Source organism: Apium graveolens, chromosome 1, assembly GCF_009905375.1.
Source record: "Apium graveolens cultivar Ventura chromosome 1, ASM990537v1, whole genome shotgun sequence".
Classification (NCBI taxonomy): domain Eukaryota; kingdom Viridiplantae; phylum Streptophyta; class Magnoliopsida; order Apiales; family Apiaceae; genus Apium; species Apium graveolens.
In genome coordinates, this window is record NC_133647.1 from 189,580,219 (window position 1) to 189,652,307 (window position 72,089).

Consider the following 72,089-nt stretch of genomic DNA (forward strand, 5'->3'; position numbering starts at 1 on the left):
AGGAATGAAAGAAATAGGCTACATCAATATACAAGGCTAATCAAAGGGTGACAATAGGTATTCAATCATAATATTGAATCACAACATAGGAGGTAAGGGTTGAAATGTTACTTGCCTTATTCGTTTCCTTTCTTGTTCACGGAACCTACTTTGTTGTCACCTAATGGGGCATTTCCTTTCCTAAACTGAGTGTTCTCACTTTCCGAATCTACACGCATAAAGACACTATTTTAGTATCTTTATAGTCAATCGTCGTTCATCTTGAACGACTAAAACTATTCTACCCATACGATATCAAATTCTGACTCGTATTTATACATACTATCTCAACATACAAAATAGATAGGGCTCACGTACTTTAAAATTTGGTTCGATAATTACCTTCAAAATACATATAACTGTCGTTACAGAAAATAGGGTTATCGGACTCTCTTTGCAAAATATTTCACCACGATACGAAAGTAGTTTTCCTAAAATATTTATAAATATATAATGATATTTTTGATTGGTATTCCCGATAATTACAGGATACGTTCCCGTATTCCCGAAATTAATTTCTCGGAAATCGGACAGTGTCTCCTCTATTTGTTGGACTACCCGTCGAAACATAATCGATGCAACAATCACAATCAACACAATCAACAATCCAATCAATCAACCATTCTACCGACAATGATTTATTATTCAATGAAATGAATAACTCGGATTTAAAAATAATTTACAAGATAATATTTTATAATTTGTAGGACTCGGTTAATACATCACGGTCCATCGTCGGCTCGCCGAAACTCATCGTCGATGGCGGCAAAATTCGGTGGTGCCCGATTAATTCGGGTTTCCAACACGAACACTATAATAAATAATAATTTCCTACATGAAATGAATTTATTTCATTAAAATAATCAATTAATTTTTCCCGCGGAATCCAAAAATCCCAAAATCAGTATAACACAAACAGCCGGAAAGTAACGCGGCACACAGGCGGCCGGAAAATGACCAACATCACAGAACTACCACCACTGCTCACACAAACATACACATAACATACCCACACACGCAAAGATACAACACACACGCAAATACATACAACCCAATCATAATTTCGCCGAAAAAGAAAAGAAAAAGGCGGCGGCAGTTACCCGAAATAGAAACAGGCCGGCAGAAGTAAATTCCGGCGAACAGGGAGTAACAGGGGGGAAACCGGAGAAACAGAGGGGGGAAAGAGAGATAAGGAGGGGGGAGAGAGAGAGAGAGAGAGAGAGAGAGCTGATGCTTCTGTTTGTTTTGTTTTTTTTAATAATTATCAAATGTTGCCTGCCACGTGTCTGATGTTTTTGTAGAAAGTTTACACGTATCAGTACAATTTCTGAGAAGCAGACACGTAAGAATAAGGATTAGCACGAACTTCCTGCGGCCCGGTTTTGTCCCGCGATTTACATTTTAACGAACAAGCATGTGGGTGAATAAAACTCGAAAAATTACCAGAATAATTTTAAAATTCTCAAAATATTTAAAAACTAGTAAAATAAAATTTTCATAATTATTGAATCATTTTTGGATCGCGCATCATATCCGCATTTTACGATTTAACGTACAAACGTGCAGATGAATATAACCCGAAAAATTTCCGAAATAATTTTAAAATTCTCGAAGTATTCAAAAATTAAGAAAATATAAATTTCATGATTTTTGAAATATTCTTGAATTTAATACTGAATTTACACTTAAATACAATCTTAAAATCATTTCAGGATAAATAATTGACGAAATACTACTTTCTAAATTTTATAAATTCCCATAAATATTTATGGAAATTATAAAGCCATTAAAATAATTTTAGGGATAACTCCAATATTTATAAAAAATTAATCTTCCATAAAATTATTTATTACAATCAAAAATAAAATAATACGACTCAGCAATAATTGTACAAATAATTCTCAAACACAACTGAGTCAAACTTCACATAATCACACCTTCCTCAATAGAAGCTTCATGCTTCCATTTAATTTCCATATTAAATCATAAATATTCTCACTTTTTCATTTTCATTATATACACGAAAATCCGATATCTTTATCAGTCACATTTTTACTTAATTCATTTAATCATATCAACACATACGGGTCACTTAATCATGTATATATATAGGAATTGCTGGCCCTGAGGATGATCTCAGGAGATATGTTTGAGGTTAAAAGAAAATAAGTGTAGCATAGGGGTATTTTGTAAATACAGGGGGGTCGTGTTTATATTTACAGATTTGTCCTTAAAATATTACACTATAAAATGTCATAACCATAGGTAATTTATCTAAAGACAACCTTAGGCCCAGTTTTCTCATATATATAAATATAAATATAAATATATATATAAATATATATATAAATATATATATATAAATATATATATATATAAATATATATATATATATATAAATATATATATTCTAATACACATTCATATATATAACATTCATAAATACAAGTCGCAAAATTCCCGGATATTACACTAAAACCCTTGAAGACGGTCAAGATTCTCAGCGTCCTTTCTAATAACATCAAGGACGGAGTCAATCAACTCAGTGCCTTCAGTACAGTTACCTCTAGCCCAATTCTTACTAACATCAGATTACCAAAAACAAAGTTGTAGAGGCCCGAAGATCTGACTATAGTGTCCTGATTCGGAGAATAGCGATAGTACCAGACTCCAGATCCATAAGCACCGCCCTGGGAACATATATCTGAGAATTAGCTTCCGTATAATACACATTGATTCGCTCCGGCTGAATATCGATTTATCCTTGCTAACACCCCGTTGAATCGATGCATTTTCGGCACATATCGATTTCGTGTTCCTCGTGTCCTCTTGTCAGATTCTCGTGCTGATTCACAAGCAACTCCTTCTCAAACCTACATTCTAAATCTCTTGTTTCAGTTCCCACCGTAAATAAAAATTATGCCGTTTCTTCTTTATTTTCTACTTCTCTTTCAAACTTCTCAAGTTTGCTTCCAGGCCTTTCTCTGAAGATCTGGCTGAAGATCCGTAGAGACCTGAAGATCTGACTATAGGGTTCAGATTGGAGACTATCTATGATACCAGACTCCAAATCCATTAGCGGCCCTGAGAACTGTAGTATCAATACTGATGTTTTTAAGAAGTGTTATAGACAGTGTTAAAAATATAAAAACTGGGAAAGAAGGAAACTAGCAGTTCATTTTCCTTAAACATAAAACTAAATACAAAGTATATATAAAGAACAATTGGAACAAAGTAGTAGCTAAAAACGAGCAACTATACTCCTAATAAAACTCCACTACTCTATCAACTACTTTATACAGCTCCTAAAAATTCTCCATATGCACGACCTGGTCACCCATGTAAACAGCTACAGATTTATTTAAAATACATAAAAAATACTTAAATAATAAGTTTAAGATTAATTCCAACAATTAGCCCCTTAATCTTAAACTTGTTATCAACCCGTTTGGCTTAGCCCGTCTGGCTTTCAATATCTTAGCCCATTTGGCTTTCATCTTCGCTACCCATTTGGCACTTAAACTTAGCCTGTTTGGTTTTAAAGAATCATGCCCTTCTGGAACTTTTGTATGCCCGTCTGGCACCATACTTCTTTCTATAACAACGTTGGCTCATCATCCTCGTTCTGTGCGAGATTCGCTTCTTATCTCTTCTCTCGTTCCCGTCGCTGTTTACTACATTCTGCAGCATAGTGTCCCATAGTGTTACAATTGTAACACCTTATCCTACTCTTGTCAAGGAAGGAACCACCTCTAACTCTTTAATTCTGAGATGTCAGGAGGAGTTGTCCACCTGGGCTCTCGAACCTGCCTTTCATCCTTTCCTCGTGAGCTTTAAGGCGACCTATTAATTCTTCAACCGTCATTGCTTTAACATCTCCAAATTGCTCTATATTTGAGGCTATTTGAAGGAACTTATCCGGAACTGCACATAGAATTTTCCTCACCACACTTGGCTCTTCCATCGTTTCCCCAGGAACACGAATGTTAGTCGCAATCCCACTCAACTTCATGTAGAAATCGTCAATTTTATCTGTTTCCTTCATCATCAGGGACTCAAACTCTCCCTTCAGCGTTTGCACTTTTGCTTCTTTCACCCGTTTAGCTCCCATACACGTCGTTTTGATCGCCTACCATGCCTTATTGGCGGTCTCTTTCTCGGCAATAGTCAGTAGTACGTCTTCGGACACTCCTTGGTAAATCGCTGCAAGGGCTACCTGAACCATTTTGTCGTCTACGGTTGTCTTGGAATCCGTTTGTTCTATCGCACCCCACACTCCTTGAGCCTTCATGAATACCTTCATTTTTAAAGACCATGCTGTGTAATTGCTTCTTGTAAGCATCGGATAACTTAATCTCACATAGCTTCCTTCTTTCTCCTTAGACATCTCCATAGTTCATGTGTTTAGGTTGGTATTTAGGCATGCACTAGCCAAGAACCCAGAGCTCTGATACCAAGTGTAGTATCAATACTGATATTTTTAAGAAGTGTTATAGACAATGTTAAAAACATATAAACTGGGAAAGAAGGAAACTAGCGGTTCATTTTCCTTAAACATAAAACTAAATACAAAACATATATAAAGAACAACGGGAACAAAGTAGTAGCTAAAAACGAGCAATTATACTCCTAATAAAACTCCACTACTCTACCAACTACTCTATATAGCTCGTAAAAATTCTCCATATGCACGACTAGGTCACCATATAAACAGCTACACATTTATTTAAAACAAATACATAAATAATAAGTTTAAGATTAATTCCAACAAGAACATATCTCTGAGAACTAGGTTCATTGTAATACACAATTGATTCACTCTACTTGAATGTCATTGTCTCCCTGGTCGCCCTGTTGAATCGATGCGTGCTTGGCGCATATCGCTGTCCTCTGTCAGATTCTCGTACTCCTTCAAGAAACTCATTCTCAAACCTACACTTCTAAATCTCTTGTTTCAGTTCTGATTGTAAATGAAAAATTATGCCCATTTTTCTTTGTTTTCTACTTCTCTTTCGGACTTCGCTTCCAGGCCTTTCTCTTTCGGACTTGTATTCCAATGATAGCTCTTGACGGAAAAATCACATTCTCATGCGTTGTTAAATTTTCTATTCTTCCATTTATAACATCATCTTTTTTCTTCAAACCTGTAACACCCCCTTCTTAAAATAGAAGGGAGATATTACTTAAAATCCAAAACCTGCAAACAGAGCACTAATATATTTCTAACAATAATTAAACAGTCTAAAATCTTCTAAATAATATTAAATCTCCAAAATGTCTAAACCAAAAATATAAATGCTGAAATCTCTAATAAGTAATTATGTCTCAATAATGATGGAAGTCTGAAATCCTAAGAACGAAATAAGGGGAGCTCTCCATCACACAATCCCAGATTCCCCTAAGCACCTGCCAGAAAAAGAATACGGCGTGAGCCAAACGCCCAGTACGGATTTGGAATACAATTATAAAATAAAGAGATCAGAAATAAACAATCTGCAAAATTATAATAACACAACAATTTTAAAAATAAGTAAGGCTGAAGCAACGAGGGGTTAGGATATTTCATACCGAGATCAGAACAGATACAAATACACACATCATAGGGTACCTAATGCGTGCAACAAAATGGATAACGTGTACGGCATATACAACGTCACCATAAATCAAATCACAAATCAAACTCTGGGTGCACCCACGTATCCTGAACAAATATCAAATGCGCAAAAGCTCCTCCCAAGAGCTAACAGAAGGATACGCCGTGACCAATCACACTGTCACGGAAGTGTCATGTCACTGGTGCCGCAATGACATGGCTGTAGTACCCCTACAGCTGGTTAACTCGGTATACCCTAAATCACTAAGGGTTCAAAATAAAATATTCTCGCAAATTTAAAATCACCTGATACAAGTAATTCAGATTTCCAAAATAAAGGGTGTCATAAATAATTTTTGAAAATCGCATAAACAGATATCTAAAATTTTCCAAATCAAATTTTAAAATAATTTTCGGAAGTCAAAATGATCAGATAATATTAACGGAGCAAATAAAATATGGAATTGAGTGAATTAGAGACATTCAATTTTAAGATGAGTAGCGCTGAATAAAAAGGGGATAGAATCCGTACCTTGAACTCGCAGTCTCAAACACTAACAAAACTCATAAATAACCCGTTAAAATTTCCCGGCTCGTGATCTAATAACAAGATTATAATATTAAATAAATATAATTACCAACATCATTATTATCATTAACCGCAATCATCATTAACGTTAGTATTTAAATAATATTAAAATCAACAAAAGTGACCTTGACAACATCCCGCATATTTACAAACACGACATTCTTTCTTTAAATCATTTAATTAACTAAACTCATCCATGAACTAGATTAGTTGTATGTACAGTAGTCCTGGTCTAAACTTGCATTAGCAAAACTAACAACATAATACCTCCAACAATAACAATAATATATTAATTAATAATTAACATAATCTATACATTATGGTATCAAAGTTCGAGTATGTGCTATATTGTGTGGCATGTGAACATGACAATGCAAATTTATTAGAAGAGAGATAACTTCATATTTAATCATTAAATTAGTATGATAAGCAATAAGTAAAAGAAACCTTCTTACTTGTCTCTATAGGCTAGGCTGCCTAACTTCCGGCGACTAAATACACACGGCTCTGTTTATCGATTCTATGTCTCTGCCCGATTAGGGTTTATTTTTATGATTATGTTTGTAATGCGTAGCTGGATTATATATAACGTGCTAACTCACCTATTCCTATTAGAATTCTAAGAATTTTAATAAATTAAACCTTAACCACAAAATACACGTTTGTTTTCAACTCTTCTTTTTATAAAAAAAAAAAAAAATCTCTCTTTTTGTATTATTATTATTATTATTATTTAAATAAATAAAATTCACGAATATTACAAAACCTGAGGTGCTCAAATCAATTTCCTTTTGTGTTTTCCTAAGTTGCTAGTCTTTAACCTTTAAATCCATCTCAAGCTTGGTTATATTGCCTTAAACCTTAAAGACGACCCCGCGAGGGAGGTTTCTAAGTTCACTCAAATAATTATCATGAACCACCCTGGATAGATCGGAAATGGATATGCACATGTGCTTGACTGTCACACTTCGCACATTGCTATAAATTTTCCTGAGCTTTTGACAGTTAGTTGTTTTTGTTTGTTTACTAGTTTCAGTTTGTAGGCTTAAATTAATATTGCTTTAATTTTCATGTTAAGCCATTTGCGTGTTCTTTTTCATTTAGCAAAAACAAACTTGAGAACATATCAATTAGAAAAAGTAGCATCAGATAGAAAATATTCGTATCATGCATAACATACATTTTTTTCATTAATTAATTTGTATTTAATATTTGTAGCCGTGGCGGATTGTTGGTAGATTGGCTGTGACGACTTTCATCGGGATAGGAGGAGGTCTGAGTACTTGCGACAAACTGGCACAGTTTTGGCATGACTACCTACGTACTGATGTCATGCTCGGGAATGTGTGGTTTAACACATATTTCACATATGTTGAGATGGATGCTCTCCACGAGCAGATCTGTGCATATCATGCCGCAGCAGAGGCTGCAGCGGCTGCGGGGCATCAGTAGTCATGTGATTTTTTTACATTGATTGTTATTTTTAATTTAGAGATGAAAACTGAGAAGCAAAACAATTTTTGTCTGCTTGGGTGGAATTCACTGGAATTCACAACTGGTGTATAAAATCCAGTTTAAATTTGATGCAATAAAATTTCTTAAATAATGCTTGTATTGGATTATATTTGATCTAGTAAGTAACGAATTACACATTCATTCGGTTTCGAACTTATACGTACTCATACCAGTTCATATACAAAATTTCTTAAATAATATCAAAGCAGTTTTGGGGAAAATAGGTCTGAGAAGATGGTGTATTATTTTGTACACTTGACAACTTCAAGTAGAACGTGTACAATCAACTACAAATTCGAAAAAAGTTATATTATTTCAGTTATCCTGAACTTTACAGTGATCATACCTACTTGTTTTATTTCAGAGTAGAAAATAAGCGCTCTGAATTGTTCGTTTATATTAAGTAATCGAGTATCTTTAGATTTTGAAAGCAAATTTAAAATTTGACTTGGTCCATTTCTTAACTCTGTCTGGAAGGTCTGGTTTGGCTTATCAGGATGCATCGTACACAACAATCAACATATAAAGAATTAAATATGCCTGCTAAATTTTACTGATTAGCAATGAATCAATATTTCTTCAGGATTCCAGTATAAAGGCCAAAGAAATATTAAGATATCTGGTGATGATAGGCATAGGTAGCCAAACTCAGAAGAACCTCAATCACAAAAAAAAAAAAAAAATAGTTGTACTTTAGCCGCAAGTTATAGTTCAAAAAAACGCAATGCTGATTACCCTGTGTTCCTCATTCCAGCAGCAATCCCATTTATGGTTATAAGCAATGCATCTCTAAGTTTAGAGTTTTCATTGTCATTTCTCAGTCTCTTCAGTATCTCCACCTGTAACATGTTCAATGGGTTAAGAAACGGAAGCCTGCTTTCAATCAGCTTTCGTAAGCTCTTGTTATTCTCTGAAAGCTTTTCATGCCCAGTAACCTGCAATACATAGTTCTCGGTGGTTGAGAGTTCCTTCCTTAGTTCAACACCAAGTGCTCGCCTGCTCTCCGACACAAGGACTTCATCATAATGTTTAGCTATAGGAATGTCCGCTTTCCCCAATACCATTTCTATAAGATCTATCGTAGATTGAAAGAATGGCCATTCTTTGTAAATGGCTCGTAATTCCTCGGTATGTCCCGCCTCACAAACACCCTTAAGACCTGATCCAACTCCAAGCCAAGCTGGAAGTACAAATCTAGTCTGTGTCCATGCAAATATCCATGGAATTGCACGTAAATGTCCAATTCCTCCCGCACTTTTTCTTCTTGTGGGTCGGCTTCCTATATTAAGGTTACCAAGCTCAGCTTGTGGAGTAGCCTCCTGGAAGTAAGTAATGAATTCAGGGTTCTCGTAGACTGTGTTCCGGTAAGTACTGCAGCTGATTTGTGATATTTCATCCATCAGGGTACGCCATTTTTCTTCTCTAGGTGGTTGTGGAGGACTTAGTGTGGCAAGCAACACTGCTGTGGTATATATTTCTAGTTGTCGAATAGCTGTTTCTGGTAAACCAAATTTCGCCTGCACCATTTCTCCCTGTTCGGTTGTCCTCAGTGTACCCTTATGTTCAAAAGAAATCAACGTGATTAAAAATGATATTCAGCATAATGCAGTTACACAATATAAGTTATTATGCTTTCAGAAGTGCTGAGTCTTTCCTCAAATACCATATTAGAGTTCTGTTGACAAAGCTATATACTTTTTTGGCATTATACCGGAGCAATTAACATACATGGGACATATGTGGCAGTGATAATAGTATGGTAACTGGTAAGTGAAAACATGTGGGATACTATTTTCACATGGAGATCGTTAATAAACTTTTAAGATCATCAAAACCAGGTACAAATGGAAGGATATTATACTTTGTGAGCACAACAAATCATGATATGCACCTATTCCATGCACAGAAATAAAGAATTTGTCTTATTAGAATACATAATAAACTACAACTAACCATCACAGAACCAGGCGGCTGGGATTGTATCGCGACATGAGTTGGACCTCCACCACGCCCAATGCTCCCACCACGCCCATGGAAGAGAGTGACTTTTATACCATATTCTTTGCATGCAGCAACAACATTCTCTTGAGCTTTGTAGAGCTCCCATGCAGCAGTAAACCGGCCAGCATCTTTACCAGAATCAGAATAACCAACCATCACCTGCACAAAACTACTGCGTAAGCTCAAATTTTCTGGAGACATCAGCATACAAGAGATTGATAGGTAAGCAAGGACCTCCTGGTGCCCATTATGGTTCTTTATTATGTGCTCCCGATACCAATCAATTAATAACAATTTCCTGATCACAGAGCCGGCTCCTCTCAAGTCCGTCACAGTTTCAAAAAGAGGTACCACTCGTAGTCTATAACAAAATGCAGAAATTTGGTGAGACATTGTCTTACTAATGTAATGGAACTACTGAATGGTATGCGAGGAACTTATTATTTCCAATACAATAACCTTATTAACCATGTCGGACAACAAAATGTCTTCCTTTATATCCTCATCCTTCATAGTGTATGATCTATTGAGTGCCTCCTATTATCACCTTAAGGCTTCAGAAGAGTTGGTTATTAACATTTTATTGAGGAAGGGTCAGGTGTACTTATAATCTTTTAAATATTAAATTAAAAATAAACGATGCAAACATCATAAAGATAACTTCTAATATTTTTCAAGCTAGGTATTATACATTTTATCATTTAACAGGTATGGAGGTATTAATTCCAAAACTAACAATCCTACACTAATTTTCAAATTTTAATATGACATTGAGTTTTTGAAACAGACTTAAGATTAGACTGCTTAAATAGGATCACATGATTTATCCCTCTGGACAGACATGACCTTAAAAGACTTACTAAGTTATTTACTCGTAAAAGAGTGCTGATATATCAAATATACTCATATATGTATTTCACTATTTTAGAACAAATGATCAGACTAAAACACTTGATGTACTTGATTTTTTATATGCAAACAGGGTATTTAAGTCTGATTGTTCTTACGTCCCACTCGGGCATGGTCGGCCTAGCTCTCCTGCCACAGCAAGACGGGTATCTTTCTGCAAAAGCTCCACAGCAAGTACATCGCTTGCCTGGAAGAACAAAAATAAAGTTGAGAATGATGGACACAGAATACAGGAAGGATTGAGGAGGCAAAGAAGGAAAATTAGCTGCCGAAAAGTAAAGCCAAATAAAATAAGGGTAATGTCGTTAAGCATTCATACATTCGAGGCCATTGAAATAACATATGCACCAAGAGAATCCTGCCCCAGAATTGCAGCAATTCGAAATGTATCCAGTACTTCTTTAACATCAGGAGGAACCTAAGAGGTACACTTTCAGAGATTAAACTAGACTGCCAAAATGGTTTTAATAGACAATTTGTAAAATAAACATCAAAGTCAAATCTGATGCACAATTCTAAATATATAAACATATCCTCAGAAATATATGCCAACGAACTAATAACATCATAAACCCCTTCCTCATAGATTCAGGAGTCCTCTGTTAACCATTTCTTTAATGACTAGTTTATTTAATGACTGATTGTATGCCCAGGCTCAATTATAGATATACACGTGATATCTTGTGTGGCCACTTGACAAAGAATCAAGAAAGAAGACTACCAATAGGTCATAACTTGTTCACATGTTTGGATAGCAGTGGACTTGAGTTCTGATCAGATGGACCATGGAGGACAGGCAGCTAGTAACCTTATTCATCCTTCACTGTTAGAAAATTAGGATTTTAGAGCTTAATTTAATTATGTTCTTGATGTTAATCCTAAAATCTAATGATTGGAAATTGTTCAATGATATTTGAACTTAAATTTTCATGTATGGTTTTAAGAATTTTCTTAATGAAATCCATATGAAATGAGAGTTGTAAGTAGCTTGGAAAATCTTGGAAAATTTGAGAATGTTTGTCCCACATTGAAATAAATAAAGGGGGTTGTGTGCTTTATATGGTATTACCCACATGAGTAGTATACAACTACTAAGGTGTGTGATGGTCCATTGTGTTGTTGTATGCTTCACGCGCGCCCCGCCCCGCACCGGACCGGACCGGACCGGGTCGAAGGGCGAATGTCTCGGCGTCTCGCGTACGCGAGGCGACCTGGGCGAGGATTTTATTTATTTGAGAATTATTTTAATTCGAATTTATTTATCGGTGACTGGATTATTAGGCTGGGTACTGAAATAGGGCTAAGTCACTTTGTTAGTGGGCTTAGTCTAAAATTGAACCTGCAAATAATCTGATCTGTAACAAGTTCTGATATTAGAATCAGAACTTAAGAACTGATGAATAAAATCAGAACTTAACAAGTTCTGATATCAGAATCAGAACTTAAGTACTGATGAATCAAATCAGAACTTAACTTAAGTTCTGATAATAATGTGGGTGTTAATGTGAAAAGCTGTTACAAATAATTTAAATTCAAAAGCTGTTCAGTTTTGATTTTTTCATTAATGAATTCAAAATCTGATCAGTTTTGATTTTTTCATTAATGTAGCAGTTTAATTCAGACATTAAGTGTGTTGACAGTTTCATTTTTCCTCTCCTATAAATAGAGGCTAAACTGAATGAATAATAAAAAAACATACTACATTTTCTTCTCTTCTCTTCAACCTCTCTGCATTTCTCTCCCACAAGTCCTGAAGTGCTGATATTTTCCGGCGACTGAGGTGCTGGTCGAAGTGGAGCTTTTGTTGCTGCTGTTGACATAAACTCCGAGCTGTTTTATCCTGGTGGAGATATTGTGCGCATCCCAAACGCAGCAGGTAGGGGCAATATTCTCTTCAAGAACAGCCAGGACTTCGAGCAAGGCCTGGTGACTCAGCTGTGATCATTTTCTTGGTATTTTGTATCTGTGAACCTTTATCTCAGTCACTGTTAAAAAGCTATGGTTTCGGGTACATCTTTCTTTCTCTCTACGTTATTTCAGTTACTGATTTTGTTTACCTGCATGTTTTGTTTTGTTAACTGTGGTCTTGGCCTAAACTTGTTAAATTCTTTATACACTTGCTTCTATGTTGCTATATTTGTTAGTAAGATTTCCAACATTCTTGAAGAGAATATTAGTTATATAGAATTTAGCAAAATGGTTAACGAAAGTGAGGTTATCGTTGGTGGTGGTAGCAGTTCGGGTGCAACTGCTGGGGCCATTGATTGGACCACCTATAGTTTCCCAAAGGCTGTTGAACTAACCGGTTTACCGGAGAAATTCAACGGTGGCATTGGCTTTTCTCGCTGGCAGAAAAGGATGAAGTTGTGGCTGACTATAAAGGGTCTGTGGCCGGTTGTGGAATATGAGAAACCGGTAGTGGATCAAGAGAAGGCTGACACAGTTAAGGCTTTTGCGAAGTGGGCTGAGAAGGATGGAGTGGCTAGGGCGGCCATTCTGGCGGCACTAACAAACACTTTGTTTGATGTCTATTCTTCTGATGCCTACTCTGCAAAACTCTTAAGGGAGAAGCTGGACCAGACACATAATACTGACTCACAAGGTCTAGAAAAGTATTCTGTGGCAAGGTTCCTCGAGTTCAAGCTGGTGGACAATAAGTCCATGACTGAGCAGGTGCATGAGTTCGAGATGATAGTGCATGCTTTGAAGGAGTCTGGAATGAATCTCCCGGAGAAGTTTAAGGTGATGAGTGTGATTGAAAAACTCCCGAAGTCTTGGGAAGAGTTCTCTCTCTCCCTGAAAAGACAGAAAGGAGAGATCACCTGGACCAACCTTATGTTGGACATCTCGGTGCAAGAACAACACAAGTCCAAACAGGGACATGTGATGCCAACTGAACACGTTACCTCAAAGGTAAACATAGCAACTGTAGGACAAAAGAGGAAGGCTTTTGCTAAGAAAGCTAATAGTAATAAACCTAAGAGTGACAAGGACAAGGCCAAGAAACCCAAGGCAAACAAACCATGCTGGTCTTGTGGGCAGGTTGGGCACTGGAGTAAGGACTGCCCTACGAAGAAAGCGAAGAAAACCGAGGTAGCGCAATCAAATGTTGTGCTTGGAACCGCAAGTGGGCCTGTAGTGAACATGGTTGTTGGTGAGGCTACGGCTTCTGAAACCGACGTTGACCGGTATGTATCCTACAACCCTGTAATATTTTCTACCTATCTGTCAAATGAATGGTTGATAGATACTGGAGCTAATGTACATATTTGTGTTGATATTAGTTTATTTGTATCTTATCAACAGAGTCATAGCCTGAATGTGAAGATGGGGAATGCTAGTGCTGCTCAAGTACATGGAGTTGGAAACGTGGATCTGAAGTTCCCTTCAGGACGTATTCTATCTCTGACGAGAGTGCATCATGTTCCCAACATGCGTAGAAATATAATAAGTGGAAGCTGTTTAGTTTCTAGTGGTTTTGAAATTTCGTTCAAGTGTAATAAAGTAGTTCTTATTCACACTGGTACATTCTTTGGCAAGGGTTACTTGTCAAATGGTTTATTTGTTATTAATGCGGATCCCGTTTTGGGAAATTTGAATAATAATGTTATTCCTACTGTTAACTGTATTGAATCCTCAAATATATGGCATGCTAGACTAGGTCATTTAAACTTTGGTGCTCTTAAGAACATGATGAACTTAGAGTTGATTCCAAAATATACCATAGAAAAGAATTCTAAATGTCAAGTATGTGTGTCTGCTAAACAGATAAGGAAACCTTTTCATAACGTTGTTAGGGATTCAGACTTGTCAGATTTAGTACACACTGATATTTGTGAATTTGGTGGTGTGTTGACCAAGGACCAGTTTAGATACTTCATTACTTTTATAGATGATAGTAGTAGATATTGTTATGTTTATTTACTTAGACATAAGGATGAAGCACTTAGTAAATTCATTATATATAAAACTGAAGTAGAAAAACAAACTAGTAAGTTACTTAAAAGATTGAGATCTGATAGAGGTGGTGAGTATACGAGTAATGCTTTTAATGAATTTTGTGCAAACAATGGTATAGTTCATGAAGTTACTCCACCATACACACCTGAGTCTAATGGGGTTGCTGAGCGAAAGAACAGAACATTTAAAGATATGATTAATAGTATGCTTATTAACTCTGGGTTGCCTAAATACATGTGGGGAGAGGCTCTAAATACGGCTTGCCATATTTTGAATAGAGTCCCTCTGAAACACATGGATAAAACACCCTTGGAGTTATGGAAAGGCAGGATGACTAGTCTTAAGTATCTTCGTGTGTGGGGGTGCCTTGCTAAGGTGCTTGTTCCTGAACACAAGAGAAAGAAACTAGGTCCAAAGACTGTTGACTGTATCTTTCTGGGCTATCTTGAGACCACTACAGCTATGAGATTTTTAGTGTTAAAATCTGACATAGATGGTATAGTGGCAAACACGATAGTTGAATTTCGAGATGCGACATTCTTTGAGGATGTCTACCCTATGAAGACTGGAATACCTGAAACGACTTCTGAGGAAGATCCTACTCACACATCAAGTTCTATTCCTGATCATGTGGAAAAGATGACAAATGTGGGGGCGGAACCTAGTAGTAGCTCTAGTCCTAAGGAACTAGAGGAACCAAGGAGAAGTAAGCGTGCAAAGGTAGTCAAGGATTTTGGAAGTGATTTCATCACTTACAATATCGAGGACGAACCTTTAACTTTCCGGCAAGCTATGGATTCTTCTGAGTCAAGGCACTGGAAGAGCGCTGTCAAGAGTGAAATTGACTCTATTGTTTCTAATGGAACATGGGAGTTGGTTGATCTCCCTCCTGGGTGTTCTACTATTGGGTGCAAATGGGTCTTTAAAAGGAAGTTGAACACTGACGGCTCAATAGATAAGTACAAAGCTAGACTGGTAGCTAAGGGTTTTAAGCAAAAGGAAGGAATTGATTATTTTGATACATACTCTCCGGTTGCAAGAATGGTAACAATCTGAATGCTTATAGCATTGGCTTCAGTCCATGGTCTTATCATCCATCAAATGGATGTAAAGACGGCTTTTCTTCATGGTGAACTTGAGGAAGAGATTTATATGGATCAGCCTGATGGATTTGTTGCATCAGGCAATGAAAGGAAAGTATGTAAGTTGATCAAGTCCATCTATGGCTTGAAACAAGTTCCCAGAGATTGGCATAAAAAGTTTGATGAAACTATATTGCCTTTCAGTTATAAGATTAATGAAAGTGATAAGTGTGTCTACACTAAAGTTAAAGGTAATGAGTGTGTTATTTTGTGCCTATATGTGGATGACATTTTACTGTTTGGAACCAATATTGAGATTATTAACGAGACTAAAGAATTCTTGAAAAGGCATTTTGAAATGAAGGATATGGGTGAGGCAAGTGTGATTCTTGGAATCAAACTGATTCAGTCCACTGAAGGAATAACCTTGACTCAATATCATTATATAGAGAAATCTATACTTGAGAAATATGATTATTCACAGTGTAGAATCGCTAGTACACCTTATGATTCGAAAGTTTCCCTTGTCAAGAATACTTCAGGAGTGCATGTGTCTCAGTTAAGGTATTCTCAGATTATTGGGAGCTTGCAGTATCTTGCTAACTGTACTAGACCAGATATTTCATATTCTGTGTCTAAATTGGCTAGATATACAAGCTGTCCAAACAGAACTCATTGGGATGCTCTTGATAGAGTACTTAGATATCTAAAAGGCACAATGTACCTTAGTTTACACTACAGGAGATTTCCTGGTGTGCTTGAAGGGTACAGTGATGCAAGTTGGATAGCCAAGAAGTCTGGTTCCAATGGAGTGACTGGATACGTGTTCACCTTGGCTGGTGGAGCAATATCCTGGAAGTCAAGCAGACAGACTATAGTTACTCGGTCTACTTTTGAGGCTGAGTTGTGAGCACTTGATGCCACAGGGACGGAGGCTGAATGGTTACACGGACTTATGTCTGCAATACCTGTAGTAAGCAGACCGCTTCCTGCTATTGCTATTCACTGTGATAGTCAAACAACTATCGACAAGATTAGCAGTAAAAAGCATAATGCTAAAACTAAGAGACACATCCAAGTTAGACTCAAGTCTATAAGGGGTTTAGTGACTGATAGGATCATAGCTATAGAGTTCATAGGAACTCAGAATAATATAGCTGATCCTCTTACTAAAGGACTGGAACCTGCAGTGGTCCTTAAGTCAAGGTTGGGGATGGGATTGTCAACCCATCATAATTCATCAACAGTGGGAACCCAATACACATGAGAGGAGATCCCTCGAAGTGTATTCAATGGGTAATAACAAGCTGTAAGGATGAGTTGGTAGTACCTTTGCTACATAGATGATACTATAGTATCTGAGTCTATCCCCTGTAAACCTAGAAGGTATTGACACTGCCAGAAAAGCAAGAGTGTTAAAACTCTGAATGGGATCAAGTCATTTGACGAGATAGAGGCAGTATATCTCTGGAGATGCCCAGCTAAGCGAATGTAATTGTGTGGTCGCAATTAGAGGATAGGGTTAATCCTTGAAGCATTCGACGAACAGGATCGAGACATGACCATTAATGTCTCAAAGCCGTAGATTGGCACCATAACCTTTGACTTGTCGTCGTCTATGGAATATGGTTATACTAAACGGATTAAGATTCAAGGTGAAACATTCCATCTGAGTCCGATAGTCATTGAAGTAGAGGAATTAGGAGGGTTCAAACCCGGAAGGGTACCGACTCTGAAAAAACAAGTCATGATGGGAAATTGATCACATTTCTGTATGGATTTGTGGGGGATTGTTAGAAAATTAGGATTTTAGAGCTTAATTTAATTATGTTCTTGATGTTAATCCTAAAATCTAATGATTGGAAATTGTTCAATGATATTTGAACTTAAATTTTCATGTATGGTTTTAAGAATTTTCTTAATGAAATCCATATGAAATGAGAGTTGTAAGTAGCTTGGAAAATTTGAGAATGTTTGTCCCACATTGAAATAAATAAAGGGGGTTGTGTGCTTTATATGGTATTACCCACATGAGTAGTATACAACTACTAAGGTGTGTGATGGTCCATTGTGTTGTTGTATGCTTCACGCGCGCGCCCCGCCCCGCCCCGCACCGGACCGGACCGGACCGGGTCGAAGGGCGAATGTCTCGGCGTCTCGCGTACGCGAGGCGACCTGGGCGAGGATTTTATTTATTTGAGAATTATTTTAATTCGAATTTATTTATCGGTGACTGGATTATTAGGCTGGGTACTGAAATAGGGCTAAGTCACTTTGTTAGTGGGCTTAGTCTAAAATTGAACCTGCAAATAATCTGATCTGTAACAAGTTCTGATATTAGAATCAGAACTTAAGAACTGATGAATAAAATCAGAACTTAACAAGTTCTGATATCAGAATCAGAACTTAAGTACTGATGAATCAAATCAGAACTTAACTTAAGTTCTGATAATAATGTGGGTGTTAATGTGAAAAGCTGTTACAAATAATTTAAATTCAAAAGCTGTTCAGTTTTGATTTTTTCATTAATGAATTCAAAATCTGATCAGTTTTGATTTTTTCATTAATGTAGCAGTTTAATTCAGACATTAAGTGTGTTGACAGTTTCATTTTTCCTCTCCTATAAATAGAGGCTAAACTGAATGAATAATAAAAAAACACACTACATTTTCTTCTCTTCTCTTCAACCTCTCTGCATTTCTCTCCCACAAGTCCTGAAGTGCTGATATTTTCCGGCGACTGAGGTGCTGGTCGAAGTGGAGCTTTTGTTGCTGTTGTTGACATAAACTCCGAGCTGTTTTATCCTGGTGGAGATATTGTGCGCATCCCAAACGCAGCAGGTAGGGGCAATATTCTCTTCAAGAATAGCCAGGACTTCGAGCAAGGCCTGGTGACTCAGTTGTGATCATTTTCTTGGTATTTTGTATCTGTGAACCTTTATCTCAGTCACTGTTAAAAGCTATGGTTTCGGGTACATCTTTCTTTCTCTCTACGTTATTTCAGTTACTGATTTTGTTTACCTGCATGTTTTGTTTTGTTAAATGTGGTCTTGGCCTAAACTTGTTAAATTCTTTATACACTTGCTTCTATGTTGCTATATTTGTTAGTGAGATTTCCAACATTCACTACATACAGGAAACTAGTAACTCATTCTCCACTACATACTATCTAAACCAAAAGAGTCATGTGACCCTTCTAAATGACAGTTTAAAAAGAAATAGTTTTGAGAGCCAAATTCAACTGACATTCTATATGAATCATTTAACAGTACCTCGATACTTGGAGGAATTAGAGGTCTCTTCCCTTTCAATTCCTTTGTAAGGAATTCAAGTCTTTTATCTTCATCCCACTCGCTATATTTACCCATATCTAGATACTTGGTAATTGCATCAAGTGTCTCGGCATGTCTACCTGATTCCTGTTTTAGTACCAGGAGTTTCAAAATAATGAACCACATAATGTTACAACCACCAATCTAACAAAACAAACCTGGCGTAAGTCGAGTTTCATTAGACCCATCCCGAAAGTAGCAACTCTTCTGATGAGGTCAGAAAGTCGACCATCGGCTATAACCCCTGATCCACATGATTGCTGCAGAATTTTTAGTTACTCGTTAAAAAATGTTACAGGTCACAATGAAGTGACGAAGGTCATAATAATTTAAAAAGTGTTTGCATACCAGAGAATCATAACATAGAAGGAGGGGTTCCAAAAGCTGAGATGAAGTCTCATAAAAATCACAAGAATCCTGTTCGCAGGGATAATTATCGAGTTGAAGCTCCAGTCTTGTCCGTGTCCTCACAAGCTGAGATCAAATAAGCAACAGATAAGCTTCAGCCATTTCATACGGAAACATAAAAGCAAGAGTGCAGTAATTCAACCACTGGACTTCAGAGAGGAGCGACAGGACCATATCTTGGGTAAAAAAATGTGCAAAAATATATGCATGTGTACATATGTGCAGAAAGGATTAAAACTCTCTTCCGTTCCTATTATATAATGCTTCATTAAGAAGTCGGTTATGAACAACTTAAAAATCTAAAGGACCAAGAAATAATTTCATATTTTAGAGCGAATCATTTCTTTTATTAAAATACACGATAACTGGCCCGTGTTACTTGGAAGTGCAGAGACCTAAAATTTGTTTTTTTGTCAAATATTGGTACTTGATAAATAACATTAAATTTAAATATCATGTGAAGGATATTTGGGTCATGTTAGGGTTGGAGAAATACAACCTGTACATAAAACAATAAAAGTTTACATGACAACATTGGCAGGTTAGACCAGGTCTACGATGTACATTTCATTTTGGCAGATGGTTTCGATGATGAAGCTGCAAGATGTGTTTCACTACCCAAACCAGCGGCATGTGGGTTAACAGAAAATTTTCACCATGCAATTCGCAGAAGTACTAATAAATCATCAGTTCTACACTTAACCCACAAAGTACCTTTTCCTTTACATCCCCGAGAATGATTCTATAAGGTGCAATTCCAGGACGTTGAGATAGGCTTGGTTCCAGAAGCTTGTGAAAACTAGTCCTTCCTATCTGAGATTCAGCAAAAAGTTTCCTCTGAGCAAGTAGTGCACCAGAAGCAGCACGGGGTGTGGTCTGGGGACTTCCTGAACTAGTTGTATTTAAATTTTCGGTTGTTACTTCAAGTACTTTTTTTGATTCCTGGCTTGGAGAAGCCTTTCCATCCTGGGAATTTAAAAATTAAATATGATACAAAGTAGACAGTAAAGAATTTGGTGTGAAGATTACAATGAAGGACTAAATGAAAGTTGCAATATTTATTTTCAATGTACTACATTTCACCTCACGATTCAAAGGCTTGTATTCAGTACCAGGAAAATCCAGACGAGGATACTGAGTTACGTCCTTGCATTCTACAAAAACATTAATTCAAGATATTTCAAGCATTACCCCTCTGTTGGCATATGCCAAAGTATGTGAAAGTCAAACAAAATATCAAGTTACTGAACAGGACCCTCAATGCATGGTTTATCCAAAAGATACACTGTGATAGCCATAATATTTACGTATATAGCATATAGCCAGGTCAGTATGACATTAATTTGAGATTATAAACATATTCTGTAACATGCTGCAGATTAATAAATCACATGATGTGGTAAAAAAACTACAGCTATACCAGTAATGAACAGTGATCCTGCTATTCATGCAATATAAACTTTGCCTTCCCCAATTATCATGGCAGAGAATAACTATATAGGTTGAGGTATAAAAATAGTGATATAATATTTTTACAACAGAATCTGGATCTACATCACTTACTAGGATGTTCCAGAGGAATGAGAAAGTAAACAAGCAATTTTTAAAGCAACATCAACAGCTAGTGTAACAACAATAATTTGATGAACAGGAGTTAACCTGTACAAGGTGGTATATGTGCTCCAGCTGGAAGTTGTATAGGAAGAGATGAATTGTATTGGTTTTGATGTTTTGGGTGACTCCAATTCGCTTGTTGATTCCAGCTTCCATTTCCATTCTCCGATGAAGTTTCTGAAATATTGAGACAATGTCAAAGCATGAAGTACTTTATATACATTCAGGAACTTCACTGTATTTAAAAGAGATTAAAGAAATATATGGAGTCATTTTATTGGTATATCCACTTGACAAATTGTGTAGCTACATTCGATTCTCTTGAAAGTATATATACAAAAATTATGTTGCATTTAATTTTGAGATAATTTTCATTGAAAGAGTCACACTATCTTAATGAAGACAGCACATCTGAAGATCATTCGAATGTTGATCGACTACTTGACAACAAATATATGTTCAATGAATAGGGTCCATAACTCCAATAGATAAAATCATAGAGCTTGACCCCATTTGTACTTCTAACTCATCACTGTAAGATCACGAGTACATCAGAAAAATGTAAAACAAAGAGAAGTCCTGAATTTATTAAAAAAGAAAAAAATAATTTATTCAATTAATGCTAATTAAAAGTAAGAAATAAACGAATACTATACCTTTTTCTAAAATTTCATGTGCCATATTTGACAGCCTATCACTGCACTTGTTCACTGAAAGTTCAAATCTGAGATGATCAACTTCGCGAATGTAGAGATCAATAGCCATCCACCTGGATAAGAGGCACACATCTTTTGTTACCTGCAATATTGAGATTTATTTACAATAAGATGGCCTATATTAAATTCATTAATTGAAGTCAGATGCTAGTTAAAAGGTTATTCACACAGTTTAATGACTAGGAAGCAAATTCTGTTACTAGCTGCCAAGTAGAAGTAGCTTCTAAATCCCTCACCCTTGATGTCACATTCGGATTTCCATCTCTATCACCACCCATCCATGATCCAAATGTTATTGGTGTGCATGTCAGTGGAAGTGGCTTTCCGGTGTGCTGGAGAAAAATAAATTAATTGACATTGAGTTCATCCTGCTACAGACTGATGTATAAGCCTCTACGGATTCTAAAGGATCTGTATATCCAAGGGTCACAAACCTTTTTAAGAGCATTGCTGACACGTCGTAAATACTGAGGCACAGCTTTCCAGAGAGACTGCTCGACGATGTTTAGGCCTAAAATTGAGTTATAAGGTCACTGTACAGAAAGTTACCGTTTGTAAAGTTTTTGGGATGTTGAAAATATACCAGCTCTTGCTTCATCTACAGGTGTAGGTTTGTGGCGCCTGAGCTCATCGGTCTGCCATATTGAGGTTATCTCTCTTACCTACAAATTTAAAGATTTAAAATAATTCATAAATTACAGTAGACATCTTTGTCCATACACAAACATGGTATTACTGATAAGCGGAAAGCACCAGATCTTCAATCAACATCTCTCGATCTTCACGCCCAAGATTCGGCCGGTTGTTATACTCTAATAGATGCTGTGGAAATGGCAGATTACAAATGTTTGCGAGTAATTTGCATATTAAACAATAAAAATGATTATTATAATGTTTAGAGTAATATGTATCAGCATAGCATACCGCAAGTCTAATGTGTTTGTACTGTAAAGTCCGTCTGTTTATTTGAGTGGGATGTGCAGTGAGAACAATTTCAACCTCCTACAATCATATATAGCCAGTGTCACAGAAACAATATGAAAAACTTAATTTTTCATTACCTTTTTATTTGACAGACATACCTGCTGGCAAACAGCATCATAAAGCTCATCAGGGGAAACTCCACTTTGAAGCAGCTGATTAAAAGTGTTATCACAAGACTTTGATACTTTCTCTGCATCTTGAGCATTCCTCAACCTGCAAAACCGTTATATTAGAGCGAAATGATTTCTGAACATATTCTAGCAAATCTTTGTATCACTTTAAATTGTCACGTGTTAATGAACAAGTGTTCAATTAAGAGACCAAGACAAAATTTCAAATTTGAAAAAAAAAATCGTAACACATAAAATGTGCAACCAAATATCAAGCTCGTCAATCCAGTATCAAAATATGTCTTTGCATAAAAAATATTCAGTCTCAAGACTAGTATCAAAAGTGTAGTTCATTTAGTCTAAACAACCAAGAGATAAATTGAAAGACAAGAAGAGTACAGTGATCGAAAAAGCACCTGTGATGAGTTTCAGCTATGCCCATAAATGCAAGAAACTGACTGAAAGCTCTTGCAATAATGGATGCTTCCTCTAAAGTCATATTAGATAAATTGGACGCTATTTCCTTCTCCAGGTGATCTGCCATGTCTTCAATCCCCGATGCCCTCATCACACATGCACTCTAAACACACAATTTCCATCATACAATACTAATGAATATGTGAATATAACAATTAACACCACTAAAAGGCACAATTTCCTGAAAATAAATTTCTGTACATCTACGTTAACAAACTTTATACTAGACTACTAGTTTGCCCTCAAAATCTAATATAACGAAATCAGACTAACATAAAACAATACACACAACAATGCACAGTAAAAGATCATACATCCACATACACCACACACACACAATAGTAAATAAAAAGAATCGTGTCACCTGAAGTCTCTGGACTCTGTAAATCTAGCTTGGTGTCTGCTTATGATTAGATGAAAATTACTAGCAACACAAACAGTGCTATTGCTAGATAGATATTTCTTTGGTGGTATTGAATGTAACTAAAATGGATTTGAGTGACAGATAGAATTTATATCTTTTAAGACCAATTTTTACTAGCAAACATCTTAAACTACAAATAAAGCCTCTCATGAAATCGAAACATTAAGTAGTTCATTAATATATAAGGTCAATTAGAATATGAATCCTACAAACTCAACAAACATGACATATTATTCATTCTCTGCATTCATCATAAGATTCAAGGCCAATGTATACAAACTACCGTAAAAGGCAAATTCTACATAATCTACACCTACAAAAACCACATTTTACCATAAACACTCATATTCAATCACTATACACATCGTAAAACCAGAGCAATAAATTTAATTTTAATATACTAGATAAGGTCCTATAAATTTTACAAACACTAATAACCTAATATTCACTATTTACCCACACATACACGAGATTTGTCATATTTATCGTAAAGTCCAAACACAATACATTTTTTTTATTTAATAAATTTAAGTACATGTAGTTTCGCTTTCAAATCACAATAATATTCACGCGTGAGACGTACTTATGGTTTCGTTTTCATAATATTCACATGTTCTCACGTAAAAATTATTAGTAATATTCAATGTTTGTATATTGTTGTGCAAATAATATTAAGATTACAGAACAATTATTCTAACGTATTCTCGTAAAAGAGGTATTATCACCTGAGCGAGGATGCGAATGCGTTCGAGTTTGTCGCGAATATCGTTACCAACACCATGCTGAAGCACATCGTGGAGAAGACTGCCTAACAATTTACAATCATCATCAAAGCTCTGGAACGATATTTCCTCCGCTATATCGTCTGTTATGTCCGTCATCTCTTTCAAATAGAGACTAGTAATGTGAAATCAATATTAGTATCACTAGTTACGAGAGAGCGAGAAAGAGGGAGAGAGAGAGAGAGAGAGAGAGAGAGAGAGAGAGTGGGGTGAAGTATGGTGGTGGAGGGAGATTAGAAAACTTGTTAAATGAGGCTCACATTTACTGCGGAGATGCGACGAAATATATTGTGACACGTGGCTTTTATACCGGGTTTATAGGAAGCTTTGATTTGGTTTTTACTTTTTAGTGAGAAGAGGACTGGTCTACTCTTGCGCATCTTCCAAGGTTATTATGGAAGGCCAATTTTACTCGATTATATTGTTGAAATTTTATTATTTGCTTGATTTATTTTGTGTTGATCTCTTTTTGCCTGATTTTTATTTTTGAATAATATATTGTGAGCATCAATTTTTTAAAAATGTGCGCATCAAAGGCGAACATATACGTCATATCCCCCGAATTTATATTGTTTCAAACATTTACAAAAAAAAAAAGAGAATTATCAAAATGGACCAAAATCAGAAAGGAAGGCCCACTATTATTCTTGCCAAAGGGTCATTTGGCAAATGTCACTCATTTATATTTGAGTATTAATATTTCTGAATGATTTGAATTAATCAAAAATCTGAATAGAATTTTTTATATGATTTCTGAATGATTTAATTTTGTGATTAATTATTAAGTCTAAAAATTACAAGATTTTAAAATCGATATATTATTAAATGTTAGAAGTACTAAACATTTAAATGTTAGGTGTACTAAATTTTTTAAAAAAGTTAATGTGTTTTAATTAAATAGGTAATTTAGATGAGACATGTATAAATTAAAAAATATCATAAAATAAATTTCAGTGAAATAAGCGCATGCTTATTTTTTGTATATCAATCAGGTCATAAAATAAATTTCACTGAAATAAGTGCATGCTTGTAAAATAAATTTCACTGAAATAAGTGCATGCTTGTATATCATCGAAATAAATATTTAAATTTTTTGAAATATATTAAAAATAATAATAATAACCTTTAAAACAAATCTATATGATAATCTATTAAAATATAAAGTTATTACTAATTAATAAATAATAACAACTCTTATTTATTATCTTATCTACAAATTATGAAGGATAGTATATTGATATAATCCTTATCATCTGAAGTGGTAACCTAAAATTTGTAATGTAAAGTATAAAGTATGCCATGAGCTTAGAGATGCACAAAATCTGGCCCGGCCCGGCCCGATTCGGTCAAAGCCCGGTCAAGCCCGGCCCGGTCAAAGCCCGGCCCGGTCCCGATCTGGGCTTCGGGCCTCGACGGGCCCTATATTTTTAGGCAAAGCCCGGCCCGGCCCGGCCCGGTTAAAAGCCCGGGCTTCGGCCCGGCCCGATTAAAAGCCCGAAAAAACCCGGTTATAATCTGATTATTCTAATATATTTTCTTATATATTTATAAATTCACATTTACTATACATATAAATAATACTTTAAACACATATATATTTACATATTTGTGATTAATAATATTATTTATATACTTCGTTGCATAAATAATGAAAGAAGATATAATAAGTACACTATATATATTTGGATATCATTGTCATGAATATTTGGATATCATTGTTATGATAACAATGATATCATTGTTCTCATTGTTATCATAACAATGATAAAATATATCATATAAACATGTTTATTTTTTGCCGAACTTAAATGTTTTCAACGAAGTAATGATCTAGTTGCTACCACATGTATTCTTCGGAATCTCTAATAATACTAGATCCGATTTAAATTAGAAAAAAGCCCAGCCCGATTCGATCCGGCCCGAAAAAAAGCCCGGTTAGGCCCGCCTCGAGGGCCCAAACGGGCTTTGAAATTTCCGGAAAGTCCGGCCCGGCGCGGCCCGGTCAAAGTCAAAGCCCGAAAAGTCCGGCCCGGTCAAAGCCCGGGCTTTTTAAGGCCCGGTCAAGGTCCGACTCGGTGGGCCTTTTGTGCATCTCTACCTGAGCTACACTCCTGAATGAGTTCGGGTACCATTTCGAAATGAACCATTCACGGTGTTATATTATTGGCTCAGCTAGAGATGAATAATTATCCAAACAAGCTGAATAATAAAAATCGCTCAAATAATTCTTGTTCAGATAGATTCAGGGGTAAACAAATGCGAAACCCTAAATAACATTTTATGCAGTATTTTGGGGTAAATTTCTAAAATAAAGTAGGGAAGACCATGAAAATTGGAGATGGAGGGTTTTGGGCCATTATCTTTCGTAAAACTAGGAATTTGGTGAAATTTTATATATACATAATTTATCGATCTTCATTATATTAAAATAAAATACAGCTGAACGCAATGAGATAGCTCGACTGATTAAGGGCTTTTATCTCGCCGTACCAAGTTTTGGATTCAATTCTCGCTCACTCATGAAATTTGTTAGAATAGATACTCAATTGTAAGACATATAAGCCTATTTTGTCAAAAAAATAAAAAATAAAATAAAGTTGACATTATCTCAGATGATGTGTCAAACTCTTCTTTAACAATTGCATCAAATTATAGATATCATGCTCTCATCAATTTGATGTCATCTTCCACTAATAATTCTTAACTCATTTAGTTTAATTTCAAAATATTTCTCTCATTTATTAACTCCTCTAATTTTCTCTCTTATTCGTTTATACAATTTTCTTTCCTCCTCATTTTTATATTCTTAAATTTATAATTTATAATATTTCTTTTTAATCCACTAATTTTATCTTTATCAAAATTTATTTTATTTATATAAATATTCATCGATTCATTTTTATATTTTAAATTTAATAAAAAATTGATAATCAATATTTGTATTTTGTGTGTTACTATTTTAAAATTTTATTCTATTAATCATTATTATATATATTATAAATTTAGAATTAATATATATTTAAATTAAACTATTTATAAAATATCCTTTTTAAAAACTAACTACGAGGTAATCGGGCATTTGCGCGAGAACTACTCCAGTTTAGGTTATATAATACACATAGTAAGTCAATAAGAAACATTTTCATCCAACCGTGTTAACACTCAATTGGTTGAAAGATTATCCCTAAGGCAATATTTCTTTAGGAGATTACCGCCACGACACTAGGTTTGATTTTAAATGAACGCTCAAATTTAGGGAGGGGTCGTGAAGGTGATAAAATGTACTATATATTTTCAGGATTAGTCCAGTTACGGGTAAACTGACTTCAATATCTGGTCATGGAAAAAGAAATAAAATTACTTCCATTAAGTTGAGGAAAAAAGACCATTTCATCTTACATTTTTTTTTACATTATATATTCGAATTGTACTAATTAGGCCTGTCAATATAGCGAAAATCCGAACCGATCCGAGACCATTTTAACATATATGGATCGACCTATTAAAAATCCGATATGAGATCCAGTCTGATAAGAAATATCCAATTATAAATGGAGCGGATATTGATTTAGGCCGATCCGATCCGGTTATATATATATATATATATATTATAAAAATATTTTTTTATAATTTTAATTTTAAACGTATTATCCCCGAGTCAAGTTCCATTACCTATATTTCGTTCGGTTCGGTCTCAAGTGTACAGTCCATTTCTATAACCTCATTTCTATAACTCTAGTTCTTTTACCTTTTAGAGCCGCATAACCCAAACTGTCAATTCATATAACACTTCCATTTCGCAACATCAATTTTTTCATAGTGAGCATTAAAATATCGTACAACTCTGTATGTTTATTTCAAAAAGCGAATTTTAGTTTGCAATTTATTTTTGAATTTCGTTGTATTTTAATAATTTTCGGAATTGTAAATTTTAAATAAATTTTGTAATAAGTTAAGTTAAAAAAATAAATATACATAAATGGAGTGGATATCCGATCCGAAATTCGTGATCTGAACGGATCCGTATATGATTTGACCTATAAAAATTCCGGAGCCGATCCGATCCGATACAAATCCAAATCTGAAAAAAAAATGGATATGAATATGGACATGAATTTAGGCCGATCTGATCCAAACTCGATCCATTGATAGGCCTAAACAACATAGGGAAAACCGAGAAAGTGCCGAAGCTTGGAAGGAAATGGCAAAATTGTCCAGGAGCCCGATACATTTTGAGCTAAGCCCAGTAACATCAAGGCCCGCCACTATTTTAGACTAGTAAACTTTTACCAGCATATTGGTGTCCAGTACGGCAGTACAAAGCCCAATAATGTGAATAGTTTAAAATGCAACTTAGGTTTAGCAAACAAAAAAACTTACAGTAAAAACCTCTGCAAATTGACATCATTGGAATGCAAATTTTATTAACTTATCGATATTATTAATTGATCAAGCCGAAACATAAATTGCCACACTATGTTGGGATCAAAACTTTTGTATTCAAAATATTAGATAATCGTGGTTATTAATTTATCGAGATTTGACATTTTATTATTAAAATTTGGGACTAAGAAAACATAGTCCGCTAGAAAATGTGCAACATTAATAATTTAATTAAATTAGAAATTGTCATGTCATCATTTTCTTTTCCGCAAATTATCAAAATTATTTTTTTCTCAAATCAGCTATAGTTTTGACTATATATATTCTTGTCTGATTATTATCAGTTTTTTTGTCGGAATCCGTTTACTTTCAGCTTTATTAACCGATATATCGACAAAGCGGGGGGAATTCCGGAGAGTGATGATGACACGGTGTCATTTGAAGTGTTTTATTATTGCTCCGGTCCATTACTTTCTGCGATCAAAATCAGAAAAACAAGCATGAAACATCACCTTCTCTGCTGTCTTTCAGATAAGATAGCGGGCCAATTTGGTTGTTTCAGGTTTTTTAGTCTAGACAAACACTCGTTTTCGTCTCTCTTCAAGGCCCATAATCTTAAATGCTTGACACTGTAGTTGTAGCAAGTAGCAACTGAGATACACTACAGTACTTAAGTTGCCAATTTTGTACGCAAAAAACATCCGACTTATTTTACATATTTTTTTCGCAATTAAAAATTTAATTCTTATGAACCCATACTTTCATCAAATTCGAACTATCGATTTTGTAGTAACAATATTTCTGTTAAGATAAGAATGCTTTTAATTTTCGATAGTGTTTTACTACTTTATACGAAGAAAAAAATGGAAAATCAGATAGTGGGTAGTTAAAAACGTGGGGGCTTTTTAAGGTTACACCAATCCATCGATAATTAGCCTTTAAGTTGATTTGTGTTTGTTCATTAGGTTGCCTACATAATCTATCATACAGATTTGACGGTATATTTTCGGACCTCCAGCCCCTACGGCCTTTATTCTCTGCAGGCTACAATCTCTAGTTTCGATGGTCTTCTTTTCCTACGGTCTGTGAAGGTCACGAATATTGTCACCTGCTCTCTCCTGATCACTTCAGATTTTTTTAAAATTAATACATCTGTCACGCTACCATATTCTTGTCACATATTTAAATTTTATCATAGACACTTATCCTTTTTTTCCGAAAATCCTGAAAAATGACTCAACTTTGGTAAAGAATAAAAGACAACAAGAAGAGAAAGGGAGCATTCAGACACACGGATAGGAAAAACACAAAAACAAACATAACAAAATCTTTTCATAATAACTAGAACCGTTACGATTTTATAAGCCGGATACAAGAATGCAATTTTTAAATTGTTCGCATATAAAAACTGAAAATTGGTTTAAATGAGTTATCTAGAGCAGGAAATAACTTAACAAAGTTAGATGCGATCCGGCGGAAGCATAGCGGTTGATCTGTGATTTCGATAGGTCCGTCCGTGAATTATGAGTACGTATTTATAGTACTCCAAGTAGGAGTATTATTATTTTTTTCTGTTTGGTACGTAGATTCTTAGTGCTTGCTCCCGAGTTTTTTAATGGGAAAGAAGGAAGTATTTAGGAGATAAAATACTTTCATCTCATTTTTGGAGTGAAAGTTTTGGAGCGAAAATTGTTAAATTTACATTCATAAACACTTGTTTCCGCTCATTTTAAAAACTCGGGAGCATGATTATGAAGTGAAGTGAAACTAATTTACTTACCTTTCACTTGTTTTCGTTCCCTTTTAAAACTCGGGAGTAAGGGATTAATGTTCAACTGCGATTTCATTTAAAAAAGCACGTGATCGACGTTCTTAATAAAATGAGTGTATATTTGACGAAACGTAACATAAATCTTATTTTTTTTATATATGAAAAGTTGACTAGCCTCGTGTTCCAATTTGTGGGCTGCGATGCCTTTGCTGCATTTACACTTATTAAATCCCCAGCTGCATAACATGAAACAACGCATTTAAAGTATGTCCATCCATTACAAAACTAATTTTATGATTAATCTAACAGCTCCCAGTTCCCGAATAAAAGTGTTACTGCTGTTATGAAGCTACAGCCGCATACGAGATATAGCATAGAATCTAAAACCCAGAACATTTCATAGTATGAATGTATCTAAGAGTAAATAGCAGTAGTAATCGACCATGGCTAGTGGAATGTAGGTAGCTCTGATAGAACCGTCACTACTAAAGATGTTGGTTTTATCTTAATACACTGTAGACAAATGATAAAAGAAGCCCCCCTCCGAATGATGCCAAGCACAAAGGTGGCTAATGGAAGGCTTTATTCATCATTGAGACTTGTGCATCAATTGTTTGCTCCAGTTTATCACTATACTCACTGTTGCCTATGTTACACCATTTTTTGCTCCAAATTAATGTGGTGCTGCTGCCCAAACATCATTTAATCTAAATATCAAATGTCCAAAACGGTTCATAATACACCTTGAAACTCAATCAATTCTACGGGAAAATTTAAAGAAATGTCTAGTGCGGGATACAAAATTATTATTAGTATCGAATGGTAATGTGACATTTTCGTAAAATAGTCCACCTCCACACCTATTAAGCTATTATTACTCATTCATACCCTAATGAACTTTGAGTAAAAATTGTAAAAGCTTCTGGTTTTACTCGGGGGCGAACGTCTCGGCTGAGAAAAACTTTTAGTAGATAACTGTGTTTTCAAATCTAGATTTTTAATTCAAAATATCATTAATAAAAACTTAATAATCACGATTTGCATTATAACGATATTTCATTTTAACCTCGACTATTTTTAAAATCTTGGTTCCGTCATCTGTTTTACCAGGGACAAGAGAGTCGCATATGTGGGGATGAAGTGGTCGTTTATGGTGGGTAAGTCTTGGTGTGCCTTTACCTGCCCCATAACTGTTTCCAATGCAATGTAGAGTTTACATACTGTCAATTACTACAATTTTCACACTCATAAACACACACACACTCTCTCTCTCCCTTGTCCTTGATTATGAGCTCAAGCCCCCACCAGAAAAGATATCTCAAACAGAGCTTTGTCTCTCCAGATTCCACTATTCTTTTTATCCTCATTTTCAAAAACAAACTTCAATTGTTTTTGTTTCTCTGTTGTCTCCATCCTTTCTTTACTCTTCTTGTCCCTTGTAAATCCATCTCTATTTCACAGTTTGGTGGGGCTGCTCACCTTCCTATTCTGTCAGCCTTCTCACCTCCCTTCACTAAAGTCCACTACCATAGAATTTTTAAGCCTAAGCCCTCTACCACAAACTTCTTAAATATTAGTACAACTGATGAAAGAATAGAATCCATAACTTTTTATATATCTCTTTCTTTTACTTTCAAAACCCTGCTACATCATTCTTGATCTTGCTTCCCAAGATGAGGACAATCATGGCTAAGACCCCTCATGACTCATCTTTCTCGTTCTCTCGTAGATATTTTCACTGGAAAAAGAAGATTGAAGACGATGATGATATGGAATTGGAAGATATATTATCTTATCACTCCTCCTCGAAGTCTAACGAGGAGGAATTGAAAGATAAGGAGCTTGATTCTTCGGTGCAATCAGTGAACCCTCCGGTAAAAGCACCGAAGAAGAAATTGTCGGTTGTGACAATTTCCAAGCTCAGATCAGCTTTTACCTTCGGAGGGAAAAGTAAAAGCCGATCACATACAGGCTCAGGCCTCGGTTCAAAAGTCATATGCACACTCTTCGGGTACCGGAGAGGCCATGTCCATGTTGCATTTCAAGAAGATTCTAAACTGGCACCAGCATTTCTGGTTGAACTTGCAACTCCTACTAGCATTCTTGTGCGAGAAATGGCATCAGGGCTGGTTCGAATAGCGTTGGAATGCGATAAGAAGACGGTAAAGAAAGGCATGAAGTTGCTTGATGAGCCACTTTGGAGAACATACTGTAATGGAAAGAAGTGTGGATATGCAATGAAGAGACAATGTGGGCCTGATGAATGGAAGGTGCTGAATGCAGTTGGCCCAATTACAATGGGAGCTGGTGTGCTACCTGGGAGTGAAAATGGATCCGGGTCAGAAGGTGAGCTAATGTACATGAGAGCCAAGTTCGAGAGAGTGGTGGGGTCTAGAGACTCTGAAGCTTTTTATATGATGAATCCTGATAGCAATGGAGGTCCTGAACTCAGCATTTATCTGCTCAGAGTTTGAGCTTTGTAATGGCTATATCATGATCATGTCATTAGTTTGAAATTAACTACTGTTTAGTGAACTTGTTAGTCTTTATTGAAGCTATTTGTATAATTGTCAATTCAAGCTTAAGAAACGAAGAGCTATTGAATGTATAACTTCTTATGTTCAAGTACATGTATGTAATTTGATTTTAAGTTGCATGGTGTTGGTTAACAAACTTTCCGACTGCGAGTGATTTTTTATGCTGTGATAATATTTGACATGATCAAATTTTCGACTGCAAGTGATTTTCACGTTTTGATAATATTTGACACGACTGGAATTCAATTCGAACGCATGTGAAACTCGAAAAGGAAACGGATACGACACCGTTAGATCAAATGTAATCCGAATGTCATGTTTGATAAAAACAATTTTCTGTCAAATGTTAAGAAAATTTGAGAAGATGGTGATTTGACACAACTCAAATCTTGCCACCCCTATTTCGGGGCGAACAGTAAAGGACTAAACGAAGCAAAATGAAAAAAAACCAAATAAAATTATTGCTGTTGCTGTCAATTTAAGGTCCCAGATTAGTTGTTGAAAGCTCAGGCAAGAGTTAAAATGTTTGTAAAACTATATACTAGTCATGGACATAGTCCATCAATTTACAGTAGTGTTTAAAACACTACATATAATGTACAAACACTAATGACAGTCATAACCTGTCTTTTCTGCATTGAATTGGTTGTCCATTTTTGGTTTGTTAGCCAGTACCCTACTAGAAGAAAACTTATCATTGGTGTTTATTTGTCATAGGTACATAAAGATGTGCTACATTACCAGTTACTCGTATGTTTAGCCGTATAAGTGTTGTTTTATTATTTTTATTATTAATTAATTATAAACGCACTTACCAGAAATCAAAATTTTCAACTCAATCATCACACCAACTCTTTATTGACATAAGTGTTTTATTATATATAAAAAGATAAAATTCTTATATTTTGTCCTCGTATAAGTATGTAAAAAATAAATATTATTTACTTATCGCATAAATAGTATGAACAAATATATGTTACAGCAAACGCCGATGATTAACATATTTTGCTACGGATCTGAAATAAGAAACGAATCCTTGATAAGTATGTAGTTATCGATGGATAGTACTCCGTAATTGGAATTTGTTGTGGTGGTGGATTTGGTGAGCTTTAATGATGAATGTCGATTAATATATAAACACCACACAAATGTTAATCCAAAATCCATTATTAGACTTGGATATGCAATTGACACATAACCTAACAAGTGTTTGATACGTACGGGAGTGACAAGACACACTGTCCCTCCATGTTTTTTGCTATCCAGTTTCTTCTTCGTTTCCTCTTTCTTGTTTATTCATGTACAATGTACAATCTTAAAGAAACATTTTATATATAATGGCAGAAAAAAAAAATTATTCTTAACCTCTCCTGCCAGTTGTATACTTGTATGGAATTATAAATAGCAGGTGAGATACTATTCGATCTTTAAATCTAAACGGTGGTTTTAAAGACGGATATCAGCATGAGTCGATAGAATATCTTGTAGTGAATGATGATTAATTAAATAATGGGTAATTAATCTGATATAGTTCATTCGTAGTTAGTAAATTCATAGTTAGTCCATATAAATAATTTGTATATTCATAATTAGTACACTGCAATATTATTCAAGACTTATCGGCTGCCAAATTGGTCGATTTAGGTACAAAATCGGTTGGTATTATACCAGAAAAATCATGTTTCTGGTAGTGGAAACATTGAAACTTGATCGAATATTAGCTCACTTGTGTCATTCCATTTGAAAATTATAAAATAAATAAGTTTTGTGAAATAGCATCATTAATTCAAAAACTGAGGTGGTGCATAATAATGACAGAAAATGTAAAATGGGTTTGTGAATTCATCCCTTTGATGATTTGAAAAGGATAGTGATAGTGGGTTGTGTGCATGCTCACTTGAAATGGAGTAGAACATTTGGTTCACTTATACAGACTACAGAATCACCACATATATTTTGTACGTTGATTATACTTGCAAAATAATACTCCTCCATGTTTAAAGAATAATAGTGTATAGGTTCATTTTGCAACCAAGATGACCAAACAGATCATTTGCGAGTACACAGGTGTTACTCAGGTAAATGGAAATTGTGTACCCACCAGGCCACTAATTATATAGTCACTTTCGCCTATTGCCCATTTATATCCGGACGAAATTTACCCTTTTCGTATTGCTTCTCTGCTGCAACAATATAGGGTTAACTTGATGCACATACGATGAAAAAACACTAACGTCGTTTTGCAAAGGTATCGCAAGAAATAAAATAAAGAGGTTTTGGTCATTAACAAACTGAATAACATGAATATTCAGATTCAGCAAATATACGTTTGACCGGTCTAAGTGCTTCTAGACTTGTAGTACCAAATTAAATTAGCAGTGTTAAAAAGAAGCAAAGTACGTACAAATAAAAATGGATTAGTGGTCAGCTATGTTTGCGCTTGAAAACAATATAAGCAAACTGTAGAGATTGTTTTCTCTCTCACTGTCTCTCGGCGAGAAGGAGATTGTAAGCATGCAGAGAATATAATAGAGAAATGCACAGAGCTTGCCGGTGACAGCTTGGGCAACAGCAGTACCCGACGTCCGGACAACATACGATAAACATGCAGCATTTACACATTTTTGTGTATTATTTATTTGTGTCTCTATACATATATTCACTTTTTCTCTGCGTATGATTATTTATACATGTACCCTTTTTTGTAAATCACTGATCAAAGTCAAGGTTAGACCTGCAATGACGCAGCTGCTTCTGATCAATACTGAATTTTTACCACTACAATTTTCAAAATATTCTAGTGTTACATCCTTTCTTACATGGCTTCTTCTCCCAACACTTTCTCTACCTATTTACTCTACCACTATATTTGTGCAATTTTATCTCCTTTCAGGATTTATTACTTTTCTGCTTTATATTTTCAGTTTTTAGTTGTCAATTATATACTACATTGATGGAACATGCTTAGTGCATGCTACTTTAATATTTCTTTCCTTCCAATTTAATCAACTTAATAGCATTTTACACGAGTGCTTAAAAAAATTGAAGTACGGATAAAATTCCATAAATGAATACCTATGATATATACAGGAAAATTTTAGGTTAATTTTTTTTACTAATTTGTTAAAATCAGAAAAAGAAAACAGTTGATTTGATTGGATTATCTATCATATATTTACCGGCAAGACTGTACTGTTTTAGAATATTTTGACAGTGGTGGAGCGTATATTTACAGCTCACCTCACCGCAAGCAATCTATCATTTGAAAAGGGCATCAAATGAATTAGGAATCTAGGCCATGATGATCAGCACAACAAGTCCACCAAAGTGGAACAAATATAGCATGCCTGTGTGCTGATTATTGCAATGAGTGATTCACTATTTTCTCTATTATTATTATGTCACCATGTCAAGTTGTAAACCTGTAACAATTTTAAAAAATATTGCAAAGATGGCTCCGAAAAAAAAAGATGAGTATTTTATGATTTATAACTACAGTCTACAGTAAAAGTATAATTAAGCGGCCTACTTGTGTTTTTTGGGCCTGGCTCCGTTGTGTGATTGGGGTAGATTAACTATAACGTCTGGACCACAACCCAACCCAGCTGAATGAAGCATGTGGGATGAGCCTGGAACTTCTGCTACTGGGTCCATTCCATATTTGGGCTCCAACATATTTAGCGCCGCTATAGGTTCGTTCGGATTTAGGAAAAAACAAAATATTCGTTTGGGTAAATTCTGCTTTTTAAAAAAAAAAAAAAATAGATCTTGTTTTTTGAAAGGAGAAGTTGGAATTTTAAATCTGAGTTTTTCTGAAATAAAGGTACAACTTATGAGTTTTGAAATATTAATTTATATTTAAAAAAAATTGAAAATTTACGTAAAAACAAAATAATAATTTTGTTCAGAAAATTTATAATAATAAAATTAAGTTTTTAAAAACACCTTTCAAAATTTTTTAATTACTTTTAAAATTTATTACACGGGCATATTTTTTAGCTTAAAGCCGATATATGGACTTATTTTAAGCCTGTCCAAGCATGCAAACATGTCCATTACATTACTCTAAGCCTGTTATTTAATAGCCCAGCCCGATCTAGTGGTATCTCCCACCTGATTTTAGATACTAAAAATCATACTGATGACACACCTAGCCCAACTACTCATTTTTTATCTCTCTAGTGTACTTTTTAATCTTTATTTTTTTTGGACCAAAGGAGAACTGAGAATACGGGTAATAACTCTGATCCACGGTCTGATCCTTCCGACGCCGCTCCAAAATCTTTTTTGTGGTGTAATTGTGATTGGGTATTCGCAAAACAACAACGGAATGTGGTTTGAATTATGTGACGAGCAGTGTGAGAATAAAAACTCGCTTAAATAAAAAGTGAGGAATGAAATATGGATGTGGTGTGTGTCTATAACATTACGGTGTTTGAATGAGAATATAAACCCCAAATATTCCTTGTTTGGACTATTTATGCCCAAAAATAGGGTTTAGTGGTTGGTATCTTTCAATCACAGCCGTCCGTTCTGGTAGCAGATGGGCACCTGGGACTCATGGATGTGCTGTATGTGTCTAGGATATGATAGTACATGACCGTGTTATTTCTTATCCAATAACACATGTTGTTTGTCACGCGAGCTCTCTGATTGTAACTTGCACATCATGTATTGTGCTCGTTTTGGGCTATCCACGAAGATGGCCGTGAAACTCCTTTAATTATGGGCGAAGCTGAACCTGGACTAGTCCAGACGTCCAGGTTCAAGTGGGGATTCATATCTTGGAAGCTTGGTCCCGGGTCGAGCTCGACCCAGAGAAGTTCAGCCCTGTACCGCGGGATACCTTACCGGGTTACCGGTGAGGATTTGTATCCAATCAACGGGCCCCTGTTTCTATTCAAAAGAAGCACTACTCTAAATGAGGTATAATATCAAGAATATAAATTTTCTTCCAAGAGAAAACTTATATTCTGGGAATTACACGGCATTAAAGGAATAATCTTTATAAAAGCACTATAAGTGAAGTACAACGAAATATCGGAAAAATTTATAAAGAATTTAAATAGGCCGATTGTCTTGTTTTAAGCCATTGGGAGGAATCACGCCGGTGAATTACTTCAATTTGAATATATTTATTAGAAAATCAAAGATTTGAGAAACACTAGTGTCAAAACTACATAAATAAATTAGTTAAATCATATTTGACATACAAGAACTAATTACAAACAACCAGCATTTCCGGATTCGAGTAATAAATCCCTGTAGCAGAGATCATCTCCTTAAGATTCGCTCTCGCGTCACAAAATTATCAGGCATCCATGTCCAGCAAAGTAACAACTAAAAAGCCGAAATTGTGAAGTCAAAAAATACGAATTCAAAAATCGGATAAAATTACAAATTCATGAATACATTTATATATAATAGTAAATTGAAAGAACCTCCGACCAACGAAGATGCCACCGTCGAATGATGATAAAAAATGAAAACTGTCAAGAAAGTAAAGGTTTTTTTTTAATTTAGCGGGGGATAGAGTTGAGCCATAAAATTATCTTTTAAAACCAAATTTTTTTATGGAAGGTAAAAATCGAAACTTGATTTTTAATTAAATGTTGTATATAAATAAGTATTAGTTTCATTTTGACAAGTAGCGACCATAATCCAATGTTCTTATTTTCTCCGTTTATAGTGAAAATTTAGATAAAAGTGCATTTTCCGTATCTCAAGTTTGGGCGATCTACTTCTTTAATGATAACATTTTAGAAGATATCATTTACAATAATATTGTTCACATTTCATTAAAATTTGTATATATTGGCATCAAACATCAGCTAACGGCTTTAAAAAATAATACAATATTAATAAAAAAAAATTACGGGCTAATTATTATAATTAGGTGATAATCAGTTGTTAGGGTTTGTATGTTTGAAAATCAAAGGCAATTTGAGTGTGTCGTTGAATTCCAAATCGCGCGTATGAGTAGTTAAATCGAATCTTGAAACACTAGCTATCCATTTATATCGTCAATTTATATAGGTTTGGTAACGAATCCGACTTTACACAAATTTTAATCGATTTGGGTTCTTTCGTTTTGATGATTTTTCATTATTTTTGCGTCTAAGAATTGGTTGTTTGTTTGATTGTGAGTCGATACATGTATATTTCGGTATTGTTCGGTTGAGTGCTTGTACTTGTTGGGTTTTGTATTTTTTACGGTGTTCTCAAAATTCCGGCTTGAATTTTTGTCAATGGACTGTATTAGCTTCATTAATGGTTATTAGATGATATAAGCCGAGTTCTGTTGAATTATTGTTCAACTTTGATGTTGTCGAAAATTTTTTGTTGGGCTTTTGTTCGGTCATCATCAGAGATAACGAATTGATGATCGTTTATTGTTGTTGATGGAAGCATCAAACTACTAGAGTCTTATTGAGCTAAAAATCATTAAAAATAGATTAATTTTGATTCAAAATCGTGATTGGCTAGATTTTTGTTCCAATGGCTGGATTACCCGGATCCCGGTGAAATATTCTTTAACATTCTGATTACCTTATTCAACATCCACCCTTTACTCCATTTAAACCCAAACTCATTTTTAAAACTTGTTTTTGGATCGTTTTATTCTCACATTGTTAGCTGGACTTGAAGTTAACACACAAATTTTAATTAAATTTAAACTGTAGTATTGCAAGTGATACTTTTTAAAATGTTATCATTAAAATGGTAAATTGCCCATATCTCAGGTATACAAAATGTATTTCTGTCCAAATACTAATATTTAGCTTATTGCCCCTTGTTCGCACGGAATCCATGCATCACAAGAACTTATAATTTCTAATTAAAAAAAATTGAGGTATGTTATTTCAATCATCTTACTCTGTATTAAAATTTTTGGAATCCCGAAATAATTAATAAATAACAGTTTTAAAAAAAATTATTATGAACAATATTAAATTGAGATTATAAGATGGCGTATAAGACGACGTTGTAGCCATTAATTAATCAAAATATTTAATTGGTGTATTGGTTTAATATATTAAAAATAAGGGAGTTGCTCAAATTAGAACCCCAATTATAATGAGATATGAGATCTAATCTCAGCCCTCCATTTTATAACAATATATATTTTTCTTTTAATTCCTACCACACATTTCTTTCTCTCACACAATTCTTTCTTTAATCCTTTAATTTCTTCAGCTCATTAACCCACGTCTCTCATCACCCTCCTCCTGCCACCTCCGCTCGACCACCGCCCACCTGGTAACCACCGTGACCCGTTCTCTCTCTCTCCCCCCCTCTCTCTCCACCATCAAATCTGAATTCGAATCTTCCCTATCATCACTAATGGGCACTTCATCAATTTTTCATCACTACTTCATTTCAGATCGTCGACTCTTAGGAGTTTTAATTAGAGTTTTAAATCGACCGCTGGTTGAGAAATTGGTGACGTGGAGTCTCCGGAAAATACGAGAGTTCTATTCCGGTGTAGATTGATAGTGACGCGAGAGATGAAGAGAGTGTTCGAGAAGGAGTGGGAGCTTTAAGCAGTTGTGATTAGTGTTGGTTGGGGTGGTTATTAGTGGTGGTTGTGTGTTGGTAAAATTTGGTGGTATTGATCGGAGGTTGTGGTAGTCTGTGGTGACGATGATATTGGGGTGATTATGTTGTGCAGTGGTCTGATTTGGTGACCATGGTCGGATCTGGTGAGCATCAATGGTGGTTGGATGTGGTGATTTTCAGTTGCTGGAGGTGATGTGGGGGTTGTGAATAGTAATTATTGTTATGATTTAGATTTAAATTTGGTGATTTTTATTTTGATTTTGGTGGACGCTGTTAGTAAAGGAAGTTGTGAGCAATTGTTGTGGCCAGAAACAAAAGTTGAATGTGGTGATTTTCATTTTCCGTTGGTGATTTTTTGTTTTGATGATGTTCTTCGGAGTTGATAAATAGAGCAAGTGGTCGGATCCGGTGGACAAAAATCTTGGCCGTATGTGGTGATTTTCCTTTTCCGTCGGTGATTTTTTAATTTTTGGTGGTGATTTTTGGTATTCCGGTGGTGATCTTTGATTTGACGGTGGTGATTTTATGTTTGCCGATGGTGATTTTCTGGTGATCGACGGAGGTAGTGGTGGTCACTGGTGGTGGTGGCCGGAAATGGTAGTTGCCGGTGGTTGAAGGTAATGGTGGGTGGTAAGTATAAAGAAGAATATGGAAGAGATGATGGTTGGAGAAGATGATGAAATATAAAATGAATGGTCTAGATTAAAAATATATTTAAATTTTTATGGTTGAGATTATATCTCATATCTAAAAAAAAGGTTTTAAATGAAGTAAAACCCTTAAAAATAATGATATGTTAAACTTGATGTATTAGTTCCCGAAACTTTGTAAAAAAAATGAATTTTAAAAATCAGATATTTTGAAACATCTTATAAGATTTATCGATCAAATTAAATCGGAAATTTTTAGAACGGGTAGAAAACCAGCGATGATTTTTGGTTTACACTCCGTACTCAAAAGAGGCTGATATACAAAGATCATTGATTAGCTTACCAATGCATGCACCGCCATGGCAGAAATGCAGAGCAATTACTAACTAGGACTAGGAATGGACTAGCTGGCTTGTCATGGGTGTTCTTTTTAGACTACTCAAAATCTCTTTTTATTTATTCACTTTTTTCATTTACTTCTGATCCTCCTCCCCTTCTGAACATTAAAAAAGTTATGACAATGTCATTGCCTTGATCCAAGCTATATATACATTGTTTATATAAACCCACATTTCCTTATCCAGTTCATTCTCTCTTTTCACTTTCAAACCTTTTAACATCAGTTCAGTTCCTTTCTTTTTGTTTCTTCATCTTCCTTTAACTTCATCTTTAAAGCCTTTGACTTTTATCTTACTTATATTTTGCCAGGTAGTTCTGGTTACTACACATCCAATTAATATTCTGGTATCCATACATGTCAATACCTTCAATGTACCCTATCTGTATCTTCTATTTACTATGTTCTTTTCTTCTATTCATTGAACAAAATTAGCGATTTTCTTTTATCTACTTATTATTTGTTTTTTCCAATTTGAATACATTCTCGTGCGGGGATTTTGTGCACTCGACACATCGTTTTATTCTCGTTATGCCGCCCTTTAAGATACTGCCTTTTTTACTGTACTCATTAGAAAAACTTGGAATCACATTTCAATTATGTGATCATTGTTCACTGTCCATTGATAACCTAATGACTCTTGTTTATTGAACAACATTATGGTCTTGAATCTATTGTGTTAAATTGAACATTCAAATTCTTGTACTGGTTATTGGTTCCTTTTTTAGATATGACTGTTGTCTAATGGAATGGATCATGATCTTCATATCGATAACAACGAGAACCAGATTTTAGTTGTGAGTTGTGAGTGACTGGGAGAAGCAAAAAAAGGCTTTAAATGTTTTGAAGTTGATTGAAATGCTAGTAGAACTTTAAGCTTTCATATTGACAACATAAACACATACAAACTCAAAATTACTTTACATAAAAAGGTTTAATCTACCATCATAATATCCTGCCTTACATAGAAATGATAAAGACCACAACAGTCATCACCATCTTAGCCAAATAAACACACAAAAACCCATTCATTCCATTTCTTGAGTATCCCAAAGAAGCCACCATTTGGGAATCTTGATTGCTCCCTAACTTGGAATCTGCATCTATATTTTTCCCATAAAGATTGACCTGTTGTTGACATGCCTTTACTCCATAAGGCACTTTGCTATTTGATAATACACCAGTTCGGTAACAAAGATTTGGATTATCCCAAGCCCCAAAACGCCTACCCATTTTCCCATAAAATGTTTCTGAGAACTTGAGCTCTCCTGTCAAATTATTGCCATGAATGTAGATTGCACTAATATTGCTTAAAGTTGCTACTTTTGATGGGAGTTCACCTGTTAGCTTGTTGTCATTAAGACCCAAAAATCTCAGGTTCTTAAGCTCTGAAATAGACTCTGGAACTTCTCCTGTTAACCCAATGTTAGACAAATCTAAGATAATTAGGCTTTCAAGATTAGGCCAACTAAGTCTCGTTATGTCTCCGCCGATAAGGTTTCCTGATAAGACTAACTCCTGCAAGGACACCAGTGATTCAAATGATTGGGGTAGCCCACCTGAAAATTTGTTGTTGCTAAGATCCAACAACGTTAGATTCTTCAGGTTTCCAATTTGGTTTGGAATATTTCCCACAAATCGGTTCCTGCTTAAGTCAAGCTTTAGTAGTGATCTCAAGCTACCAAGTGTAAATGGTAGTGTCCCTGAGAGTGAATTTCTACTTAGGTCCAAGATTAAGAGCTCGCTTAGAGCACCAAAATTAACCGGGACTTGACCTGTCAACCGATTTCCTGATAATACTAGCCGCTTCAAGTTCGGTAGGTTACCCACATTTGTTGGTACATTGCCACTTAATCCATTTTCCAGCAGCACCAAGGATTGAAGTCTCATAAGGCCACCAAAAGTGGCCGGGATTTGTCCGATAAGGCCCGGGTTTGATCTGAACTCGAGGGACTCTAAACTGCCAGAAAGTGCACTCCAGTTTTGTGCAGGGATTGTAACCGGATGGCTTCGGTGTGACATGCAATTGAAAAACGAGAGAGATTTGAGACGCCCAAGTTGAAAGAGTTGAGGACTGAATTGCACATTTGGGGCACAGCCAAGAGAATTCTCATGAATTAGACCAATGCTTAAGGTTGTCACATACCAATAGCCATCATATATGTCACAAGCAACACCCTGAAGTATATTAACAACATAATTAAACATGTAAAATCAAGACATAAAGACAATTTTATATCCATCAATCCACAAGTATAAAAAGAAGTAGAATTCTCAACAGTCAAACAAAATGAATATAAGTTTTTCATGTTCCATACCAAGAACAAGAATACAGTCAGCATTCAGCAGCATATCCACTAAAACATGCAACTATGCAACAACAACTCTTGTCTACTTGTTTTTGTTTCTCCTGTTTTAACTTATCATTGGTTTAATAGCTAAGTTTTGTTTTCTACTAAAAATGGAACTAGTTTAAAGTTCAAACAAATATGAACTTAGTGTAGTATTGGTCTCTCTCATGTCACTACTAAAATTGACATTCAAGTTCAACTTCTGCTTTTACAAAAAAAAAACCCAACTTTTACCCTGAAACAAAGACTGAGTACAAACTGGAAAGAAATGTACTAAAAGAGAATTTCTGTAAAATAAATAAATAAATAAAAAGAGGAAAAAAATCATAAAGATTGAAAGAAAATGAAATACAAGGTAATGGTGAAAATAATAACCTGGATGGGTGTCCAACCACAAGGATCAGGGTAGAGATCAGAGCCATTCCATCCCTTGCCCACAAAGCCTTGAATAGCAGAGTAAAGAGCCTCTTTTTCTCTTTTCTCCATAGGACCTCCTTCTGTTTCAGTTTCTTGTCCAGTGCACCAGGAGATACCACTCACATGCAGCACAAATATTGCAATAAAAAGTGCACAACTTGTTTTCTTGATGTTCTTCATTTGCCTAAGCAAGTATGACAGACTCTAGATAATTCAATATGGCAGAGCAGAGCAATGTTGAAATTTAGGAAAAGTAGTTAAAACAACAAGAGTTTTCCTCAAAATCACTCTTCTTCTCAAGAATCAAGATGTTATGAAGCAGAGAAATGGAGAGGCAAAGTTCTTAACTTTGATGGTTTTTTAATATGTTTATAGCAAAGCCAAGGAGAAGAAGAGTAGCAGATTACTCAGAGGCACTTGAATGTCTTCTAGATAAAAAAGTAAGCCCAAAGTAAAGCTCAGTTATCCATGCACAAATAAGTTATTATGGAAATGTCAATAATAAAATCAGAACAGTACCAACTGAGAAAAGGCAATGACAAACTGAAAGAGAAAGGGAAACTGAACTCTCCAAATGTGTTCATAGCTTTATGCTATTTAAAACACTTTGTAATTCTCTTTACCATAGATTGGCTGTCAAACAAATAATACATATAATAATATGGATACAGTAAATGAATCAGTAGCTAGCTAGGGGTGGATCATTGGTTTGGCAGTTGAGAGATTAATGGTCAGGACCAAAGTTGTGCTTTGTGTGTGTTTTAAGGGGGTGGGCTTAGGGGACCAAATTGCATGCAAAATGGAAGAGGAGAAGTGCATGTAAATGCATGCAAGACAAAGGTAGTCTCTGAATGACTTTCTTTAATCTTTTTAAGCTGTTGGATTTTTACCAGCTTTCTGTAACAGATGAGAAAAGACAAGGGACTGCACTAAGACACTTTGGAAAATGGAGTTTTCAGTTTCCATTTTTTTATTTCTAAAACATCTTTTTTATTAATACTAAATTACTTGGCATAAATTATAAATGCATGACATGTTTGTCAACTATGCTAAAGATATTGTACCTTTATATATTGCTAAATGCTATAGTGGGCCTGTTTAACTACTACAATATTAAATTAAAGTCATGAGGCTTCTTAAAAGAAATACCTAGTATTACAGTTTAATTCCCATCAGATCTTATCTGTAACCCCATCTCTCATTTATAACAAGACCATGTTGTTGCCTTGTGGAATTGTGCTCGGAACTTCTTTTTATAAATTTTCATTGCAGGGTGCAGAGAAGTGAAAATTGTAGTAATATATTATGAACAATATCACTATCAAAATGAAACAGGTGAAAGATGAAGTGAATTATACATATCCAGGCCTTTCTTCATTTAACTAAATATATAATAAACTGAAATAATTGGGCTTTGCAACTAAAATTCAACAAGTATATATTTAACTCATTTTACTTTTTACCACAAAGTTACTTGTCTCGGTTTATGGAATGTGGAATGAGCTATTTTTTTTTTTTTGACAAAAGGATGGTATATTGACACGAAGTTGGAGGTGGTGTTGGACTATGATTGTTACAACATATTTCTTGCTGGATTAATAAGGTGAAAATTCTTAAATTTTGTTTAAAACACGTTAAAGATAAATCGACCAGGCTCCATGTGCAAACAAGAAATTAGCATTCTTATGTATTATCGTTAATAAGCGCGATGAAATATGCTAGAACAAGGTGTAATTTACTCCCATATACAGAGCACATACACTGAGGGACACAAATTGTTATTTTTTTCTTATGCAATACAGCAAGTGAGCAAGATATCAGAGAAAGAGAGGGGAAAAGGTTGAAGAGACTAAATAACACTATAAGTTATAACAGAGCATAAAGTAATTGAAATTAATGAAAACTTAGCCTTTAGCTAATTGGACCAGCTTTCACAAGAGCAGAAGATGAAGCTATGGATAGAGAGATTTCACAGCCACACTAATTAATTTTATAGTAGCCAAACAGGCCTAATAGAATGAGTGGTCCTTTTCTATCTTTATTTTCTTTTATTACTCTTTCATTCACACTCACTTTACATATCCATAGATTGTTCAGTTCACCGGATTGGACTTTTAACATAACATCTACTACTCATCTAGGTTTCATTTTAGTGTACTCATTAGTTTTACATAGGATTGACACTAGTAACTAAAGTAAAAATCTATGGTGATGGATGAAACATCTACAAGTATAAAGATAGACAAGTCCTGTCCATTCTATCCATCGCTCTCTAATTAAATACCAAATCAACTGATATACAAGTCCTTGTTCATATTAGTATCTTGTATAGGAACAGGATAATGATGTTTCATTTACTGGTATTTAAGTTTGTCAGCCTACATATACTCTGGTATAGGATAATGACATTGCATTTTATGCACCTAATTACTTGATACTTGATGCAATTAGTAGATCCTTTTAGCAGGCTAATGACTAGCTTAATGCCATCGATTAGTTCAATATAAGCTAGTTTTTCTAGAAATAGTGCCAATCCTATCTAGTCTTTGAATGAAGGATAATATGTGTTCGTAAACCCTTTTTCTTCTGTTTCGCATTGACCCGGGAATTTTGAGTATATTAACAAATGTATTTATATATATATATATATACATATACATATATATCAGATGTTCACTATTACCCGTCCGAAACGGTCCCATATATTTCATTTCTCATGAAGTCAGTAGTACAATAATAAAAATTCTCTGCATTAAATTGGTATAAATAAGGAATCCTGCAAGGTGAAAGATGAGATAGTAAGTGAACATGTTAGAACCAGTTAAGGCTGGTGAATTTATGTATAACACAAGTGGACACGCATTACCTAAACAAGAAAAGTACATGCAAGCTCCACAGAAGAATTCATGTGAACCCTTTAGCTTCCATTAAAATGCCAAAGAGCAGCTTCTGACTGTGTTCTTGCTGGTCCCAACCCTGAGTGTACAAAACTACAAAATTGGACAAACAAATAAATCTTTCTCATCAACAATCCTACTGATTTCCATTTCACTATAGAATGGGAATCTTTTTAGGCAATACTTAAACACGTAAAGAAAAAAAGAGAGAGGTTATTTAAACTCTAAAGTCTTAACCCTCCTGTAAAATCATACAGAAATTGTTCATAACTTCAAAAATCGTCAAAATAGATAAACAACAGCGGCAACATCAAAGATTTAACTTCAACCTACTTTCCAAAAGTATAAAAATAAGGTTTAACTTTGGTAAGAGAGTGTAGAAGATGAATGAGTGCTACACGCAAAGAACAGCTGCACTCATTGCACATTCATGTTTGGATTACGAGATCCTGTTATAACATCATGGCAGAGAAGAGAAACTGTTCCCAAAATAAAACAGAATGTAAAGAGTTCAACAACTTTTGCTTATCCCGAACTGATACTACTACGACTATCAAAAGAGAAAAAAGTTATACACAAATTTAACAGAATCAAATACCAACCTTGGTCAATATATTGAGAGGAATCTGATTATTCTATAACCTAAACTTTAATACTAGGAGCAATCACGAAATTTATGATAATTATATGACTGGTAACTCTTTAATTGGATGATACCGCGAGGAAGAGACCCCAAAGAACAACTTCAAAACATCTGCAATCACGTGGTTAAGAAAGTCCAGAGCTTCTTTTTTATCGACACTTCACCCTCTGATTCATCATCCAGCTCCACGTCCTCATTGAGTACTTTAAATTCACCGTCTCCGCTAGATATATTATCTACATCTTCATGCAAAGTGCTTCCATTTCCATTTTCATTACTGCATTCAGGTATCGTACTATTTACCTCCTCAGTGAACTCTATATTTACTGTTATCGCTGGGTCAATGCTCTTATCACCAGTTCTGGATGTTTTGAGCTGTGCATCAAAATAAAAGATTCATAAAACATACACAAACAAGGATGAGACACAAGCACACACAAACATTCCACAAGAAGGCTATATTGTAGAGTCGATGACAACAGATTGATAAAGTCCACAATTTCAAACCGAAGTGACAAACTTAAAAGGCAGTACCTTAACATCCCCTTCTGTTGAGAGATCTTGAATTTCAGGACTTCTACATGCCGTAACCTCTGCTGGTCGTGTTGAATTGTCTTTCTCAGAAGCTAAAACCTGTGATGAAACAAGACAATGATTTTGCACTGTTTCCGCCTTGTCAACATCGATTTTGCTTTTCATCTTCTCAATATTAATTGAACCTTTTGCTGACCCAGATGTCTCCTCACTGATCAATCAAAAGAAAAATCTATTAGATGACAGTACCATAACCGAATTTTGCTACAAACCAATCTTAAACACACGAGGAAGTATAAACAACCTCTCTTTATGGTTATTACAAGATTAATTTTAGATCTAGCATCGTATTTCCATGATTCTTATCTTATTATCTCACAGGGTTTGATATACTATTCTTCCTCCTTACAAGGTAAACAGAAATTCCTTATTGCTTATATGCAATACATATACAAGAAAAATACAATGTCCCAGTTCAAACTAATGATCGAAATTCCTTTTTAAACCATGTCATTTACTGGCAACAATGATGTTCAATGAAATTAAGAGACTGCATTACCCTTACCCAAAACCCACACACAATCCAACATAGTGCAACTTCCAAGTGAAAATTGTCTATCATCAAAAGGAATAAAAAAAGACAAATAAAGGATGACTCTATAAGCTTCTACAAGTTCACACTAAGAAGAGATAAGAGAAGCTCGTGCTGTTTCCAATTGCACATCCATTACAGCATTATTCTAAATAGAAATTTATTTCAGATTTGTTATCTCGATTGAGAAAAGGTTTAACAATGTAATTATATGTCACCATATCTTTTCACTACTGCATTTTACTTTTTCAAATCAAATTACATTTACAACTTCCAATCGTATCAATGTGTTTGCCTGATATTCAATGACATAGAGATCACTTGACAGTCGCTACAAATGATACAATTTAAGTTTTAATTAAATTAATTAAATGCGTCTAAAAGTATAGAAATTGATGATGAAAGAGAACAGATTTCAGTAACCTCATTTAAATTTGAAAAGACAAAACCAGGATTCAGAAACAGTTAAAAACCACTTAAAACCTTCCAAGGATATCAATTTACATACTACTTTCAAGTCATATAATCTTCATAATTTTCATGCAATAGCTAAAAATACCAAGAGCAATGACATCTCCTATATCATCAATCACACAGATAAGCTAAGAACTTACATCTTGTTTCGCCTGAGATTATATCGCTTTTCACCTGGAGTTTGAACAGATGAAGTTACACTTTGTTGCCTTTTTCTTCGTCCAACTTCTGAGACACTTTCTGAATGTCCTTCACTGTAATCAGCAGCCACTGCACTCTCCGTCACTCTTGAGGTCTGTGCTGGTTGTCGCTTCCTTTTAGAGGTACCAACTGCAATAATTCCACCTCTGGACTTTCTTCCAGGTCGGCGACGACCACTACTGAGCTCTGATGGCTGAGAATCATCTGGAGCTTCTGGTGCCCTGCTGTCTACGTTGCTAAACTCATCAGTGTAGAGCTCATGTTTCTGATCCAGCTCCCTATCATCATTTGAAGCGAGTAACCGAACATCACAAGACTCATTTGCAATACCAAATGATGGTTCTGGACCATCTTCAGCAATATTTTGCCCCCTCTCCTCCAAGTAACCAGCAATTGGTCTTTCATCCTCCTCTATTACATGCGCCAGCATATCAGATTGAGATTCTGAATACCGAGCAGCCTTACCAGGAGAGAGCTTGAAGATCTTCGAGGTGCATTTTTGTAGCCAAGATATTTGACCTCCAGAATTTGATGATCTTGGATTAGTTCTATCCTGGGACTTGTTAGAGACACCATGTCCCAGCTCCGATATAGGAGAGATATCGCTCTCTTTTTCAAGCAGCTGGAGATCAGAGAGCTCAAATTCCCTGGTACATTCTCCACACTGGTTGCAACTCTTTAGCCTGTCAACAAATAGGAGAAATCGGTCTCTTTCCTTGATAAATTGTTCTCGCTGAACCTTAACCTTCTTGCTAAGAACTTCAAGCTCATTGATGTCCTTATGCATTTCAAGTTGGTGCTCTTCCAGCCGCTTCTTGTTCGAGGCAATTTCTTCTCTGTCCTTCTCAATTCTAAGCTTTTCGGACTTCAATTCTTCCATATCCTTTCGAGAAACTTCCTTCAAGTAATTGATATTATTATTTTCTTTCTCCCTCTCCTCTTCAAATGCCCTCTCCCTTTCACTCATATGTGCCTCCAATTCCTCTCGTTTCTTCTGTACATCGAGCTCAAGATCCTTTCTGCGTAGCTCAAACTCATAGAGCATGAGACTACGTTCATGTTGAAATTTTTCTGATACAAGGCACTGCTCTTGCCGCACTAAAGTGGCAAAGGTTTTTTTTTCTGTTTCAAGAGTTTTCAACTCCCTTTTAATATAATCTTCTGTTGCAAGCCCATCCTTCTTTAAACGATCCTCCACAGACAGTCGGAATTTTTCAAACTTTTCTTTTTCTTCACAGATTAACTTTATCTCACTACTTATAGCAGTACTTCTTTCATCAAGCGCTTCCCATTTCTCTTCAAAGTTCTTCTTGTCGTCCTTTAGATTCTCGTGCTCCTTCAAAAGCAACTCTTTCTCAAACCTACACTTCTCAGCCTCTTCTTTCAATTGCAACTGTAAACGATAATATTCTGCCCTTTCTTCTTCAGAAATCTTGAGTTTCTTGATTTCTTCTTGAATCTTACTCTCCTGCTGACTAATGTCAGCCCTCGTCTTCTCAATCTCGTCTTTAAGGGTTTGAAGAGAATCCTTGACGACAAGCATTTGACTCTTTTCTAAATCCATCCTTTTCTCATCTGAGTTGAGTAGGTTCTCTTTCTCTGTCAAAGTTCTCAACTTTGCTTCCAGGTCTTTCTCTTTCTCTTTAATTCTTTCAGACTTATTTTCCAATAATAGCTCAAGCCTACCCATTTTTTCCTCTCTATGGATGATCTCATCTTCTTTGTATTGCAAGGCATCTAGCCTGCTTTTAATCTCCTCATTAAGAGACTTCCTTTTCCCATCCATTTCCACTTCAAACTCCTGCATTTTTGCATCAAGGATGGCACGTTGTTCATCAAGAAGCCTTTGAATCTCATCCTGCAAGTACAGCAAGATTGATCAACGAAGTTGTACCATGAGATACAAGACGTATATTGGAAAGAAGAAAAAAGAGACACATCAACAAAGCTACTAAGATCAACGTAAATTGAGTCAATAACCATTCACAAGAGCTTAAGTGTAGATACTCACTCTTTCTCTAGCAACCAGCTTTTCTTCCAAAGCCAGTAACTCCTTATCCCTCATCTCCAGGTCACTCCTAAGAGTCTCGGCTTTCTGAAATCATATATAAAAACTGTATAACAAAAAAAAACATATTTGACAAACAACAATTGCTGCAAAATTAAGAAGAATAAAACTCACATGATCTTGCTCTGTTAAATTTGCTAGTCTTTGATTAATATCACCCTCTTTCTTCTTCAAAACTGAGGTGCTCAAATCAATTTCCTTTTGTGCTTTCTCAAGTTCCTGCTCTTTCTGCTTTAAATCCCTCTCAGTTTCATTTACCTTCACCTCCCTCTCACTAGTGATTCTTCTGCCCTCACATAATCTTTCTTCTGCTTCTTGCAATTTTCTCTCCCACTCTTGCAGATCTTTTTTCTGTTTAGAAAAAGTGGTTTCATGTGCTTCACGCCTGTGGAATAGAGAGCTATTAATATAAACCCAGTTTGTAAATAAACAGTTATAGAAATGTCGTTTCACATTTCATACTCTGCAACAAAGAAAATATGCTCCTTTCGATGCAAACTGTCACGGGTCTCAACGTCTTGCAGTTTCCTCTCCAACTCCAAGCTCTTTCTATTTACCTCTTGAAGCTTCGCATCAGCAACATGCAACTTATTGTCCACATCCATAGACTTCTCCTTAAATCCAGATAATAAAGCATTTGCTTTGACCATTTTGGCCTCAGATGATTGCTTCACTTGCGCATGTTCTGCACAAGAATCGCGCAAAGCCTTCTCAAGCTGCAAAAAGGAAATTTGGACAGTCATACAACCATATAAAAATGGATAGGCTGCAGAGTGCAAACTTAAAATACAACTAACAAGTGCTCCAAAAACAGATACTTACTTGCAACAACTAAAACAGACGAAATCCATATAAGATTTATACATTTTAATGTGCAGGAAGAATATATAATTAAAGTATATAGATCACTAAATTGATTTTTTAAAAGAGCCCAAGCTATCACTTTTGAATATCTATGTAAAAAAATTCTAAGGATTCAAGATTTGGCAAAAAGCAAACTAAGTTCTTCTTAAACATAGATACACATATTACAACATCTAATCATGTGAATCAAGAAAAGGATATGTACTTTTATAACAAAAAGCCAAATAAATGATAATTGAGCCTTAACACATTAATGAGGTAAATGTCGAAACAATGTGGAAGCCAACATAATTCATTGACATTCTTACTACATAGAAGCATAACCTAGACTGTCAAATTATTTCTTTAATAATGAAAAAAAATAGTTAATAGCCAAAAGTATATAACCTCAGTAACACATTTCTTTTCCATGTCCAAAGCTTTCCTCAAATTTTCCTCTCGCTTCTCAAATTCGGATACTGAATTAAGATGTGTCATTTGCTCTTGTTTAAGCACCTCCTTCAATTCTGCTAGTGCTTCTCTCATTTCTTCATATTTCAAAGTCCACTCTTTCTTTTCCATCAGTAGAAGACCCATATTATACTGATAGTCAAAAAGCTGCAAAACAAACATGTTAACTAAATATTATAAACACTAAATTAAAAAAAAACATGGAAGCATACCAAAACCTGTTGAAGATTGAATAATCACCTAAAAAATGCAGCTAAAATGTTAATATTATACCTTCACTTATTCTCATGAGAAACAAGCACACATATTTCCTGACATGCAGCACAAAACAATACACAGTAGCAGTACATATACATACACAGTAGAAGCTCTCTACATTAATACTTTCGGCACATTAAAATTTAAAAATTAAAAAAAATCATTAATTATTCGAGGCGGATCTCATATTTATTTTGTTTTAAGAAAATATATACATATATACATCTACACATATAATTATATAAACATATAGCCTCTCTTTTGAGTTTCACAACTTTCTCAAGCAATGCACCCTGATTCTTCCTTTTCACAGCACAATGGACTATACATAACTAAACAGATAGCATACAAATACATATTGGTAAACTGAATGCACATACAGACAGTGAGACGGTAGCAATGCACATACATATGCGAATAGAAGGAAACACAATCTTCCCATAATAAACACACAGTAGCATCAGATATACACATAAGAATACAACCGAAAGTTCACATCATTAATCAATTCACTTCATAGTTCATACACACAGCCTCTCTTTCTATTTCCCAATCTTATCAAGCACTACTTCCTAATCCTTCCCTTAACCATTCATATACACATTAAATAAGCAACTATATCATCCAACCACATCAATAACTGAATTCAATTAATATGCAATATTTACAAGCACTACATCCTCATCCTTCCTCCTCATACCACAATGCACACATTCACATACACATTACACATACATACAACAAAAGTAAGCAAGTGCATCATCCAATTACATCAAACAATTAAAATCAATCACTGAATTCAATACATAACACTCGACCTCTCTTTCGAGTTCCAAAATCTTCCACACCACTACTTCCTAATCCTTCATTTACATAACACAATTCACACACAATTCATCCAATTACATCAAACAATTAAAATCAACTACTAAACACATTTCAAACACATATACCTCTTTTTCGAGTTTCGCAACCTTTTCAACAACAACTTCGCGATCTCTCCGTTCCATAGCAGCTTCATCCAACAATCCAGCCTCACTAAACCTTCTCCAATCCTCCAAATCACCAGTATCCACAATTTCCACATAATCTCCGGCCAAAAGTGACCGTGGCGGCGCCGGATCATCACCGGACCTGGCTTTACTCGACCTAGGGTTTGTGTGCGACATTGTACGTGGCGTAGTGGTGGTGAGATTGGACCAATTGGTCTTGTGTGGAGTGAACATCGCTAAACCCTAGAAAAATTATGTATAATTGGAGTTTGTAGTCGACAATGAGATGGAAATGAGAGTTGTTAGCTAATTGAAGTTTTGAAACTCACGCTGATTTCGTGAAATAACGCACTGAAGTGTGTGTTCTACTACGGAGTTAAAAAATCTGTTAAAATGAAATCAAGGCGCTTAAAGTACCGTAAAATATACGCGGTTATCTGTGGTTTAAAATTAAATTTTACTCTCCTCTATTTTTTACCGATTATAATTTTGTGTTGATGAATACGGGTGTAAAATGATCCGGCTGATATCGGGTACCCTCTACTCGAGTCTCGAATTATTTTATTTTTGTAGTGTTCAGATTTGAGTCTGATATTATTTTATTCAGATACAAATTGATTCCGGGTATTATAAGTCCATATTCAAATTAGATATGAGCATACGTCGTATTTTTCTTTTTCTAATCGGATAGTTTGTTATGTATCGGATAAAAGTCAAATATGATCCACCAATTTATATTAATTTATATTATATAATGATCATTTTTTCTAAAATAAATGTAATATCATAAATATACGACTAAATTGCACTTTTGATACTTGTAATATTTTACATTCTCACTTTGATGGTCGAATCAAAAAACTCAACATATGCATGGCTAATTGTGCTCTTACGATGCATTTTGGGGGTTCCGAACATTTGTCGTTAAAAACTTAACAGAAAGTTAACGATAGTGAGGGTAGAAGGGTCAAAATACATTTGTAATCCTTTTTTTGTGTATATTGTGTATATAAACTTCTGCATCATCTGAACTCCATATTAACATTCATGGCCTCGTGACAGATAGGAGCACTAACATTAGAGTAAGAGTTCCACTAAGAAAGAGGACTTTGCGCGCAAACTTGAGGCCTGGCGTATCTGGCTGGCGCTCTAGCACTAGATAGAATAATAAAAGCTCCATTAATTATTAGGTCTCCTTCCAATGCCTCCATCTGTGCGTATTGAGTTCAACTCTCTTGGTCACCTGGACATTCAAACCAAACATGTAAAATATAGGCACAATCATAATGATCTATGTATCTTTTATGAATAGTCTATTTTTGTATTCTTTGATTTATCAACTAACCTCTTTAGCAAAGGGGTTTGATTGTGCAAGCTATCTATATTTATTTGGATGTTGATTGCAGGATTAGCTATGCCTCCAATAGCATACATTTTCCCGTAGGTATAGTCATTGTTCACCACATGAAAGTTTCCAATCCTACACTTGTAAATCAATAAGGATTCAGAACTAGCACCAGTAAAAGATGATTAATCACCATTTTTTCGAAGTTAAACCCAATGATCCCAGAATTAATCTACCTTGGCATTCTCTGCATAAGATCTTCACCAAAATGGTTGTAAGCAATTATAACATGCATAACCTTATATCTCTTGTGTAGGTGTGAGTATAGCCTAATAGCATCACATGTCAATAAATACTAGTTAAATTAATTAGGCTCCAATAAGGTTAAGAATAATGAGATAATTATGCTTCAGCATCTAGAGACAACAAGGCAGTTGACTGTTTAGTCTTGAAATGAACTGAAATATATTCGATCTTTGCATGGATTTTGGATTTCTGGAAAGGTGAGAAGGCTACAATATACTAAGGTTTTGGGTTGACCTTCCGAATCCAGATGCCCCAAATATAGAGCATCTGATCTATTGTAGCCATTCCATATTATGCCACTCCAAGGTTTTTGAGAGCCTTAACATTTCTGCTGGGGTAATATTAAGGACCTAAGCTGGGACTTTCTTAGGCATGGGCCATGGCTGGCTCTAGTACTACAAGAATTGGTATCTTATGATTGATACTACATAATCTGAATTCCGAAGGGCTGTTGTTGGAAGAACACACACTAGTGATGTTGTGTTTTTTATGTTTGTTGAGAGCTCAGTTTTTAGTATGTTTGAAACTGACAGGGTTGGAACCCTAGTGAAAATTTTATCATCCTTGTTAGAAAAATATATGCAAATTTATGAAAAATCATTTCTTTTAACTTTCCACAACAACCACAAATCTGATGATGCATGTTCGACTTTTTTGTTTCATAAGCATGCTGGAATCGATAAGTCTGTGCAGAGATGATCAACTTGATAAGTATGTGCATGATGCATGATCTCTTTAAATTCTTACTCTCTACAGAAGACACGTCTGAACAGATAACGATTCTCTATGATTCACATAGTGGTGATTTGTTTGTTCTCATTGATTCACTTGATAATGTAACTCTAAATCAGCACTATGGATAAGTACTATGGGCAGTCTGACAATAACATGAAACATATTAAATGCATGCATCTCCCGTTACCAGTAGAGCACTTGGTAAAGGCACGCGTATTTCTAACATGGAGTCTTGGTATGTACTGATAGTAATAATATCACTATTTTCTGATTTCAGCTGAAAGATATATAAGATATTTAAAATTTTAGATTTCAATGTTTCAATATAAGGATAAAGTGTTTCTAGACAGAAAATAGATACAAAAGAGCTGTTAAAAATATGTTTTGCCCCATCTACCCTCGTGACGGTTAACATTATGTTAAATTTTTAACGATAGATATTCGGAGCACCCAAACTGCATGAAAAAAGTGGGATTAGCCATGCATATGTTGACCTTTTTATTTGGGCCACCAAAATGAAAAAGTAAAATATTCCAGGTACCCAAAGTACAATTTAGTCTAAATATACTTAATAATCACAAATTTAAAACTTAAATAAATGATGGATTAAGTATATACTATTATAATTTTTCCATTTTAAAGGTGGGTAAATCATATTTAGTAAACAATTATATTTATATAAGATATTAATTAATTATAAATTTATATTTACTTAGAAATGTAATGATGTTAAATTTTAATCATATTTGGGTTTTAACCAAATACGGACCACTGATCATATTCGGGTAGGATCATTTTATATAAAAAAATATGAAAATAATCTGAGCGGGTACATAAGTGCTCGTATCAGGGATCATATTTACTTCGGGTATATTTTTTACGCCAGATTTGGATCATATTTAAAACGGATACGATATATATATATATATATATATATATATATATCATATTTTCGAGCCAAAAATCAACCAAGATACCGGATAGTCCAGATCAATTTACAACCCTATTGATGAAAGAAAAAAAAATAGGATTTTACTAGTACATGTTCTAACAAATTTTTCGGGGTTGAGCCATAATTGAAACCGAAACCTGGAACGGTAACAGATAAGTTCTTAAACACTTCAGATATCTCATCACGCTCATCCTCTACCTTTTAGTATATCTCTTTAAATGTGTACACAATTTTACAAATTATAATATGAAATTTTATAAATTATAATATAAAAAATAGGGTGTATTAATTGATGTATTTATAATTAGGGTTCGGGAGCTCAAGGCCTTCAATGGTTGTTTTCGTGTTTCGTAGCTTAACTCTGCCTTTACGAAATGCCTGCGTATCTCTGTGAATTAGAGAATCAAGCCAAAAAATGTAGTTCTGAAAAAAAGGTGAGACCCCTTATATATATGTTGAAAGCCCTTGAATTGGACTAGGGTTATGAGACTTGCGGGACAAGTCTCAGAATTTGGATAGACTTTGGAGTCCTATAATAATGGAATCAGACTCCTTGTTGGTTTAGGTGCCCTCTAGGCTATCTTCCATAAAAGTTATATTACTGAATGGACTTATTTAACTGTTAATCCTCTCTATTTATCAATTATGAAATTAATAAATATTCAGGGCTATTGGGCCTTCTTTGTTCCATCATGCCTGATCAATGTATTAACTTTCTTGGGTCTGATCAATGTGTTAACCTTCTTGGTCTGAATGTCATACATGTGACATTTTTTAATGGGCCTTTTAGTCCTATATGTAATTAATGCATCATTAATAACATAATCAAGGTTTATTTTATCCCCTATCATTTGCCCCCCAACTTTTGAGAAACCTTTGTAAAATTTTCGCAGAAGTCAAAGTTTGTACCTTTCCTGGTTATCATTTTCTCCGTAAAGTGTGGAGCGACCTACACATTTACAATAATTTTCCCATTGGGATCCATCCCTACGGGCTTCCCTAATTTTCTGGGATTTTTTTGTGTACCCTCTGGTATTTTTAATGATTTTTCCTCAATTTTTAGGAATATTCCGATACTCACAGGTATTTTTCTTTTATTTTTCTTTTATTTTTCAAGAATATTTTATCAAAAATTATTTTTAAAAATTATTTTTCAATTTTCCTGAATTTTTGGGATTTTTTGCTTGTTTTCGCCTATTTTTTGGGAATTTTTAGTAATTTTTCTAAGTTTAGCCCATTTTCTGATTAATTAAATAATTAGAAAATGGGCTTTTGTGGTGCCATGCATCCTAGGCGTGGGTCACCCCCGCCTCGAAGACATGTTACCAACAACGCTCAGGAACATTATCTCCTAGACGCTGTTGGCTTTCTCCCCTTACTTCCTAGGTGTGGGTCACCCCGCCTAGGAGACATCTTGTGTACCACGCCTAGGAATTTTGTCTCCTAGGCGTGGTTGGGTTTCATTCCTCCATAAATCCTAAGCGTGGGTTACCCACACCTAGGAATCAACCATTGTACCACGCCTAGAAATTATGTCTCCTAGGCGTGGTTGGCTTTCATGCCTTAATAAATCCTAGGCGTGGGTGACCCCCGCTTAGGAAGCAACCTTTGAACCACGCCTAGGAATTGTGTCTCCTAGGCGTGGTTGGATTTCATGTCTTAATAAATCCTAGACGTGGGTCACCCTTGCCTAGGAAGCAACTTGTGAACCACGCCTTCGAATTATACTTCTTAGGTGTGGTTGGGACCTTCATTCCTTCAATATATCCTAGGCGTGGGCAACCCCCGCCTAGGAGACATGGTTTTAACCACGCCTAGGAATGATGTCTCTTAGATGTGGTTTGACCTCCTTTATCCTTCAGTATATCCTATGCGTGGGTAACCCCCGCCTAGGAGACATGGTTTTAACCACGCCTAGGAATGATGTCTCCTAAACGTGGTTTGACCTCCGCATTTTGTCCTTGTGGTTTTTTCACAAATTTTAGGTTTTTTGGCAAAGAATATTCTAGATCCTTCTCGAATTTGGTAGGATACTCTAAAATTCAAATTTTATGGGCTTGCTGCCCTGTCAGACCCATTTCCTTTGGCCCAACAATAGTTGAGCTTCCTTATGGAGGGCTATATAAAGAGTGGAGTGTGAGTTCATTTCTCACACTTCTCTTTCACAAAAAATTCTCTCCTTACTTCTTTCTCTCTACAATATTTTTTCTCCTTCTTTGCCACCACAAGGCGATTTCCGACCTTTTTTTCATCTATAGTTATTGCCATCTTCTGGGTTTTCTTTGAATATTCCATTTGAATCTTCATCTCCTTCCCCATCTTCAAGGGTTTTCTGGGATCTCAAGCACTCTTCACAAGAATTTTAATGGCGGACTCCGACTCATCCCACTCCCAGGTTCCTCAAGCTGCTCCCCGTCCTTCTAGGGCTAGCCGAGGTAAAAAATCTCTAGTTCACTCTTCAGTTATTTCTCTTAGAAATCTTTTAATCGAGTTTGGGGAAGCCTTTCCTAATATGTTACACTTAGATGCATATAATTATTCTTCTAGATTTGATTCTGAAAAAGTAGGCACTAAAGCTCGTATTTTTGGTATATATTCTCCCTATAGGGCCAAGGCTCCTGGCCCAAATGACAGGGTTTGCTACCCTAAACCTGAGGCTATTCGTTTATACAAAGAAACCTTTTATGCCAGTTTCCGACTTCCCCCACACCCTTTTATTTTCCGCCTTTTAGCTAAGGCCCGTGTCTGTCCAACTCAACTCACACCCAACTCTTGGCGTTTCATTCATTATTATATGGCCCAATCTCGTAAACACGGTTTTAAGCCCAACATTTGTGTTTTTCGTTTTTTTTTAAATTTTTAAATGCTCCTTAGGACCAATGATGGGTCAAAATAGTTCATAGATCCTTGGCCCGTTCTTGTTTTGTTTCTGGTACCAACCCCGACTCGTATCCAACTTGGAAGAGCGAGTGGTTTTATGTGTATTTGGATTCCGAGGAGGGTTGAGACCATCTTTTGAGGCCCAATTTCTCAAAAGTATAGACGGCTCTTTAAGAGACCTAAAATTGGGAATAGATGAAGATGCGGCCATCAAGGCCATTACAGCGGATAACTTGCATCATTGCGCTCTCATCCTTTCAGAGGGAAATTTTCAAAATTTAGGTCTAAGTGACCTGGGTCCCGAGGGTATTTCTTTCCCCTTTTCACTTCATTATTTAACTCCTTATTTCTCTCATTCTTTCTTATATATCTGTATCTTTTTGCAGCTAAGGCGGCTTTGGATGCGATTTTCAAGAACATGGAGGCCCGTGCTGCTAAGGGCTCTGCTGTTGAGACTCATCATGATAAGCGGGTCAGGATTGGTGACGGCCCTTCGGTCACAGTCCAAGAGACTGTCCCTACCTTCATATTTGAGAGGACCCTTAGCCTTGATGATGATGCATCTCCCTTTACCGTGGCCTGGGGCCTGTAGAGGAGGGACACAGTTGTGGGGAGCTCTGAGGCGACCGCCATATGGTCTGGGAGCGTGGTGATGCCGCGAGACCGGGCTGAGATTGTGGAGTCTTCCGACGATCTCCAGATTGAGCGTCTCGATTCTCAGGCAGTGGCCTAGGTACGCTTCTTCCCTTTTTTAAACGTTTATACTTTTATTGTTCTATGCACACAACTTATCGTGTTTAAACATATTGTTTGCAGATGAACACCTACCTTCAGGCTGCCCTTTATAACCTGAAGGAGGTGAGGACTAAATTGTCTATCGCCGAAAGGGATAGGGATGGGTATCTTAAGGCCTCAGAGGCTAACTTCACTCGCTTCCATGAGGTGGAGAAGGAATTGGCTGAAGAAAAGGAGAAGGTTCGTAAGCTGGAACTGGATACTCAAAGGGCTCGAGCTGAGGTGCTAGCTGACTACAAAGCATCTCAGGACTTTCAGGAAGTCCTGAATGCCGAGTATGACGCTAACTTTCCCGAGACCTTTTCCAGTTGCTGGGAGCATATTGTGGAGGAGATTGGGAAGAAGATTCCAGAGGTGACCCTTGCAGCCTACCCAATGCCTCTTGTTCCTGGGTCAGGACCTCTGGTTGAGGATATTCTTCTTTCTCCCATTCTGACTACTTCTGTTGAGGCCACATCTTCTCCTTCTCGGGATGCTACTCCAATGGAAGACGAGCATGTTCCCCCTCCTACTACTACTGATGGTGGAAACGATGACGATGATTTATTTAAGGATCTAGATTAATTTCCCCTTCTTATTGGCCAATCATGGCTTTCTATGTATTAACTTATTGTACTTGGAACTTATTACCCTTCGGGGTTTATTTATGCTATTTTCTTTTTCATAACCTTCCCTTTAAGTTTCTTAGCACTTTCAAAGTGTTTATACTTTTGAGGAGGATGATTAAAAACTTGAACTATAAAAAGTCATGCATTGATCATTCTGATCAAGACTGAAAAACAGATGGATACGATAGACTTGCTAATGCTGCTCATGGCATTCTTATAATAAAAAAATTCTTGAAGTTTTCTTCCTTTAATTATCAAAGCATGAATCTTGCTAAAATCAAATAAAACACTATCACAACTTGGATATCCAAAGTTTGAAATAATTTCAACTCAATAATATATAGTCTGGTTTTCCAAAACATTATATAACATGGGTTCAACCCTTAATAGTCATGAACTAAAATGCAAATCCTACTGAAACTGAGATATAAAATCCTAAGAAAGCAAAGCTTCAAGGTGCTTTTAAACCTTGTTACCACTATAGTAAGTACAATCTATAGGTAGTAAACTTTCAGGTATTGAGCATGCCAAGTCCAAGGTATTTCTTCTCCATCCATAGTTTCCAGCTTGTAAGATCCCCTTCCTTGAACGCTCTTAATCTTGTATGATCCTTCTCAATTCGGGGTGAGCTTTCCTTTCTGCCCTATTCCAGAAGTTTCCACCTTCCTTAGAACCAAATCTCCTTGCTTGAAGAATCTCTCTTTTACCCTTAGGTTGTAATAAAAAGAGGATTTCTTCTGACATTCCACTATATTTGCGTGCACCGTATCTCGTACTTCATCTATTAAATCCAGGGCTAATCTTTGCCCCTCCTCATTTTCCTCAACATTGAAAGCTTGGATTCGGGGAGATGAGTGCGATATTTCTACAGAAACAACTGCTTCTGCCCCATATATTAACATGAAGGGAGTTGCTCCGGTAGTGACTCTACAAGTAGTCCTGTAAGCCCAAAGTATTGGAAGTATTTCATCCACCCAATTATTCCTGGATTTTTCAATCCTCTTCTTCAACCCATCTAAAATTATATGATTTGCCAGTTCCGCTTGCCCATTGGCTTGTGGATGAGCTACGGAGGTAAACCGTAACTCGATCTCATTCTCCTTGCAGTACTTCCCGAACTCTTCATTTTTGAACTGTGTTCCATTATCGGTGACCACGATACGCGGGATTCTATATCTGCATATGATGTTTTCCCACAGGAATTGTGCAACCTGCTTGGTTGTGATCTTGGCTAAAGGTTTAGCTTCAATCACTTAGTAAAATAATCAATAGCTACAATCATGAACTTCCTTTGTGTTGTGGTCATGGGGAAAGGCCCAAGTATATCAATTCCCTACATGGAAAAGGGGATGGGAGAGTTGATGGAAGTCATCATCTCGGGGGGTTGACAAACAATAGGGGAATGGCAACGGTCACACTTCTTCACATATTCTTTGGCATTGGCCATCATCTATGGCCAATAAAAGCCTAAACGGGTTATCTTATGTGCCAGTGCTCTGCCCCTAAGTGCTTCCCACAAATACCTTCATGTACTTCTTCAAGAGCCAAATGTGCCTCATCAGGCCTGAGACATCTTAAGTAGAGAACCACATAAGATCTTTTGTATAAAATACCATCGATCAAGGAATATCTCAGTGCTCGAACAACCAATTTTCGTGCTTTAGTCACATCATTTGGCAACCAACCAGTTTGAATATAGGCCTTAATGGGATCTATCCATGATGTCCCCAGTCCTATAGGGGCTACAAGCTAAACATCAATGCTTCGTGTTTTATAAACGCGGAAGTATGCACTCTCTGAACTGTTCTCTATCTCTGATGAAGCGAACTTAGATAATGCATCTTCCTTAGCATTTTCCTCTCTTGGAATGTGCTCAACATGTTATTCATCAAATTGAGTAATCATAACCCTTACTAGGCAGACATACTTAGCCATTGTTTCATCTCTTGCCTCGAACTCTCCCTTGACCTGGGATATGACAAGCTTCGAATCCCCACAGACTTTCAAATTCTTGACCCTCAATATTCCTGCTAGGCCAAGGCCAGTTATCATAGCTGCATACTCAGCATCATATTTGTGGTTCGAAAGTCTAACTTCATGGATGGAAAGTCTAACTTCATGGCATATTCAATCAAGAACCTATATGGGCTTTGTAAAACAAGCCTTGCTCCACTCGAAATTGTTTTTGATGCTCCATCAAAATAGAGAACCCAATATTCATTCTCTTTAACGCCCTCTTCTGTGTCTCCTTTATTACCTTCCGTGTCTTGGGGTATAGTATCTTCCTGCCCCGACTTCTTGGTTGGGTACGGTACACTCCACCACGAAGTCAGCTAATGCATGGGCTTTTATTTTCGTTCACGGCTTGTACTTGATGTCAAATTCTCTCAGCTCTATTGTCCATTTAATCAGTCTCCCACTAGCTTTGGAATTGTGAATGATGTTTCTCAAGGGCTGATTTGTTAGCACTTCAATTTTATGAGCTTGGAAGTAGGGACGCAACTTCCTTGAAGCCATCACCAGGGCTAAAGCAAACTTTTCAATAATTGAATAATTTAATTCAGCTTCGTGCAGAATCTTACCGACATAATATATGGGTTTCTGAACTTTAAATCCCTCCTTAACCAATACAGTGCTCAAGGCATTTTCTAAAACGGCCAAATATAAGTACAAAGTTTCATTTAGAGCCGGTTTAGCCAACAACGGGGCTTGAACCATGTACTTCTTCAATCCTTTAAATGCCTCCTGACTGTCCTCAGTCCATATGAAATCTTTTACTTTCTTCAAGGATTTGAAGAATGGAAAGCACTTGTCTCCGGATTTGGATATGAATCGGCCTAGAGCCGCAATTCTTCCAGTGAGTTTCTGAACGTCCTTTATGGAGCGTGGTTGTTTCATATCTAGGATAGCTTTTATTTTATCGGGATTGGCCTCGATTCCTCACTTGGAGACCGACAATCCCAAAAACTTTCCAGATCCCACTCCGAAAGCACACTTTGCAGGATTTAGCATCATTTTGTGACATCTCAGAACCTCGAAATCTTCCCTCAAATGGGTTATGTGATCAGTCTTCACCAGAATTTTGACTAGCATGTCATCGACATAAACCTCCATAGTTTTTCCAATAAGATCCTTGAAAATCTTATTTACCAACCTTTGATAGGTAGCTCCTGCATTCTTAAGGCCAAATGCCATAACCAGATAACATAAAACACCAAAGTCAATGATGAATGATACCTTTGGGATGCCATTTTCATGCATCTTAATATGATTATATCCACTAAATCCATCCATAAAACTCAGCATCTCGTGACTAGCAGTGGCATCTATCAATGTATCTATTCTTGGCAGCGGGAAACAATCCTTCAGACATACATCATTTAGATCAGTGAAATCCACGCACATTCTCCATTTTTCATTAGCCTCATTTACCATTACAAGGTTTTCTAACCATTCCAGAAATTGTACCTCTTCAATGAAACCAGCCTCCGATAGCTTTTCTACTTCTTGCTTGATTGCCTCCCGCCTTTCAGGGGCAAAGCTTCTTTTCTTTTGCTTTACCGTTAACTTGTGAGTGATCAGTTTCGGGTCTATGCCAGGCATAACAGCTGCTGACCATGCAAATACATCACTATTCTCTTGTAAAAACCTCACCAACTTCCCTCTAAGGGGATCCTTTAGTGATGCTCCAATGAAAGTTACCTTTTCAAGATCCTCGGGAGCCAATGAGATCGGGACCAAGTCCTCTGCTGGGTTTTCTCTTTTTTCATCATTCTCACAGATATCCAGATCTTCAATAGGCAATACCTGCCCCCAACTCCATCAGCCCTAAGAGAGGCTACATAATAACTTCTTGCCATCTTTTGATCTCCTATCTCTTCTCCAATCCCGTTTTGGGTGGGAAATTTCATTACTGAATGGTAAGAAGAGGGGACTGCCTTGAAATCATGTATGCCCGTTCTTCCCATAATTGCATTATAAGTTGATCCAGCCTTTACATTACAAAGTCCTACATCTGTGTTGCTTGTCTTGGTTCCTGCCCTATAGTTAGGGGTAACTTGATTATTCCCTCCATAGGACATTCGACTTCATGAAAACCATATATTTGCATATCAGTTGGGGTTAATTGAGAATCATTATAACCCATCCTTATAAAGGTATATGGAGTAAGATGTCCACTGAAGCTCCATTGTCTACAAGGACTCTCTTCACCGGGCTGTTCCCTATTATGGGTGTTATGACCAGAGGATCGTCATGAGGAAATTTGACACCCTCTAAATCAGAATCATCGAACGTTATTGTTACTCCTGTCCTAGCCCTCTTCGTGGCTTCTCCTACAATATGCATAACTTCCCTAGTATATGCTTTCCTCAAATTTTTAGATGAACCTGCAGCAATTGGTCCTCCGAAGATTTTATTTATCACTGGCCCTTGGGGTCGTGGTCCTCCAGAGATTGCGTTTATCACCGCCCCCTGGGTTGGGGATTTCACCCCTGATCTTCTTGATCCCTTTTGCGATCATCGAAGTTCCTTCTTCCATTATTATTCATATCTCCTCCATCTCCAGTATACTTGCTCAACCTTCCCTTTCGAATAAGGAATTCCATTTCATCTTTCAGTTGCCTACACTCATCGGTGTCATGACCAGCTTCCTTGTGAAATCTACAATATTTGCTCTTATCTAGCTTTGTAGGATCAACCTTCAGGGGCTTAGGCCAACGTACTTCCCTATCTCTTTCGATTTCCATTAAGATCTGACTTCTAGGAGCGTTCAATTTAGCATACTCGGTGAACTTTTGTCCAGGTCCTCCCTTCCTTAGGGTTGAATCAGTGTTTTGCTCAGTTCTAGGATACTTGTCCTTAGCATTATATTTTAAATCAGTCTTTCGCTTCTTACCACCAGTAGGCTCATTATTTACTACCGTATTCATCATGATTTCCTCCATTTTGATATATTTCTTTGAGCTGCAACATGCTTTGAGGGGGGCTCTTGGCTAATGACATCTTGAAGAACTCATCCCTAGTCCTCTGCTGTAGTGCTATCATAGCTACCTTATCGTCAAGGTCTGGGACCTTCAAAGCTTCCTTGGTGAAACAGTTCAGATAGTCTCTCAAGGACTTCTTTGTTCCCTGCATAATGCTCATGAAGGATGCTAATCTTTTCTCATGAACTCTCCCAGTGATGAATTGTTTGATAAAAACATGACTTAAATCTCTAAAGGACCCAATTAAATTCGGCGGGAAATGACTATACCATCTTTGAGCCATTCCAAACAGGGTTTGAGGGAAGGCCCGACACTTAATTGCATTGTTCACGGGCTGCAACAACAGTGCATTAGAGAATGCCCTGACATGATTTGCGGGATCTCCAGTGCCATCATAGGCTTTGATGGTGGGCATCTTAAACTTCCTTGAAATATGGGCATTTATTATTTCTTCAGTGAATAATGGAGTCAGATCATCAGGGTCTTCTAGAGGCAGAAGATCACTCGGGTCAGCCCTCAGGACAATAGTCCTTCTTAGTATCAGACCATCTAGGTCTATGATTGTAGGAGGATTTCTCCTTCTTGGGGGTAGTAGGGTTCTTAGTTGCGCCTCATGATCACACTTCATCCTTTGAATCTCAGCTTCATGAGCCCTGATCCTCTCCTTTACTTCCTGGGTATTCGTCCCTTGTGTGGTTCTAGGGCCTCGATTAACATCGGTCATTGGTTCTTTACCATACCAGCACGCCTCCTTTTTGGAGCCACATCGTCATCCGAAGATTCAAAGTCTATTTTAGTGTAAGGTCCAGAGAATTCTTGGTCCTCCGGAATAGGAGCCAAACCTCATATGTAGGGGGTGTCTATCCTTGTGCTTCACTCCAATTAGTGTGTCCACTTTCTCCAACCTCGGGGTATAGGGGCATCCCGTAAGGGGGGTTAGTGGTCACAATAGTTGAATATTCATACCTAACAGGTTGAGAGTTCACAGGTGCAAGTACCTGCTGAAGTTGGGGATTCGTCCCTTGAGGAGCCGGGGGATTCGTCCCTTGTGGATGAGGTTCAGACTTTCAGTTGCCCCTATCGGGGTTCCTCATTGGGTGGAGGCGTAGGATGAGTGTGGGGGTATCTCCACCATTGATAAAATTGTTTGAGTTGTCCCAACTGGTGTTCCTTCAGGGGCGCTGTTTCCACTCCGTGTTCTCGCCATGGTTGTTGTTACGTTTCCCACAGACGGCGCCAAATGTTATGGATAAAAAACTAGGGTGTATTAATTGCTATATTTATTATTAGGGTTCGGGAGCTCAAGGCCTTTAATGGATACTCTCGTGTTTCGTAGCTTAACTCTGCCTTTACGAGATGCATACGTATCTCTGTGAATTAGAGAATCAAGCCAAAAAATGTAGTTCTGAAAAGAGAGGTGAGACCCCTTATATAGATGTTGGGAGCCCTTGAATTGAACTAGGGTTATGAGACTTGGGGGACAAGTCTCAGAATTTGGATAGACTTTGGAGTCCTATAATAAATGAATCAGACTCCTTGTTGGTTTAGGTGCCCTCTAGGCTATTTTCAATAGAATTATATTACTGATTGGACTTATTTAATGAGCTGTTAATCCTCCCTATCTATCAATTACGAAATTAATAAATATTCATGGTTATTGGGCCTTTTTTGTTCCATCAGGCCTGATTAATGTATTAACTTTCTTGGGCCTGATCAATGTGTTAACCTTCTTGGTCTGAATGTCATACATATGGCCTTCTTTAATGGGCCTTGTAGCCCTAGATGTAATTAATGCATCATCAATGACGTAATCAAAGTTTATTTTATCCGCTATCATGCTCCCTCTATCTTATTAGGTTATTTACATATGAGATATGGGAATATACATATATTTTAAAACTTCTATTTATTATAGTATAGTTCATGAATAATTTTAAAAGCTTTTTTTTGAATAAAAATTAAATGTTTAAATTTTTATTTAAGAAAATATTTTTTTTAAAAATAAGTTATGAAAATATATTTTACATACACTTTAAAATATTTATTCACAAGTTTATGATAAATTTAAAATATTTAAATTATTATAATTACACATCAAACTAACAAGAATAACCATAATAGAATTCTTAGCCCATTATCCAAAGCCAATCATGTGGATACAAAATCGCAACGTTCAACAATAATTTACATGTTCATATACATATACATACAAAATAAAAGGAGAGTAAAAACTCGGTACTTCATATGTACACAAAAAGGTAGTGGTATTCACCAAAGCTTTATATACACAAAATACAAGACAACAGCTTGAATCAAAAGTTATTCTGGTGCGTCAAGAACAACTACTATTTTTGTAAGAAAAAAATATTGCTTGTTAAATTATATCAACATTACAGTTGATATATACACGTCAAGAACCACTTCTCATTGACATGCACGGCATTAAACATGTCATGAAATTCAGGATTTTTATTACTAGTGATGATTGTATGAGTTTTTGCAAGTAAAAAATTAGTCTAGTTTTTTCATCGGTAAGAAAAGGTATAATGGCATTGGTATGAACTCGAATTTTACCTTCTTTAATCCGTCGATATAAAGTAGACTTGGCCATATTAAGGGCACTCGCCATGGATCTTATATATTTTCTGCAACTCAACGGATTCTGTAACACTTCTGTAGGAACACTTCTGCAGGATCAAGCTGGATCCTTTTCCTTCCCATTTCCCTTTGAGATTTAATGATATATTCATCGGTAGTCCATTTGTAAAAGTTGATTGAGCTTGATGCCATAATCTTTTTATGGTGCTGGTTGAACAATAGAACTTCGTGCTTGCTTTAAGAATTAAGCCTCTTTTTAGTTTCCCATGTATTATGTTCTTCAATAAAAATTGAAAGATCACATGTTTCTCATTTTTGGATAATCTTTTCTTTACCACTTTATTGATCGAGAAAACACTTGTAGTTTATATAACTGGGTTTTGTATATAAATGTGAATAGTTTTACATTTATAGTTTATGTATTGATAAGAAATGTTGGAAGCATCTGGTTATATCATAGTATTAACCAAATGAACTTTTACATGACGGGGAATATTTGAGAAAGAGTGGGAAGTTTGTCGTCACATAAGTTTACTTTAGTTTTATAGAGTCGCCAAAACAACTTGTCAAATCAACTCGACAGTATTTACATTCATATCAACCTTTTAAGGGTAATAATGAATTTTATAGTATTTACATTAATAAATTTGGTGCAAATTTGTCCGGCTCATTATATCCGGGACAGATGGAGTATGTATTATAATTAAAATTCACCTTTCTAATAAAATTTCATCATTTACGTATCTACTTGTACATTACTCTTCGTAATTGACTTGTTTTTAGTTAAAATTATTTATATTTATTTATGAATGCATTAAAAGTTTTGTAATATTATGTTAATTATTATCTTATATTTATCCATAAGTGTAACAAACTGAAAGAGCTATCCCCGAGCATGCGCTCTTCCCCCTAATTTATGTGTTTGATTCTATCTTAGAAAAATATAACATTATATTTACGTTCACGATATGATGAAATTTAGCTTTAAATTATTATAGTTTTTAATTAGGAACATGGCTTACTTTAGAATTTAATCTGTTTGTTACCACGATGTCTCTCTCTCTCCCTCCCTCCATCCCTCCCCCCTCTCTCACTCTCCCCCCCCCCCCGCGAAACCCTAATTTGTTTTTCGGTCAAACAAAACCTTCTTGATTAATTTTGATATGAATTTAGATTGCTCTCTTCATGTCCTATCGATTCATATAAAAATCTCAGCAGTTCTATCACCATAATTACCAAATCGACAAACCATAAAATCACCTTATTAAAAACACTCATTTTTTGTTCTAATTCGATGATTTTATCCCTTAATCGGGTTGTTTCATTAATCTCTTTCTCAGTTTTGAGCCTCAAATCCTTAACTTTGACGCTCCACTCGGTAATATCCACGTATTATTATATACATTAGATAATCACTGTTTTGGACATTAGCCCATCAATTGAGGAGTGAAGTAGCACAAAGGCAATTTAAAAGAAAAAAGAGAAACCATTAATGGGGCATTTTATGAAATACTATAAAAGCATCAAATAGTATGCAAGCAAGTAAAACAATTCAAAGCAACAAAAATAAATCGTAAAAGAGACAACAAAACAGTATATGCATGTACAAAGATCATGGGGAAAAAATTGAAAGAGTAAGAACGATACATAATATAGTTTTTGAATTTACCTACGATGACGGTTGGGGAACTACATATCTTTAATTTCCTTGAGCAGCAGCAACAACGTGTCTTTAAAACCAGAGTCGGCATAAGTGATAAGTGGTTGTCTTTGAGTAGACTTCTGCATGTATTTTGCTGATTTTCAATTATTTTTGTTTTTGAAAAACTAAATAAAATAGGGGATAACCCTTGAACCAAACTAAATCCTATTCTGGTCATTATAGTATAGTATAGATTAAGTCCAACTTAATTAATATCATAAACAAATTTGAATTCATATTTTATTTAAATAAATTATCCTTCAAGTGTTCTTTGTGTGTGACCCTATAGGTTATTATTACGTTGGCAATAATTTTATTATCCAATAATAAAATTAGAAAAAATGAGCGGCATATAGTAATACATCATTGCTACCAAGTAATAATAATAAATCGGTGATTCTATTAAACCTTTTGCGATAAATGTTCCATGTAATATAATCCTTTTAACCTTGATATTTTGGATTAAACTCGAGGCGTGGTTTGTGTCATCCTCTTCATAATTTAATCTTTATTTTCTTGATCAATTAGTAGACTATATTAAACAAATCAATATTTGAGCACGACCATGCATTTCATTATCTGACTCAAACAAGAGGCCAATAATATCACT

General features: G+C 35.8%; 5 protein-coding genes across 5 annotated transcripts; 1 reads left to right on the forward strand and 4 right to left on the reverse strand.

Moving 5' to 3' along the window:
• Positions 1 to 3,799: 3,799 nt before the first annotated feature.
• On the reverse strand, positions 3,800 to 4,150 carry LOC141713661 (uncharacterized). The gene has a single exon (XM_074517172.1). It carries the CDS (start codon positions 4,148 to 4,150, stop codon positions 3,800 to 3,802), a length of 351 nt encoding a protein of 116 aa, XP_074373273.1.
• A 4,107-nt stretch (positions 4,151 to 8,257) lies between these two features.
• LOC141673880 (phosphoenolpyruvate carboxylase 4) lies at positions 8,258 to 24,770 on the reverse strand. Its single transcript, XM_074480609.1, has 20 exons — positions 24,478 to 24,770; positions 23,268 to 23,431; positions 22,840 to 22,954; positions 22,682 to 22,759; positions 22,511 to 22,579; positions 22,341 to 22,419; positions 22,192 to 22,268; positions 21,994 to 22,089; positions 21,698 to 21,839; positions 21,087 to 21,218; positions 20,511 to 20,581; positions 20,142 to 20,393; positions 19,368 to 19,493; positions 19,178 to 19,279; positions 18,960 to 19,106; positions 10,966 to 11,064; positions 10,745 to 10,833; positions 9,972 to 10,098; positions 9,690 to 9,896; positions 8,258 to 9,292 (listed from the first exon to the last, which is right to left on the reverse strand). Exons 1-20 carry the CDS (start codon positions 24,631 to 24,633, stop codon positions 8,468 to 8,470), a joined length of 3,153 nt encoding a protein of 1,050 aa, XP_074336710.1. The 5' UTR covers positions 24,634 to 24,770; the 3' UTR covers positions 8,258 to 8,467.
• Positions 24,771 to 31,900: 7,130 nt separating this feature from the next.
• Positions 31,901 to 33,391, forward strand: LOC141673884 (protein MIZU-KUSSEI 1-like). Its single transcript, XM_074480615.1, has one exon. The coding sequence runs from the start codon at positions 32,362 to 32,364 to the stop codon at positions 33,160 to 33,162; it is 801 nt and encodes a 266-aa protein (XP_074336716.1). The 5' UTR covers positions 31,901 to 32,361; the 3' UTR covers positions 33,163 to 33,391.
• A 9,280-nt stretch (positions 33,392 to 42,671) lies between these two features.
• Positions 42,672 to 47,855, reverse strand: LOC141673900 (uncharacterized). The gene is made up of 3 exons (XM_074480629.1): positions 47,467 to 47,855; positions 44,559 to 47,376; positions 42,672 to 44,010 (listed from the first exon to the last, which is right to left on the reverse strand). Exons 2-3 carry the CDS (start codon positions 44,778 to 44,780, stop codon positions 42,793 to 42,795), a joined length of 1,440 nt encoding a protein of 479 aa, XP_074336730.1. The 5' UTR covers positions 44,781 to 47,376; positions 47,467 to 47,855; the 3' UTR covers positions 42,672 to 42,792.
• A 133-nt stretch (positions 47,856 to 47,988) lies between these two features.
• On the reverse strand, positions 47,989 to 54,950 carry LOC141673892 (nuclear matrix constituent protein 1-like). Its single transcript, XM_074480623.1, has 8 exons — positions 54,535 to 54,950; positions 53,261 to 53,470; positions 52,472 to 52,725; positions 52,124 to 52,394; positions 51,953 to 52,036; positions 49,881 to 51,799; positions 48,675 to 48,885; positions 47,989 to 48,515 (listed from the first exon to the last, which is right to left on the reverse strand). The coding sequence occupies exons 1-8, from the start codon at positions 54,805 to 54,807 to the stop codon at positions 48,258 to 48,260; spliced, it is 3,480 nt and encodes a 1,159-aa protein (XP_074336724.1). The 5' UTR covers positions 54,808 to 54,950; the 3' UTR covers positions 47,989 to 48,257.
• Positions 54,951 to 72,089: the final 17,139 nt, after the last annotated feature.

Excerpts from the sequence above, each read along its gene's own strand:
- LOC141673884 (XM_074480615.1), top strand. The coding sequence starts at position 32,362 with ATGAGGACAATCATGGCTAAGACCCCTCATGACTCATCTTTCTCGTTC.
- LOC141673892 (XM_074480623.1), bottom strand. The coding sequence starts at position 54,807 with ATGTTCACTCCACACAAGACCAATTGGTCCAATCTCACCACCACTACG. Across the intron at positions 53,471-54,534 it reads TTGCGAAACTCGAAAAAGAG|CTTTTTGACTATCAGTATAA; the intron begins GTATATGTGTTT and ends TTTGTTTTGCAG. Across the intron at positions 52,037-52,123 it reads ATTTAACAGAGCAAGATCAT|AAAGCCGAGACTCTTAGGAG; the intron begins GTGAGTTTTATT and ends ATATGATTTCAG.
- LOC141673900 (XM_074480629.1), bottom strand. The coding sequence starts at position 44,780 with ATGAAGAACATCAAGAAAACAAGTTGTGCACTTTTTATTGCAATATTT. Across the intron at positions 44,011-44,558 it reads GTGGTTGGACACCCATCCAG|GGTGTTGCTTGTGACATATA; the intron begins GTTATTATTTTC and ends AATATACTTCAG.
- LOC141673880 (XM_074480609.1), bottom strand. The coding sequence starts at position 24,633 with ATGACGGACATAACAGACGATATAGCGGAGGAAATATCGTTCCAGAGC. Across the intron at positions 20,582-21,086 it reads ACATATACCACCTTGTACAG|AATGCAAGGACGTAACTCAG; the intron begins GTTAACTCCTGT and ends ATGTTTTTGTAG. Across the intron at positions 11,065-18,959 it reads TAATTCCTCCAAGTATCGAG|GTTCCTCCTGATGTTAAAGA; the intron begins GTACTGTTAAAT and ends TGTACCTCTTAG.
- LOC141713661 (XM_074517172.1), bottom strand. The coding sequence starts at position 4,150 with ATGGGAGCTAAACGGGTGAAAGAAGCAAAAGTGCAAACGCTGAAGGGA.